Genomic DNA, 72,089 nt, shown 5'->3' with positions numbered 1-72,089 from the left:
CTGGCCTCCCTGTTTCCTGTGTTCCTATTCCTGTGTTTCCTGGAACAACTCAGACACTGCTCCCCACTTCCCACCCACCCCCAGCCCCGAGCCCTGCCAAGGCCTTTGTTTCTGCTGCTCCTGCCTGAAATGTTCTTTTCCACAGAGATCAGCTTGGTTTAATCCCTCTACTCCTTTAAAGCTTTATTCAAATAGTATCTTCTCAAGGAGGCTTTTCCAGACTTCCTTATACAAAATGACAGCCTTCAGCCCAACTCTTTCTAACACTTTTCTCTGCTATATTTTGCTTTGCTCTCTAAAAACATTTATTCCTTTAGTTTTGGTTACCCTGGGCCTTTGTTGCTGCCTGCAGTCTTCCTCCAGTTGCCGAGAGTGGGGGCTGCTCTCTAGTTGGGGGCCTCAGGCTTCTCATTGCAGTGGGTTCTCTTGTTGAGGAATCCGGCTCTAGAGCACTCGGGCTTCAGTAGTTGCAGCTGGTGGGCTCAGTAGCTGTGGCTCCCGGGCTCTAGAGCACAGGCTTGATAGTGGTGACACACAGGTTTAGTTGCTCAGCGGCACGTGCGATCTTGCTGGACTGGGGATTGAACCCTTAACTCCTGCACTGGCAAGTGGATTCTTACCCATTGTACCACAAAGGGAATCCTGCTATATATTTTTCTTAATGCATTTATCACCTTCTAAAATACTGTTTACTTCTTTATAAAAGCTACTTATTGTTTATCTCCCCCACCTACTTGAAGGGCACTCCAAGAAGGCATGGATTTTCATCTGCTCCCTGAAGTAATCATAGCACGTAGTGTCTGAAAGTTATAGACACACAATATTTGTTGGGTGAATTAATTACGGGAGCACAGACCTAATCATCCATCTCCCTTGTCTGAGTTTTTTAACCTTCAATAGTTCCCCACTTCTCTAAGGCTTTCCTAGTGGCTCAGATGGTAAAGAATCTGCCTGCAATGCAGGAGACCCAGGCTCAATCCCTGGGTCTGGATCATTCCCTGGAGAAGGAAATGGCAACCCACTCCAGTATTCTGGCCTGGAGAATCCCATGGACAGGGGAGCCTGGTGGGCTACAATCCCATGGACAAAGGAGCCTGGTGGGCTACCTTCTGTGGGATCACAAAGAGTCAGACACGACTGAGTGACTAACACTTTCACTTTCTCTAAGGACAGACTGAAGCTTTTTAGCACATTTATAAACTGGCAGCAATTCACCTTCTGGTCTTGCACAAGCCACCCTTCCCTGCTGCCATGAGCTCTTGTAAGAGATTAACTGGGATGATCTGTGAAAAATGAAAAGTTCTAGGTTTTCTGTGTTGTGATGAGAAGAGAGAAGCAAGGACATATCACAAGGGAAATGGGGAGCATCGTGTCTGTATTTTGAGTCTACTCAACACTCCTCCCTTTCCTGGACCAACATGACCTTCCCACTGAAGCACTGCTTTTTTCCTTCTGAATAGAAAATAGTATTTGTGAAATTCTAAAAAAAAAAAAAAATCAGAGATGTAGAAAACAAACTTATGGTTACCAGAGGGAGAAGGAAAGCAGGAGAGATAAATTAGGAGATTGGAAATGATATTAGTACACTGCTGTACATATGGCATTCATCTCACATGCTAGTAAAGTAATGCTCAAAATTCTCCAAGCCAGGCTTCAGCAATACGTGAACCATGAACTCCCTGATGTTCAAGCTGGTTTTAGAAAAAGCAGAGGAACCAGACATCAAATTGCCAACATCTGCTGGATCATGGAAAAAGCAAGAGAGTTCCAGAAAAACATCGATTTCTGCTTTATTGTCTATGCCAAAGCCTTTGACTGTGTGGATCACAATAAACTGTGAAAAATTCTGAAAGAGATGGGAATACCAGACCACCTGACCTGCCTCTTGAGAAACCTATATGCAGGTCAGGAAGCAACAGTTAGAACTGGACATGGAACAACAGACTGGTTCCAAATAGGAAAAGGAGTACCTCAAGGCTGTATATTGTCACCCTGCTTATTTAACTTCTATGTGGAGTACATCATGAGAAACGCTGGGCTGGAAGAAGCACAGGCTGGAATCAAGATTGCCGGGAGAAATATCAATCACCTCAGATATGCAGATGACACCACCCTTATGGCAGAAAGTGAAGAGGAACTCAAAAGCCTCTTGATGAAAGTGAAAGAGGAGAGTGAAAAAGTTGGCTTAAAGCTCAACATTCAGAAAACGAAGATAATGGCATCCGGTCCCATCACTTCATGGCAGATATATGGGGAAACAGTGGAAACAGCATCAGATGTTATTTTGGGGGGCTCCAAAATCACTGCAGGTGGTGACTGCATCCATGAAATTAAAAGCCGCTTAGTGCTTGGAAGAAGAGTTATGACCAACCTAGATAGCATATTGAAAAGCAGAGACATTCCTTTGCCAACAAAGGTCCGTCTAGTCAAGGCTATGCTTTTTCCAGTGGTCATGTATGCAGGTGGGAGTTGGACCATAAAGAAAGCTGAGTGCCGAAGAATTGATGCTTTTGAACTGTGGTGTTGGAGAAGACTCTTGAGAGTCCCTTGGACTACAAGGAGATCCAACCAGTCCATTCTGAAGGAGATCAGCCCTGGGATTTCTTTGGAAGGAATGATGCTGAAGCTGAAACTCCAGTACTTTGGCCATCTCATGCGAAGAGTTGACTCATTGGCAAAGACTCTGATGCTGGGAGAGATTGGGGGCAGAAGGAAAAGGGGACGACAGAGGATGAGATGGCTGGATGGCATCACTGACTCGATGGACATGAGTCTGAGTGAACTCCAGGAGTTGGTGATGGACAGGGAGGCCTGGACTGCTGCGATTCATGGGGTGGCAAAGAGTCGGACACGACTGAGCGACTGAACTGAACTGAACTGAACTGAAACAGGGAAAGGTGTGGAGGAGATAGTTCTGGGAGATTGTCAGGGAAAACACAGTAAACAAGGACAAGGCTTGGTGTGCAGGTGTGAGTCAGTGCCTTCTCCATTGGAAACATTCTGTGATTTTGTTTTCAGCTATATTAAGGCATAATTGACAAATCGTTACTTATTTAAAGTGATAATTTGATATACCTGATAATTTGGTATACTTATACATTGAGCGACTTCCTTGGTGGCTCAGATGGTAATGCGTCTGCCTATAATGCAAGAGACCTGGGTTCAATCCCTGGGTTGGGATTTCCTTCTCCTGGAGGAGGAGATGGCAGCCCACTCCACTATTCTTGTCCCATGGATGGAAGAGCCTGGTGACCTACAGTCCATGGGGTCATAAAGAGTCAGCAAGACTGAGCGACTTCACTTCTATGCATTGTAAAGGGATTCCCCTCACTGTGTTTGTTAATTAACATACAATTACCTCACAAGTTTACCTTTTTTTTCCCTAGTGAGAACATTAAAGTTCTACTCTGTTAGTAAATTTTGATTACTCAAATATAGTGTTCTCAGCTATGGTCACCTCAGACTGTAGTCCTTTAAAAACTGAAAATCTGTACCCTTTTTACCAACCTCTTGCTGTCTTTTTCCTTCCCCCTAACCCCTGGCAACCCCTTTTCTACTTTCTGTTTCTTTTTACAAAGATACAATTTACCTAGTTAATGTAAAAGAAATTAAAATGGTGATGGCAAATTTTAATCAGGAACTGTTATAATAGGGGAAAAGACACCTTGGTACAGAGCTGACGCTTAGAGTCAAGGCATAAAGCAGAGGTCAGTGGGTGGAAAATCACCACCAGTTTAAGAGAAAAGAAAAAATGTTTCCTTAAATCTAGAAAACAAAACAGTAAAGAACCAGCAACATCATCTGGAGGTAACAAAAAGCCCATGCATTTCTAACATACAGCCAAAGACATCCTTAAGCAAAGACAGACATAGAGATCTTACAGCTTTCATTCTAAAATTTTGGACAGGTACATGAGACAGATGTGATGATACAAAAGTCACTGATTTATGAAAGAACAGTTCAGTTCAGTCACTCAGTCGTGTCCAACTCTTTGCGAGCCCATGGACTGCAGCACGCCAGGCCTCCCTATCCATCACCAACTCCCGGAGCTTGCTCAAACTCGTCCACCGAGTCAGTGATGCCACCAACCATCTCATCCTCTGTCGTCCCCTTCTCTTCCTGCCTTCAATCTTTCCCAGCATCAGAGTCTTTTCAAACTAATCAGCTCTTCGCTTCAGGTGGCCAAAGTATTGGAGTTTCAGCTTTAGCATCATTCCTTCCAAAGAAATCCCAGGGCTGATCTCCTTCAGAATGGACTGGTTGGATCTCTTTGTAGTCCAAGGGACTCTCAAGAGTCTTCTCCAACACCACAGTTCAAAAGCATCAATGCTTCAGTGCTCAGCCTTCTTCACAGTCCAACTCTCGCATCCATACATGACCACTGGAAAAGCCATAGCTTTGGCTAGATGGACCTTTGTTGGCAAAGGAATGTCTCTGCTTTTGAATATGCTGTCTAGTTTGGTCATAGCTTTTCTTCCAAGGAGTAAGCGTCTTTTGATTTCATGGCTGCAATCACCACCTGCAGTGATTTGGGGGTCCCCAAAATAAAGTCTGACACTGTTTCCACTGTTTCCCCATCTATTTCCCATGAAGTGATGGGACCAGATGCCATGATCTTAGTTTTCTGAATGTTGAATTTTAGGCCAACTTTTTCACTCTCCTCTTTCATTTTCATCAAGAGGCTCTTTAGTTCTTCTTTACTTTCTGCCATAATGGTAGTGTCATCTGCGTATCTAAGGTTATTGATATTTCTCACAGCAAACTTAATTACAGCTTATGCTTCATCCAGCCCAGCGTTTCTCATGATGTACTCTGCATATAAGTTGAATAAGCAGGGTGATAATATACAGCCTTGATGTACTCCTTTCCCCATTTGGAACCAGTATGTTGTTTCATGTCCAGTTCTAATTATTGCTTCTCAACCTGCATACAGATTTCCAGGAAGCAGGTCAGGTGGTCTGGTATTCCCATCTCTTTCAGAATTTTCCACAGTTTGTTATGATCCACACAGTCAAAGGCTTTAAGCATAGTCAACAAAGCAAAAGTAGATGTTTTTCTGGAACTTTCTTGCTTTTTCAATGATCCAGTGGATGTTGGCAATTTGATCTCTGGTTCCTCTGCCTTTTCTAAAACCAGCTTGAACATCAGGGAGTTCACGGTTCACATATTGCTGAGGCCTGGCTTGGAGAATTTTGAGCATTACTTTGCTAATTGTGAGATGAGTGCAATTGTGTAGTAGTTTGAGCATTCTTTGGCATTATCTTTCTTAGGGATTGGAATGAAAACTGACCTTTTCCAGTCCTGTGGCCACTGCTGAGTTTTCCAAATTTGCTGGCATATTGAGTGCAGCACTTTCACAGCATCATCTTTCAGGATTTGAAATAGCTCACCTGGAATTCCATCACCTCCACTAGCTTTGTTCGTAGTGATGCTTTCTAAGGCCCACTTGACTTCACATTCCAGGATGTCTGGTTCTAGGTGAGTGATCACACCATCATGATTATCTGGGTAGTGAAGATCTTTTTTGTACAGTTCTGTGTATTCTTGCCACCTCTTCTTAATATCTTCTGCTTCTGTTATGTCCATACCATTTCTGTCCTTTATTGAGTCCATATTTGCATGAAATGTTCCCTTGGTGTCTCTAATCTTCTTGAAGAGATCTCTAGTCTTTCTCATTCTATTGTTTTCCTCTATTTGCAATTTTGAGGAAGGCTTTCTTATCTCTCCTTGCTATTCTTTGGAATGCTGCATTCATATGGGTATATCTTTCTGTCAGGCAAGTGTATGCTTCTGGGCTCTTGTCTCATCACAGCAATGATTTGGAGCGATGGACATTAAAGCCCTTGGCGCATCACAGCTCCCTGGTCTTGAAGAAACCGTGTCATAGCTCTTAGACAAATCAGTGTTACAGCTCTATTTTATTTAGAAGATAGCAGGAGAATCCATCCTCGAAGAAGAGAAGAGAGTGGAGGAATGTGCCAGCACGCGGGGGTGGGGTGGGGGTGGGGGGCGATAGAGAGAGAGAGAAAAAGAGCATAGGCACGCAGGAGAGAGAGAGTGCTTGGCTACGCCTTTTATATGTTTTCTTCCCCCTGGGCCTGCCCTATGCAATTTGGGCTCAGCCAGGAGTGCTGTTCTACCTGAAGTCCTCACTCAGGTCCTCAGACCTTTCTTTGACCTTCCTTTGTTCTATTTTTCCAGGCTTTTCCCTTCCTTGTCTTTTAGCCACCGCCATTTTGGACTCCTTTTCCCTATTCTAACTACCTAACATTTCCTTTTCTCCTTTGTTTTTGGCTTCTCTTCTTTTCACAGCTATTTGTAAGGCCTCCTCAGACAGCTATTTTGCGTTTTTGTATTTCTTTTTCTTGGGGATAGTCTTGATCCCTGTCTCTTGTACAATATCATGAATCTCAGTCCATAGTTCATCAGACACTCTGTCTATCAGATATAGTTGATTGAATCTATTTTTCACTTCCATTGTATAGTCATAAGGGATTTGATTTAGGTCATACCTGAATGGTCCAGTGGTTTTCCCTACTTTCTTCAATTTAAGTCTGAATTTGACAATACGGAGCTCATGACCTAAGCCATAGTCAGCTCCTGGTCTTGTTTTTGCTGGCTGTATAGAGCTTCTCCATCTTTGGCTGCAAAGAATATAATCAATCTGATTTCGGCATTGACCATCTGATGATGTCCATGTAAAGCGTCTTTTCTTATGATTGGAAGAGAATGTTTGCTATGACCAGTGTGTTCTCTTGACAAAACTCTGTTACTCTTTGCCTTGCTTCATTTTGTATTCCAAGGCCAAATTTGCCTGTTACTCCAAGTATCTCTTGACTTCCTACTTTTTCATTCCAATTCAGTTCAGTTCAGTTCAGTCGCTCAGTCGTGTCCGACTCTTTGCGACCCCATGAATTGCAGCATGCCAGGCCTTCCTATCCATCACCAACTCCCGGAGTTCACTCAGACTCATGTCCATCGAGTCAGTGATGCCATCCAGCCATCTCATCCTCTGTCGTCCCCTTCTCCTCCTCTGTCGTCCCCTTCTCTTCCTGCCCCCAATCCCTCCCACCATCAGAGTCTTTTCCAATGAGTCAACTCTTCGCATGAGGTGGCCAAAGTACTGGAGTTTCAGCTTCAGCATCATTCCTTCCAAAAAAATCCCAGGGCTGATCTCCTTCAGAATGGACTGGTTGGATCTCCTTGCAGTCCAAGGGACTCTCAAGCGTCTTCTCCAACACCACAGTTCAAATGCATCAATTCTTCGGCGCTCAGCCTTCTTTACAGTCCAACTCTCACATCCATACATGACCACTGGAAAAACCATAGCCTTGACTAGACAGACCTTAGTCAGCAAAGTAGTTTCTCTGCTTTTGAATATGCTATCTAGGTTGGTCATAACTTTTCTTCCAAGGAGTAAACGTCTTTTAATTTCATGGCTGCAATCACCATCTGCAGTGATTTTGGAGCCCCCCAAAATAACGTCTGACACTGTTTCCACTGTTTCCGCATCTATTTCCCATGAAGTGATGGGACCGGATGCCATGATCTTCGTTTTCTGAATGTTGAGCTTTAAGCCAACTTTTTCACTCTTCTCTTTCACTTTCATCAAGAGGCTTTTGAGTTCCTCTTCACTTTCTGCCATAAGGGTGGTGTCATCTGCATATCTGAGGTGATTGATATTTCTCCTGGCAATCTTGATTCCAGCTTGTGTTTCTTCCAGCCCAGCGTTTCTCATGATATACTCTGCATAGAAGTTAAATAAGCAGGGTGACAATATACAGCCTTGATGTACTCCTTTTCCTATTTGGAACCAGTCTGTTGTTCCATGTCCAGTTCTAACTGTTGCTTCCTGACCTGCATACAGATTTCTCAAGAGGCAGGTCAGGTGGTCTGGTATTCCCATCTCTTTCAGAATTTTTCACAGTTTATTGTGATCCACACAGTCAAAGGCTTTGGCATAGTCAATGAAGCAGAAATAGATGTTTTTCTAGAACTCTCTTGCTTTTTCCATGATCCAGAGGGTGTTGGCAATTTGATCTCTCGTTCCTCTGCCTTTTCTAAAACCAGCTTGAACATCAGGGAGTTCATGGTTCACATATTGCTGAAGCCTGGCTTGGAGAATTTTGAGCATTACTTTACTAGCATGTGAGATGAGTGCAATTGTGTGGTAGTTTGAGCATTCTTTGGCATTGCCTTTCTTTGGGATTGGAATGAAAATGGACCTTTTCCAGTCCTGCGGCCACTGCTGAGTTTTCCAAATTTGCTGGCATATTGAGTGCAGCACTTTCACAGCATCAGGTTTCAGGATTTGAAATAGCTCAACTGGAATTCCATCACCTCCACTAGCTTTGTTCGTAGTGGTGCTTTCTAAGGCCCACTTGACTTCACATTCCAGGATGTCTGGCTCTAGGGGAGTGGTCACACCATCGTGATTATCCAGCCCCCTATAATGAAAAGGACATCTTTTTGGTTGTTAGCTCGAGAAGGCCTTTTAGGTCTTCATAGAACCGTGCAACTTCAGCCTCCTCAGCGTTACCGGTTGGGGCACAGGCCTGGATCACCCTGATAGTGAATGGCTTGCCTTGGAAATGAACAGAGATCATTCTGTCGTTTTTGAGATTGCATCCAAGTACTGCATTTCAGACTCTTGTGGACTATGATGGCTACTCCATTTCTTCTAAGGGATTCTTGCCCACAGTAGTAGATACAATGTTCATCTGAGTTAAATTCACCCATTCCAATCAATTTTAGTTCGCTGATTCCTAAAATGTTGCTGTTTACTCTTGCCATCTCCCATCTGACCACTTCCAATTTGCCTTGATTCATGGACCTAACATTCCAGGTTTGTATGCAATATTGCTCTTTACAGCATCTGACTTTACATCCATTACCAGTCACATCCACGACTGGGTGTTGTTTTTGCTTTGGCCCCATCCCTTCATTCTTTCTGGAGTTATTTTTCTACTGATCTCCAGCAGCATATTGGGCACCTACTGACCTGGGGAGTTCATCTTTCAGTGTCCTGTCTTTTGGCCTTTTCATACTGTTCATGGGGTTCTAACGCAAGAATACTGAAGCAGTTTGCAATTCCCTTCTCCAGTGGACCACGTTTTGTCAGAACTTTCCACCATGACCCATCTGTCTTGGGTGGCCCCACATGGCCTGGCTCATAGTTTCAGTGAGTTAGACAAAGCTGGTCCATGTGAACAGATTGGTTAGTTGTCTGTGACTGTGGTTTTCATTCTGTCTGCCCTCTGATGGATAAGGATAAGAGGCTTATGGAAGCTTTCTGATGAGAGGAGAGACTGAATGAGGGGGAAACTGGGTCTTGTTCTGAAGGGCGAGGCCATGCTCAGTAAATCTTTATCCTTTCTGTTGAAGGGTGGGGCTGTGTTCCCTCCCTGTTGTTTGACCTGAAGCCAAACTATGGTGGAGGTAATGAAGATAATGGTGGAACAGTGGAATAAAACTGAATAAAAGAACAGTTGGATCCAGGTTGTGTTTCTGGGAAATGGACTACGTTAAGGTTACCCACTCAGACACCAAATGTTTAACTAAAATTTGTGGCAAAGAGTTTGTCAAATAGTAAAAATAATACACTTTAACAAATATCATATAATAGCGCTTGTATGTGGAATGTAAAAGAAGGGGTACAAATGAACTTAGTGATGTCAACTACAAATTGTCACTGACCAAGAGCATTGCCAACAACTGAACAACAAAGGCATTTACCATCTGTGTCTATGGAGACTGAGCCCCATGCTGCTATAGCTGTGGACCTTCACACCCCCTGAGGGAATTCAGGTAGAGTGAGGCCCCCTGTGCTCCAGGGAATCGGGTGGGACAGGTCTTTAGATAGTTGGATGTTCCTAGGAACAGATTTTATGGTCTCAATCCTTGCATCTCCTCATATCTAGAGAAGTACTCAGTCCCTTCATGGTGACATCAGATCCTCATGACTAACAAAAACCTTTTGTAAAATGAGTGCTTCATGGTATTGAACTCCCCCTTCACCAAAACCTTATATACTGACTTTCCCCCACTGCCTGTTTGGAGCAGTCTCTCAGAGCTCTCTGAGATGCTTCCTCGCAGGCTGCAGTCCACATTTTGCCCCAAATAAAACTTAACTCACAACTCTCAAATTGTGCATTTTTTTTTTTTTAGTCAACAGTTAGAAAACAGAAAGGGCTTCCCAGTGGTAGAGAACCTGGCTGCCAGTGCAGAAGACATAAGAGGTGTGGGTCTGATCCCTGGCTTGGGAAGATCCCTTGGAGGAGGGCATTAGGGAAAATCTGTTTGCATTAGGACACTTTAAATAAATATTCCATTCTATTTGAGGAAACTAAATTTTGACAGCTATTTATAAAAGTATGAGGTGGTTTCCACATCACAGGAATGTAAGTCTAGCTGTCTAGCTTTTTTGTGGTTTTCAATTTTTTGATCAAAACCAGAGGATAATGGAGAAGGCAATGGCACCCCACTCCAGTACTCTTGCCTGGAAAATCCATGGACGGAGGAGCCTGGTAGGCTGCAGTCCATGGGGTCGCAAAGAGTCGGACATGACTCAGTGACTTCACTTTCACTTTTCACTTTCATGCTTTGGGGAAGGAAATGGCAACCCACTCCAGTGTTCTTGCCTGGAGAATCCCAGGGACGGGGGAGCCTGGTGGGCTGCCGCCTATGTGGGTGCACAGAGTCGGACACAACTGAAGCGACTTAGCAGCAGCAGCAGCATGGAATATACACCACCAGGCTCCTCTGTCCATGAGATTTCCCAGGCAAGAATACTTGGAGTGGGTTATCATTTCCTTCTCCAGGGGATCTTCCTGACCCAGGGATTGAACCTGCATCTCCTGCACTAGCAGGAAGAGTCTTTACCCCCAAGTCACTGGGGAAGCTCTAGGATTGACATATACACACTGCTATATACAAAATAGATAACTAATCAAGACCTACTGTATAGCACAGGGACCTCTACTCTGTAATGGCCTAAATGGGAAAAGAATGTAAAAAAGCATGTATATATATATACATGATCCACTTTACTGTACACCTGAAACCACCACAACAATGTAAATAAACTAGGCTCTAATAAAATTCATTTAAAAACACGTTAGTAAGGGTTCTGATGTCCTTTACTCAAGGGAAGACAACCCATGGATTGGGGGACTACAGCGCCTCACAAGCCGTGGAGTGCTCTGCCCTAGAAATTTCCGGCGGAAGGAAGCTTTAAACAATATTAGAAGAGGTGACATGGAAACAAGGCGTGATTGTCTAGGAGGTCAGGGCTTTCTTTAGAAGATTCCAGGTCCCATTTTCTCAAGCAAGGCAATTTACCAAGCCGAGCGTGAGCATTTGACGTCTAAGGTGTTTCATTCGCTTTGCTTCCAAATAACTCCTTTTTCCTTTTCAGCCTCACATAGTTGCTTTGGGGGTTGCCCGAGTCCCTGGAAAGCCCCCAGTGGAGAATGGGGGCCCAAAGTTCAAGTGACGGTGGGAGATGGAGGGCTGGAAAGTGGGGAGTCTGGGGAGGGTGGACGGGAGAGTGGGGGGCTATGATCTCAGGGGGTCTCGCCCTGTGGCAGCTTGAAGCAGGGTCTCAGGTCACCACCCAGAGACTGACGCCAGGGCTCAGCAGAAAGAAAAGAAAGAAAGAAAGTGAAGTCGCTCAGTCGTGTCCAACTCTGCGATCCTATGGACTGTAGCCCACCAGGCTCCTCCATCCATGGGTTTCTCCAGACAAGAATACTGGAGTGGGTTGTCATTTTCTTTTCCAGGAGATCTTCCCAACCCAGGGATTGAACCGAGGTCGCCTGCATTGTAGGCAGACACTTTACTGCCTGAGGCCCCAGGGAAGACACCACCAGTGTCTTAGCAGTGAGAGTATCAAGTCCACTAGGCCTGAGGACCAGTGACTAGGGATAACGCCCTGGCTCATCTGCTGGGAGAAAGGAATTTCACCAAAGAAATAGAAAGTAGTGAAGCAAGCAGTGTTTATTTTGTGTGTGTGTCAGTCGCTCAGTCGTGTCCGACTCTTTGTGACCCCACGGACTGTAGCCCACCAGGCTTCTCTGTCCATGGAATTCTCCAGGCAAGAATACTGGAGTGGATTGCCATTCCCTTCTCCAGAGGAACTTCCCAACCCAGGAATCGAACCCTGGTCTCCTGCATGGCAGGCAGATTCTTTACTGTTTGAGCTACAGGGAAGTCTAAGTGTCTATTAGGAGCAGAGAAGTACATGCGGATAGACAGACAAGGCTGGGCTCAGAGAGAGTAATTGGGGTAATTTAAATCACTTACATGGGGGCAGTTCTTCCTGGCTTCCTCTGGCCAGTCATCCTGCTTTGTCTGTCTCCGAGTCCATATCTGGTCTGACTCAGGGCCCTCCCCGCCGTGTGCATGTGGATCTCTTAGCCAAGATGGATTCCATAGCAAGGGTGTCTGGGAAGTTGACAGAACATATTATGGTCTGGTGCCCCTCCCTTCTCTGAGCTCTGAGGAGCCTTTCTGTGCACATGTAGTGTGAGAGGTCTCCTTGACCTCAAGAGTGAGAAATAGGTGGGAAATGGCAAGCCACTCTAGCACTCTTTCCTGGAAAATCCCATGGATGGAGAAGCCTGGTAGGCTACAGTCTGTGGGGTCACAGAGAGTCAGACACGACTGAGTGACTTCACTTCACTTCTCTTTATCCTTTATCCAGTCAGGACTTGCTCCTCTTGGCTGCCACCAGTATCTTCATCTTAGAGGACAGATCCCCACTGCTCACCCTGGGTCCCCTCTCTCTGCGGCCTCACTTGAGCAGACAAGCATCAAAAGACTCCAGGGGATGGATGGAAGACAGAAGGTGTCACGAGGAGGAAGGAGTTTACCAGAGCCGCTTTGGGGAGGACTTCTGTTTCTCGAAGAAGCCAAGGAAGTTCCAAATCATCCTCAGCAAAATCGCGCTGACAGGGGATGGCCAGAGCTGGCGGAGCGTAATTAGAAATTTAAGAAGTGGATTTCTGGCAACTGAGAGCTTCCCATGGGAGGAGCAGCATCAAATAAAACAGGACTGCAAGACCTTTAAAAAATACCTCTGATCAGCCTCAGCATATCAGTTTCCAAGGTGGCCAAGGTCTGACCATAGAACTGTTAAACTCTTTCAAATATCTTATTATCAGGTTACAGCTGGAACAAATAGCAAATATTCCTGATGGTATTAAACTTTTTTTTTTTTAATTTGTAATCCTTTTTCTCTTAAACCAAGGTATACCTAGTGTCTTCCTGGTGCAGAGAGGTAGACACCCTTACAAATAGAGATTCGCTTTATAAATTTCCCTTACGAAAGGGAAACCGATCCTAAGTTTTCAGAGTTTCTTAAGTGTCTGCTCTTTCTTAAAAAATGGTCTGTGCAAAGTAATCCTTTGGCCAAAGAGGCATCTTAGGGGGTGACTTATTCTCCTCCCCTTCACAGGGAAGGGTGCTAAAGTACACAGGTGGAGCATGAGAAACATGACCGTCCATCACGGGTGGGGGACTTTGGCTGAACAAACCCAGCAGGATTCTGGTTCAGCAAGAATCTTTGCTAAACCGAGACTGAACAGAGTGCAACAGAGCCCCAAACCAGGGTCTTCAGGGTTTAGAGGAGCCTGACTAGAGTGAGGTGAAAGAGAGTGTGCCGCTGCTCCGATGCTTCTCCCGGAGTCTCCCGCCGGGGTCAGCAGAAGGGAAAAAGCCACGTGGTTTCACAGGCAAGTAAAGCACCAGTCACCTGGGAAACTGTTAGCTGCTCAGTCCTATCCAACTCTTTGCGACCCCATAGACAGTGTCTACGGAATTCTTTAGGCAAGAATACTGGAGTGGGTTGCCGTTCTCTTCTCCAGCGGTATCTTCCCGACTCAGGGAGTGAACCCCGAGTCTCCTGTGTTGCAGGCAGATTCTCTACCGTTTGAGCCACCAGGGAAGACTGAACTCACCAGTTGATGTCGATCTCAACTGTAATCAGGAACCTAAGACTGAGGACCTAAGACTGGGGCTGCTTGAGGGAGGAGCCTGGGGAGGACTATGGCACTTGGGGACTGTCCTCCCTGGCTGCACCCACCCCTGAGAGCCCACACCAAGAGAGAGCAGGCCAGGACTGCAGGGCAGCACTCCAGCCTCAGGACAAGTGTCTGGAGGCTTACAGCCAGGATTCACACACTAGCTGGTCCATTATGAAAAGTCCCCCATCTTCACCTCCTAAAATCAACATGTGTGTAGAGATTAAATGAGTTAACACATGTGAAGCACTTAGAACTCTCCAAGGCACCCAGTCAGCATTCAAATATAAAAGAATAAATAACAAATAGAAAAATAGCTTGGAAAAATGTCCACCACACTCAGACCAGTTATCTCTTGTGAATGAACTTGACAAAGGTACTTTCACTTAATCCACCTGCAATGCAGGAGACCCAGGCGCGATTCCTGGGTCGGGAAGATCCCTTGGAGAAGGGAATGGCAACCCACTCCAGTATTTGCCTGGAGAATCCCATGGACAGAGGAGCCTGGTGGGCTACAGTCCATGCGGTCACAAAAGAGTCAGATACAAACTGAAAGACAGAACTTGCATGCACCTGAAGGGGTAGGGATGGATTGCTAAACATTCTTCACTGTCATTAGCTAGAAAAAAGCCACATCTGCTACCATTGGGGTTTGTTATAGTTTTAAACAAGGAAGCACCTTTATTTTAATTAAATAGCTTTATTTTCAAAGCCATTCTTTGCTTTGGAAAAAAAAAAAAAAAAGAAAGTAACCAGGAAAGTGATGAAGTAAGAAGTCCACCATGGATTTAGGTAGTACTGTAGCAAGAAAGGATGTCGAGGCAGAGGCAAAATTGAAAGGATTCCAGAAAGAATCTCTAAATGAAGTACAAGAACCAAGTAAGATACCTTATCTCAAATGAAAAGTGACAGTGTTCGTCAAGTCGTGTCTGACTCTTTAGGACCCTAGGAACTGTAGCCCCCCAGGCTCCTCTGTCCATGGGATTCTCCAGGCAAAGATACTACAGTGGGTAGCCATTCTCTTCTCCAGGGGATCTTCCCAACCCGGGGATCAAATTCCGTTCTCTTGCATTACAGGCGGATTCTTTACCCTCTGAGCGACCAGGGAAGAGAAAAACAACAACCATAGAATAATACTAACATCCGATGCTAATCCCCTGGGGACTTTGGGGGCACTTATCCAGCCTCCCATGAGAAGCACCTCAACCCTTTGGCTGGAAGCTTCCTCTGACTTTGAATATCTGCTGTATCCACACACAGGGCAGCCTGAAATTGGCCAGAAATTCACACCCTCCCTGGGAGCAGCCCTCCAATACTGACTGAGTGGAAGGAAGAATAAAGACCTCAGTTCACCCGTGCCTCAGATGAAACAGCTCAGAAATGTCCTACCCATCAGCCCACAACTCCCTTTGGGGTTAAGTTCTAATTGCCCTGGGTGACGATTTGCCTGGGAATGTGTCCATTATTAGCTTCTTCCCTTCCTGGCCTCAATAGCCCCTTCCCCTGGCACTCATTACTGCCCTGGCACGCACTACTAAGAGTAATGCGCTTGGTGATGTTACAATCACTAAGACCTTCACAGGAGGGGCGCTCAGGGGCTAAGGAAGACAGACCTGTTGACTTATGTATGATCTGAGCCACTGAGAGATGTAAGGGAAATGGCATTATAAGGAAAATGCAGGAGGGGACTTCCTTGTGGTCCAGCGGCTAAAACTCTGAGCTTCTAATGCAGGAGCCCGGGTTCTAGTCCTGGTCAGGGAGCTAGAGCCCGCATGCCACAACTAAAAAAGATTTCACATGCCACAACTAAGACCCGGAGCAGCCAAATAAATACATAAGGAGTAAGGCTAAGGTCCGTGGGGTCACAAAGAGTTGGACCCGACTGAAGCAACTCCATGAGCACTCATGGTCCTTGGAAGATGTCATTGGATGTTGAAGACAGTACAAATCACTCGGGAATATGGCTCGGATTCCAAATTGTGTAACTTGGAAGACTTGATTTTTAATGTCTCCGAGAACAAGGGGGCACTGTAGAGATGGAAGATTTGTGCATGTTCCCTTCTAGGTTCTTTGTCTGGTCTAATAATTAGACTGGCATAAAATAGATTAAAAGGAGAACAACTCATTTCATATATACAGGAGGCCCATTCAACTATGAAACTCAAAGTGTCCAAGGCAGAATAGCTCTAGTGCCATTTAGACAGAGACAGCAATTTGTGAAGAACTAATAAGTAAAAGGGTTTGGGGCTTAGGGTAGTAAGAGAATGAAGAAGTAACAGGGTTTGTTTATACAGCCTCCTTTGCCCAAATTTCCTATTTCTGTTGATAAGGATGACTTCCCTCCTGGGCCAGAGAGGGTACCTTTTATAGGGGGAGATTTAACTCCTGCTTACAGGGGGACAGAGGATGGGTACAGTGTTCCTCTTGTACTGGCTGTCTCTCAACTAACTTTAATTCAAAATAATCAATACTCCAAAGTGCCATATTTTAGGGTAGCATACTCTGCCTCTGCTTCAGGGCTCTGCAGAGAGGCCCTGGATCTCAGACTAAGGGCCAGCTACATAATTTGTGGGGCCCAGCGCAAACTATCCAAAAAGCAGAGAGAAGAGTACAGGTTAAGTTGCTAAGATTTTCCTTTAAAAATATTTCATTACTTCTAAAATGTGACAACGAACAATAACATAAACTCACAAGAGTGTAATATTTTGATGTCATAGTTTTATATACTATTTTATATACAACAGCATAAAATATTATATAATATAATAAAAATACTTTATTAATGTGGTATCTCTACTGATCATAAAATTCTTCTTGTTCACCTTTCTGTAAATTCATGTCTTAGGTCATCAAAGTTCATACTTTTAGCAACTTCATTTTCAGTCATATATAATTGCAGCTTGTCATGCACTCTTGGCAAAATCGTAAATAATTCAAAATCATAATAATTTTTGATAATTTTAAGATTTGAGAAGGAATTCGTATTGATACAGCTGTTACTGGGGCCAAAATGTATTTCACAGGCTTTGAAAGCAATGGAATAAATACAATAAATTATTTCATTGTTGTTATTGTTCAGTAGCTAAGTCATGTCTGATTCTTTGTGACCCCATGGACTGCAGCACTCCAGCCTTTCCCATCCTTCACTATCTCCTGGAGTTTGCTCAGACTCATGTCCATTGAGTTGGTGATGCCATCCAACTATCTCATCCTCGGTCACCCCCTCTCCTCCTGCCCTCAGTTTTTTCCAACATCGGGATCTTTTCCAGTGAGTCAGTTCTTCCCATCAGGTGGTCAAAATATCGAAGCTTCAGAATCAGTCCTTCCAGTGAATATTCAGGGTTGATTGCCTTTAAGAAATTATTTCATAATACAAATTTTAGTATGTATAGAACTGATGATTTGCAAAACAAATTTTTCTAAAAGCAATGTTAACTCTACACAAGTCAGTTCTGTGTAAGTCTGGATTTGTAGCGAGTTTCTTTGGCTGTGCCAGGTCTTGGCTGTGGCACATGGGGTCTTCCGTCTTCATTGCAGCATGTGAGATCTTTAGTTGAGGCGTGTGAGTTCCCAGTTGCATCACATGGGATCCAACTGCGCCCCTGCCCTGGGAGCTTGGAGTCTCAGCCATTGGGTCAGCAGGACAGTCCCTGCATTTGCTTTTAAATGTAAAGTTATGCCAGCAATTTGACGTTTCCTCTGATAGTTTCCATAACTTGTAGCAATTACGCAACAAACCGGAAGTGGCTTCAAGGTTTGAACCTAAGTCTAAATGCTCCTCTATTCAATCTTTCACTGTATCTTAAGTTATAAGGAAAAATCACTTTAAAACTGTTTCTTACATTGTTTCATCTGAAACTTCATGTAAACAAATTGTTCTCTTTTTTTCTAATTTATTTTTCACTTGAAGCTTTTTATTTTGTATTAGGGTATAGCCGATTAACAATGGTATGGTAGTTTCAGGTGGACAGGGAGGGGACTCAACCATACATATACATGTATCCATTCTCCTCCATGAGCACATTGGTTTTTTCCTGTCCATTGCAGCAGTCTTTAAATTTCGCTGTAAGCCTGTGGGTATTTGCTTTGGATTGTTGCAGCAGTTTTCAAAACCAGGGTCTAATTCTTTGAGAAATTCCAATAATTCCCTGATGTGTTTTATTTTGCTGCCCACATGTACACCTTGGTTTTGTAATGATGAACCAATGTAATTTACAACTGGCAGTTTCTGTCACAGGTCTCAGGCCAGAGAGTTAGTATTTGTGCAGCTCCCCAAGCACAGGCTTGGGAACGAAAGGGCAAAGGGCATGGCACTGCCAGCGTCACGGTCCCATCCCTGTTCCTGCCACCAGTTGCCACTGCAGCATGGAGCAGATGTGCTCTTGGGAGCAGTCCTTCACTCATGACTGACCGGTGGAAAAACGTCTCAGCCTCTCCCACCTCAGGTGCAGAAACGCTGAAGTGTCGTCTACGCTCCCAACTCAGGTGCAGAAACGCTGAAGTGTCGTCTATGCTGCCTGCGGCCGCTCCCCTGATAACCTGGCTTGGCTTCCTGCACTCATGGACTCACTCCTGCTTCCTTACCAGTGTTTCCTGCCAGCACCCCCCAGATTGACTTGGGACTCACCCTGGACTTAGTTTCTGCACTGGGTCTGCTTTTAAGGAAAGTCAGAGCAACTGCTGACTACATTGTGAAGTCAGTCTACAACTTAACCTCAGTTCAGTTCAGTTCAGTTCAGTTCAGTCGCTCAGTCGTGTTCGACCCTTTGTGACCCCAGGGACTGCAGCACTCCAGGCCTCCCTGTCCATCACCAGCTCCCGGATTTACTCAAACTCAAGTCCATTGAATCGATGATGCCATCCAGCCATCTCACCCTCTGTCGTCTCCTTCTCCTGCCTTCAATCTTGCCCAGCATCAGGGTCTTTCAAATGTGTCAGCTCTTCGCATCAGGTGGCCATAGTATTGGAGTTTCAGCTTCAGCATCAGTCCTTCCCATGAATATTCAGGGCTGATTCCCTTTAGAATGGACTGGTTGGCTCTCCTTGCAGTCCAAGGGACTCTCAAGAGTCTTCTCCAGCACCAACAGTTCAAAAGCATCAACCTAACTTCGGCATTAACTTAAGCAAATTAACTGGGCACAAGTAATAAAAGGGATTCCCTGATTCTCAAGTTCTCAAGGGAAGACAGCTCAACAAAAGCCTGGCAAAGAAAGACCTTCTTCTCCTCCTCCTTGAGAAACTGCTTGTCCCAGAATTGTCCCAGCTGTGGAAGACTGCAGAGCTGAGTGTGTTGGAAGGAAACGTGATATCGTCTGTTTGCATCATGTGTCTGAAGGAGGGAGAGGGTGGGGCCAACGTTGTACCAAGTAGACCACCTGTACTTCTCCCAGTGTGGCACGGGGTGTGAGGGCTACTGACCTCCTCAGACTCGCAGGGTCATAGGTCGGCGAGCGTATTCTTCTTCCTTTTCGGCTGTGCTGGGTCTTTGTTGCTGTGTGTGTGATTCTCTAGTTGCAGCACTGGGGTTTAGTAACCACTCGGCATGTAGGATCTTAGTTCCCCAACCAGGGATTGAACCTGTGTTCCCCTTTCCCCCACACTGGAAGGCAGATTCTCAACCACCGGAGCACCAGGAAAGTCCCAGAAAGCATTTTCTGCAAAGTGAAGTGAAAGTCGCTCAGTCATGTCAGACTCTTTGCCACCCTGTGGACTATACAGACCATGGAATTCTCCAGGCCAGAATAATGGATGCAGATAGCCTTTCCCTTCTCCAGAGGATCTTCCCAACCTAGGGATTGAACCCCGGTCTCCTGCATTGCTGGTAGATTCTTTACCAGCTGAGCCACAGGGGAAGCCCATTTCTCTGCAGAGGGCCCAGTAAGAAGTACTTTCAACTCCTCTGGTCATACAGTCTCAGTTCTGCTGCAGTAGGCCAGGAACAGGCACCCATAATGCATAAACATTGGCTGGGTTTCAATAAAGCTTTACTTCTGGACATTGAAATTTGAACTTCATGTTATTTCCACATGTCATGAAATATTGTTCTTCTTTGGCTTTTTTCAACTATTTAAAAATGTAAAACCTCCATGTGGCTTTTGGGTTGCATAAAAAGCAAGTGTTGGGTCAAATGTGACCCCTGTGAATCATTGACACCCAGACTCTCAGTAATGCTGTCAGTTTTTACCTCCCCACCAACGCCAACTATGGTGTGAGCCCTTTCTAAGTTTGAGAGATTCCGGGCATCTATCACTGTGATTTTTTAAAGTTTTTATTCTATATTATAGTTGTTTTACAATGTTGTGTTAGTTTCAGGTGTACTGCAAAGTAATTCAGTCAGGCATTTTTCTCCAGATTCTTTTCCCATATAGATTACTACAGAAGATTGAGTCGAGTTCTGTTCACTATCCAGTAGGTCCTTGTTGATTATCGATTCTATTTTATATATATCAGCAGTAGTGTTTATATGTTAATCTTAAATTCCTAATTTATCCCACCTTACCTTTCCCTTTTGGTAGCCGTAAGTTTGTTTGTGAAGAATGTGAGTCTGTTTCTGCCTTGTAAAGAAGTCCATTTGTATCTTTTTTTTTTTTTAGATTTCACATATAAGTGGTCTCATATGATATTTGTCTTTGACTTAATTCATTTAGTATGACACTCTCTAGATCCATCTATGTTAATGCAAAAGGCATTATTTCATTCCTCTTGGTAGCCAAGTAATATTCCATTATAGTATATATGTACCTCATCTTTATCCATCAGAGGAAGCAACCACTGGATAAACATTTAGGTTGCTTCCATGTGTACCACTGTGATTTTTCATGAAGGTTATCAAGGGTGCAGACAGAATGTTTCAGCACTTCTCCCTTCCTAATCTGCCTAGCCTCCCAGCTCTCTTTCCCAGCTGCCCAGGTGGCACTAGTGGTAAGGAACCCCCTTGCCAATGCAGGAGACAAAAGAAATTCAGGTTCAATTCCTGGGTTGGGAAGATCCTCTGGAGGAGGGCACAGAAACCCACTCCACTATTCTTGCCTGGGGAATTCGATAGACAGAGGAATCGGCAGGCTACAGTCCATGGGGATGCGAAACAGTCAGACATGACTTCAGTTCAGTTCAGTTCAATTCAGTCGCTCAGTAGTGTCCGACTCTTTGTGACCCCATGGACCGCAGCACACCAGGCCTCCCTGTCCATCACCAACTTCTGGAGTTTGCCCAAACTCATGTCCATCGAGTTGGTGATACCATCCAGCCATCTCATCTTCCGTCGTCCCCTTCTCCTCCTGCCCCCAATCCCTCCCAGCATCAGAGTCTTTTCCAATGAGTCAACTCTTCGCATGAGGTGGCCAAAGTACTCGAGTTTCAGCTTCAGCAGCAGTCCTTCCAATGAACACCCAGGACTGATCTCCTTTAGAATAGACTGGTTGGATCTCCTTGCAGTCCAAGGGACTCTCAAGAGTCTTCTCCAACACCACAGTTCAAAAGCATCAATTCTTCAGCACTCAGCTTTCTTCACAGTCCAACTCTCACATTCATACATGACCACAGGAAAAACTATAGCCTTGATGGACTTTTGTTGGCAAAGTAATGTCTCTGCTTTTTTTTTTTTTTTTCTGATAATTCTTCATCATGTTTTGAAATTATTGTCCAGGAGAAGTATATATATATATTTTTTACTTTATTTTACTTTACAATACTATATTCGTTTTGCCATACATTGACATGAATCCACCACGGGTCTACATGCGATGTCTCTGCTTTTTAATACACTATCTAGGTTGGTCATAACTTTCCTTCCAAGGAGCAAGCGTCTTTTAATTTCATAGCTGCAATCACCATCTGCGGTGATTTTGGAGCCCAAAAAAATAAAGCCTGACACTGTTCCCACTGTTTCGCCATCTATTTCCCATGAAGTGATGGGACCAGATGCCATGATCCTCATTTTCTGAATGTTGAGCTTTAAGCCAACTTTTTCACTCTCCTCTTTCACTTTCATCACGAGGCTTTTTAGTTCCTCTTCAGTTTCTGCCATAAGGGTGGTGTCATCTGCATATCTGAGGTTATTGATATTTCTCCTGACAATTTTGATCCCAGTTTGTGCTTCTTCCAGCCCAGACATGACTTAGCATGTGCTAAACAACAAATTGGCTGAGTAGTATAAATCTGTTAAATTAAGTGCAAACATATAAGACAGACTCAATAAGGTGACGACATAAACACTTGTATATATTAGTCTTCATGCCTGGAAATACTTCCAACCCACCTCTTTGTGCTCCCAGCTCTCATCTGGCTGAATAGCCCTTATCTTTCTCATCTCAACTTACAGGTCTCCTCCTCCAGGAAGCCTTCCTTCCTGATGCTACACTGGGCTAGGTCCTGACTCTGCAATCCCAAAACACCCTGTGTCTCCACCACATATATAGAAAGAAAGAGAGCAATTCCCAGTTTAATTATCAGGGTCGAGAGAGTCTTTCCTCCTCCCTGCCTCCTGCCATCTTTCCTAAATCCTATTAACAGCAGCAGTGGTAAACAAGAACTTCATTCTGATTATAATTCTGTGCAAGTCACAGTGTCACCCAGAATCCAATCCAAACAAGCATAATGTGTTCTTCCAAGAGCTTTTAACTGTGAACCAGCCATTGCCGAATAGTAAAGCTTTACAAGGTACCGTCTTAGAGTTATCATGTCACATTTCTATCATAAAATCATGCAGGTGCAGTTGGTAGAAGTCAAATCAAACCCTTTCTATTTCTGCACAGAGCAGAAACACATACACTCAGACTGACTTTTCAACGTGTACTTTTCTCAAATAAATAAGTCATTTCAGCAAAGCGTCTGGGTGATTTTGATGGCTACCTTTTAATAGCCACATGACAATGCAGAATTCTAAAGGACCAAAATAACACAACAACAAATCAATATGCTTTTCAGAACCTGCTTCAATCCATATCTTTTGGGGGGAAAAAAATGACCTGCCTGAAATTCCAAATAAGGTGATTGAATACACCTTGCTCATTATTGGAACATATTTTGAGATAGACTCTACCAAAAAGGCACGGAAACATAAGGCTATAAGTAAGGAATAGTTGTGTTGAAATTAGCATCATGGTGATCCTGCCATCCACTTCACTGGTTACTAAGCGGATGTTCAGAATCCTGGCCAGGTCTTAAAAAGACAGGTTCCCAGTCTCCACAATAGTTGAGCCCTGCTTGCCCATTCAGTGTCTGAGTTTGCCCTTTTCTTTGGTGGCACAAGTCTCCTTGCATAAGTGTAAAGCTGAACTCTGTGTTTCAGAAGCCTATTAAGTAAGTTCAAGCAACCACAAGTTCTTCAGTGAAGTTTCATTTCCACACGTTCCACTTTGGGTCACGGAGGGATTTTGGAAAGACTTCAAAAAAAGGAAGAATAGCATTCAGGGCTGGTTCAGCTCTGCTTTGGACTGTCCCATGTGGAGTGGGGCCCTGAATTCTCATCTAGGTGACACTGTTTATTCATCATATCCCCTTGGCACCCTTGTAAACCTCAACTGTCATTATCTCACGGAGCAAGGAGTCCAGAAAGCTGGTTTTCCATTCAGCACATCGGCTTTTATAACTTACTTTTGAAATACTCACCGTTGAATTGGCTTTCTGGGGCTGGAATAAAGAACCACGGATTGAGGAGGAACTTGGTTTAGCCTGTAAACTTTGTGTTCAAGGAGAATTTCTGAGAGGCAACCAGTCAGCTGGCCAAGACGTAGTCACTCCCACTTCACATCTTTGAAGATCATCCGAAGAGGGTCACCGTGGTTTTTAATCAAAGTCTTTTTGCCTTCCAATATATTCGGGTTTTAAACAATTATTTATTTATGTTGCACGCAGACTCTCTAGTTGCATCGAGTGGAGGCTTCTTTTTGTTGCAATGCAAGGCTTCTCGTTGCACTGCAGGTGGCCTCTCTGTCTGAGGCTCACGGACTCTAGGGCGCTTCAGTAGTTGCAGCTCGTGGGCTCCAGAGAGCAGGCTCAGTAGTTGTGGCCCAAGTGTTTAGTTGCTCCATGGCACGTGAGATCTTCCTGGACCAGGGATTGAACCTGTGTCCCCTGCATTGGCAGGCAGAGTCTTACCCATTGGACCATATTCAAAGATGTTTTTAGGAATTTTTTCCCATTCTTTTTCCTTTTTTTTTAAACCAGCATCATCACATGCCTCAGAATTCAGGTCCTCCCTGTTTTACATCTCATTTCTTCACCTTTGGGCACATCCCTCCGTTACATTAATAGTGATACATGCTCCATATAGATTGAGTGTCTTAGTGAGGAAGGGCTCATAGACATTCCATTGTTTGTCAAAGTTCGGAAATTCCTTTTCAAATTGGGCTTCTATTTTGTCCTGTTGCTTCTGAAGTTTCTGAGGGACGTTGACACAGACCGAACTCAGCCAGGGCCCCTGGAGATTTTGGCCTCCTTTCTGTGGAAGTCAAAGGCATTTGTGCCTCTGGACTTGCTGAGGACTTCCCAGGCAGCACTAGTGGTAAAGAACCCACCTGCCAATGCAGGAGAGCCGGGAGACTTGGGTTCGATCCCTGGGTCTGGAAGATCCCCTGGAAGCGGACACGTCAGCCCACTCCAGTTTTCTTGTCTGGGGAATCCCATGGACAGAGAAGCCTGGCGGGCTGCAGTCCATAAGGCCGCAGAGAGTCGGACATGACTGAAGTGACTTAGCAGGCACACAGAAGCTGTCAGTATCTTGTGAAAATTAATAAACGAGAACCTCGCTAAAATGGAGTCAGGAGGGTTCAAGCGGGGCATTCTCATGCCAGTACCGCTCTGAGTCCATACCGATCCCGACAGGAAGAAACGTAGTTTGCATCTCCCACAGCAAATGACACTACTTGACTACCACCAGCCAAAGAAAGAAAAGTTTTTCCTTTTTGCCTGGCAACAATCCAGCCAATGAAAAGCCACCATACTTCAAAGTCCTAGTTTCCTCCAATGGACTTTTTGTTTATAACAGTTCCTCCCAGCTTCCCCTTCTCCTCCCTCAGAGAGTTTCCTCCCCTTTGCTTCACTGGACTTCCATAGGATGACTGTAGTTGCAGGTCCCAAACTGTAATTCTCTGCTGCTCCCCACCCCCCGAAAAAACCCGTTTTGCTAATAGAGTAACTGCCTGTTTTATTGTCTGTGGTTAACAATCTTCACCATCATAGTTTCTACTAGTCCTCTTCAGGTTCCAAAAGTCGCTTGGTATCAAGTATGTCATACTAGAGAGAAAACGACCAATTTTGGAGGTGGTTGCCATGGAGACCCAGAGCAGAACAGGAAAGACAAATACTCAGTTCCTCCACGTGCCTGCCCAGTCTTGTGCTCTGGGGCCGTTCACGAGCATTTCATTTGTGGTTTAATGCCAGTCCTCATTCACTCACTCAGCAGATATGGACTAAGCATGTACTAAGCGCCAAGTGTGATGCTGGCACGGATATGTCAGTTCATAAAGAAGGAGAGCCGGTGCATAAACTTCTACTAAGACTGACAGCCGCCCTCTCTGCCCAGAGCAGGAGGAACTCTCAGAGGTCTTAACCCTGTAATGAAAGCTCTCTGTTTCTACAGTTTCGCCTCTGCAAAACAGGATGTGAAGAACTGATCTCATGGGGCAGGTGAAGACTAAACAGGGCATCTGTGAAAATGCTGGGCACAGTGCCTGCTGCACAGTAATTCCTGCACTGCACTAGAAAGCACTGTCTTGGTAGACAGTATTTAAATAATTATCTAACATCTCTAGTGGTAATAACAAAAGCGCACACCTCAGACTGGGACTTGAAACCAGCCAAAACTCAGATTGGCACTTGCACACATGGGCTGAGACTTGAACCCTCTTGTCTTGTAGTTAAAATCACTTACTTGGTGTCAGGACTTACTGAAGCTCAGGTTCTTAACATCTCAGTACAGAAGGAATTTATCAAGAGGCAAAATGATAGGCAAGAAGTAGATGTATTAATATAGGATGCTTGTCAGGAATATACGTGGGCAGGCAAGGGGGTGGCTCCGCCCCCAGAGTTATGTGGGAAAGCAAGTTTATTTAGGGAAATACACACTCCATAGACAGAGTGTGGACTATCTCAGAAGGCGAAAAGTCCCAAAACATGGGGTGGTTAGTTTTTATGGGCTGGGCCATTCCATAAGCTATTACATGGGAAGACTACCCCAACTATTTGGGGAAGGGGCAGGGATTTCCAGGAACTGGATCACAGCTCACGTTTTGGCTTTTTATCATTGGCCTTGAAACTGTCATGGTGCCTGTGGGTGTGTCATTCAGCAAGTTGAGACATCACAATGAATGTATAAGGAGGCTCAAGGTCTATGGAAGCTGAATCTTCCGCCATCTTGGACCTTATTGGTTCCAGCCAGTTTATGTCGTACCCACAATGACTGCGTCATTCTAAAAGTTGTGCCCTGCCCTCTTGCCTCTGGTCTCAATAACAACGCTAGCAACTGACACTTCCACAGTGCTCACCTACTGCATGCCTGGCACTGTCTTGGGTTCTTTACGCACATGGATTCATTTCATTCTGAGTACTATACCCTCTATCTACAACAAGGTGATGCAACTCAGAGATATACATGATCTGCCCAGGGCCACACAGCAAGCAAGTGATAAAGGCAGGATTAGCTAGACTTATGTTGACTGATGGTGACTGCTGCCATGAAATTAAAAGATGCTTGCTCCTTGGAAGGAAAGTTATGGCCAACCTAGACAGCATACAAAGAAGCAGAGACATTACTTTGCCAACAAAGGTCCGTCTAGTCAAAGCTATGGTTTTTCCAGTAGTCATGTATGGATGTGAGAGTTGGACTGCAAAGAAAGCTGAGTGCCGAAGAATTGATGCTTTTGAACTGTGGTGCTGGAGAAGACTCTTGGACTTGGACTTGGGCTTGTAATCCCCTGGACTGCAAGGAGATTCAACCAGTCCAACCTAAAGGAGATCAGTCCTGAATATTCTTTGGAAGGACTGATGCTGAAGCTGAAACTCCAATACTTTGGCCACCTGATGCAAAGAGCTGACTCATTGGAAAAGACCCTGATGCTGGGAAAGATTGAGGGCAGGAGGAGAAGGGGACAACAGAGGATGAGGTGGGTGGATGGCATCACTAACTCAATGGACATGTGTTTGGGTAAATGCCAGGAGCTGGTGATGGATGGGAGGCCTGGTGTGCTGTAGTTCATGGGGTCGCAGAGAGTCAGACACAACTGAGTGACTGAACTGAACTCATGTTGACTGGGGGAAAAAAAAAAAGCACAACCTAAAAGTTGAGAATTATGTTTTATTCGGTAAACAAAACTGAGGTCTTCAGCCTGGGACACATGATCTCAAATAGCTCTGAGGGACTGCTCCAAAGAGGTGAGGGAGGAGCCAGGATATATAGGAGTTTCTGCAACAAAAACATGTAGTCAGAACATCAGAAGTTTACTATTAATTAAAAAGTCCAGTGACCTCAAGGTAAGGAAATTAGCAATTTTCTATGTATAGGAAGATGCAAGAGTCTGGGCTCACTGAAACCATTCCTTTGATAGGCACCTCAGCTATCTGAGGCTTCCCTGGTGGCTTAGAGGTTAAAGCATCTGCCTGGAATGTGGGAGACCCAGGTTCGATCCCTGGGTCAGGAAGATCCCCTGAAGAAGGAAATGGCAACCCACTCCAGTACTCTTGCCTGGAGAATCCCATGGAGGGAGGAGCCTGGTAGGCTACAGTCCATGGGGTCGCAAAGAGTCAGACACGACTGAGTGACTTCACACCATCAGCTATCTGGGGCCAGCATCCTGTGACTCTCACCTTGAGTCTTCTTGGAGTACAACACTGGGGGGAGGGGTGGGGGGAGTGGCTGCAGGGGCTGATGGCAAACATCCTGTTTCTATGAGTTTCCTCAGACAGGATGTCTGTAATGTGATGGTCTGATGGCTGCAACGTCCTTTGTTCATTGATGGCAATTCTTCATTCACACCTCACAGAATCTGCTCCTGGCCATGGTGTTGGGCAGCGACCCCACTTGGCTCCCTGTCATACTGTGATTTCTGATGAGAAATATATATTTGGTCTGCATCCCTGTTCCTGCAACAGCACTCCTGAAACCCTCAGAATTTCTTAAGTAAGGAGGGCAGCGAAGGTGGGTTTTCTTATGTTAGTAGTTGAATTTTGGGAAAGACCTTAGGTAAGAGTGGGAGCTGCTTGCCAGCGGAACTAACCACAGGACTAGAGGGCTGAAACTTTCCATTTCACCCCCTTGACCTGGGGGGCAGAGGGGCAGCCGGAATTTAAGTTCAATCACTAATGGCCAACGATTTAATCAATCATGCCTTCCTAGGTGATCATGCCTTCCTAGGTAAGGAAGGCTCCATGAAGACCTCAAAGGAGAGCTTCCAGGTGGTTGAGCCCATGCGGGTGTGGGAGGAGCGGGGCTTGCAGAGAGCTTGGAAGCTCCATGCCCTTTCTGGTCCCTTGTCTCTGCAGCTCTTCCGTCTGGCTGTTCCTGAGTTTTATTATTGTTATTCAGTCACTAAGTCGTGTCCAACTCTGTGATGCCATGAACTGTAGCCCACTAGGCTCCTCTGTCCATGGGATTTCCCAGGCAAGAGTACTGGAACGGGCTGCTGTTTCCTTCTCCAGGGGATCTTCCTGACCTGGAGATGGAACCTGCATCACCTTCATTGCCTGCATTGGCAGGCGGATTCTTTACCACTGACCCACCAGGGGAGCCCTCCTGAGTCACAGCCTTTTTATTAAATGATACTCTGTGGACAGGTTTCCTGAGTTATGTGACCCACTTTGGCAAACTAATCACAAAAGATATCAAGCCTTGTGGGCCTAAAGCCTTGTGGGGCTCCTGGGCACACAGCCTTCCTGGGACCCCCATCTCTTTGATTACGGGAAATAGGCTTCATTCAGCCTCTATGACCTTCCCTGAGTTCCACTGGGCAGATTCAAGCAGTTATTCATTAGGGAAGGGAGGGGATGTGCACCCAGGAAAAGCAAACATTCAGGAGAAACAATAGGGTAAGGTCCTGCTTCCCCATCAATACACACAATAATCAATATCTTTGAGCTATTTTGCGGACACTGAAACTCCCTCCAGGTAGGAGAAGTGAATGATGAACCATAGATTCTGCCTGCAAGCATGTAGACCCCAGACCAGTTGGAACATGAAGGTCGATGATACGGACTCCTACTTACCTCACCACCAACCCATCAGAAGAATGTCCATGAGCTGATCACGCCCTCTTTGGATAATTGCTACAAAACTTCTCCAAGTCTCCTACTTAGGACATATGATTTTGAAGGCATTAGCACGCTGTGGCCCCCTTTGCCTGTCAAAGCAATAAAGTCATTCTTCTCTACTTTACCCAAAGCCACCCCCAAGGTTTAATTCAGCGTCAGGGTACAGAGGCCAGAATCGGCTTTCCAAAGAGGAGGTCGTGGGAAGCTCTGGTCTACAGCCGGTCAGGCAGAAGCACAGTCCATGCTTCTTGCGTCCACAGGGTCACAAAGAGTCGGAATGGCTGAGCGACTGAACAAGAACAGAAGCACAGGTGTCAACCTCCGCAGGACCCTGAGGGCCTTCCCGGGACAGGCTCCCTTCCCATGCGCTCTGCTGCCGTTCTGCTCTGAAATAGTGGTGACAGTATCTGATGCACATTTTCTGAGTTGTTTTTTCAGATCCTAAAACCCCCACCACACAAGCTGGAATCAAGATTGCCAGGAAAAATGTCAGTAACCTCAGATATGCAGATGACACCACCCTTATGGCAGAAAGTGAAGAGGAACTAAAGAGCCTCTTGATGAAAGTGAAAGAGGAGAGTGAAAAGGTTGGCTTAAAGCTCAACATTCAGAAAACTAAGATCATGGCATTGGGTCCCATCATTTCATGGCAAATAGATGGGGAAACAGTGGCTGACTTTATTTTGGGGGGCTCCAAAATCACTGCAGATGTTGATTGCAGCCATGAAATTAAAAGGCACTTACTCCTTGGAAGGAAAGTTATGACCAACCTAGACAGCATATTAAAAAGCAGAGACATTACTTTGCCAACAAAGGTTCGTCTAGTCAAGGCTATGGTTTTTCCAGAGGTCATGTATGGATGTGAGAGTTGGACTATAAAGAAAGCCGAGTGCCGAAGAATTGATGCTTTTGAACTGTGGTGTTGGAGAAGACTCTCGAGAGTCCCTTGGACTGCAAGGAGATCCAACCCGTCCATCCTAAAGGAAATCAGTCCTGAATGTTCATTGGAAGGACTGATGCTGAAGCTGAAACTCCAATGCTTTGGCCACCTGATGTGAAGAACTGACTCATTTGAAAAGACCCTGATGCTGGGAAAGATTAAAGGCAGGAGGAGAAGGGGATGACAGAGGATGAGATGGTTGGATGGCATCACTGACTCAATGGACATGGGTTTGGGTAATCTCCAGGAGTTGGTGATGGACAGGGAGGCTTGGCATGTCACGATTCATGGGGTCACAAAGAGTCGAACATGACTGAGCTACTGAACTGAAGTACCTGGTGACAGTATCTGATGCACATTTTCTGAGCTGTTTTTTCAGATCCTAAAACCCCCACCAATGGGAGATGCTAATTACTTGATGACCCTGAGCCCATAGCCCAGGCCTCCTGGAGCCTGAAGACTGATAATGTGAATTATCGTCATGACACTGACCTGTCATGTCACCATCAACAGATCAGAGAATCGTGCACGAGCTGGCCACATACTCTGTGACCCCCACCCCACCCCCACCCCTCACCTGGCCCGTAAGATTGCTTTGCTGAAACCCGTAGGGAGTTCTGGCTTTTTGAGCCCTACCTGTCCTGGACTCTTTGTCTGGCATATTACAACAAATGCTGTGCTTTCCTTCACTACAACTTGGGGTCAATAGATTGGCTTTACTGCCTGTGGGTGAGCAGACCCAACTTTGGTTCAGAAACAAACCTGGGCCATGGACAGGGAGCTGAAGGGGACTTAGTGGAGGGCAGTCTTGTGGGACTGAGCCCATAACCTGTGGAATCTGACACCGTTTCCAGGTAGGAAGTGCCGGGGCCAGCATGAGGAACTCCGCTCTTGGCAAACGTCATGAGGAAGGAGGCTTTGGCATACGCAAAAGCATGATCAAGCTTCAGGAAACCCCATTCCCAAGCATCTACCCCCAAACCAGAGTACTTTATGGGGGGCTCTCCCTCATAACCATTTCTCTCGGAGAAGGAGTTAACTTGCAGCTCCAAGTTAATAAAAATTCCTGGGCGTGACAAGAGTGTTTCAACTTATGAACTCTGAAGGTTATCTAGCCTGCCAGTATAGGTTCATCCGGCCACATGTGATTGTTTACAACCCCCCAACTGTGAGAGGCACGAGATATTTTAGACTGACTAAAGGCAAATTTTTTTGTGAAGTTAGAAATTATCAGTATAGTGGGTTGATTAGGAATTATATTGGTGAAGGGTTTTTTCATTTGTTGTGTCAATAATTGCTGCTAATTCCCTGCCCTGGGTGGGACAAGGATGTCTCAGGTCAAACCTCTCTGCTGACAGACTAGCTTGTGTGACAGGATTATCCATACTTCTGCCACTACCACATGATTGTTTACTAGCTCTTAACCATAAACAGCACAGAGAGTTTTGGAGTATTTTGAGAGTCTTAATTAGCATAGGGCTTTTCTCATTGTTGAGTCAGTGATTGCCGCCAGGCCTCCATATCCTTAGGCACCTGGGAATATATTAATCAATGTATTTGGAACATAGAAAAGGAAATATAGTAGTTTTTAAGGTTAGCAATACTAGACTTTTTGAGTTAATTAATTTTCTCTTTTGATATAGATCACTGTACTTTGTTATAAATCACTGTGTCCTTGCTATGTGAAAATGTAACTTTATCACTATCTTAAGACTAAATAGATCTTAAGGGGAACATTGGTGAAAGGATTTTCATTTGTTGGGCTGATGTTTGCTGCTAAATCTCCATGTTCCCTACCCTTATAATGAATATAACTAGCATATAGGAAGAAATAAGTATTAACATTTAAGCATATAGGAGAAATAAGTATTAACCTTTAAGATTGATCATGTTAACCTTGGGTTAAATAAATTCCTTTCTTGATTGTAACTCACTACACCCTCATCCTATAGGAATGCAACTTTATTTGGAGGGTGGTGCCTGGTTTAGAAAAAACACCCTTGGAAAAAATCAGGTTTTTTGGTTATCAGAAAGAAAGGGTCGTAAATGTCAGCAGGCCTCATGATGATGTAAACCCCCTAAGACCTTTTTATGTGAAGCACCTGATTTTGATAAAGGTCAGGACTGCTGACCCCCTCGTGACTCTGTATTCACCCCTATGTGTAACAAAATGTATATAAGCAAACCTAAAAATAAAAGAAATGGGATCAGTTGCTGGAAAGACTGATTCCCCCATGTCCTTCTTTCTTGCTCCCCATTTTTCTGGCTGAATTTCCATCTGGAGCATGGATGCTATTCCATGTAAACCAAGTTATTCAGCCTCTTTTTCTCCACTAATTTTCCTACTACACTATCCGTTTCTAATCTCTCTATATATCTGTAATTAAATATGTATTTTTCCAAGGACGCTGACTCCGTCCCCACCTTCGAATCACCCTGGATCCACCGGGGCTGGACCCCGGCAAGGAAGGATCTGAATTGAATTGAATTGTAGGACACGCAGCTAGTATCAGAAAATCGCTTGGTGTGGGGGGAAAAAATCCACATATTTGACAACCAGGAGCATCAGAAGTGTTCTGTGTGGATTGTGGTTGTTCAGTTGTTCAATCACGTCTGACTCTTTGCAACTTCATGGACTGCAGCCCGCCAGGCTTCCCTGTTGTCCTTCACTGTCTCACTATCTCCTGGGGTTTGTTCAAACTCATGTTCATTGAGTCGGTGATGCCATTCAACCATCTCATCATCTGTTGCCCCTTCTTCTCCAGCCCTCAATCTTTCCCAGCATCAGGGTCTTTTCCAAATGTCAGCTCTTTACATCAAGTGGCCAAAGTATTGGAACTTCAGCATCAGTCCTTCCAGTGAATATTCAGGGTTAATTTCCTTGCAAGGTTGATCTCCTTGCAGTCCAAGTGACTCTCAGGAGTCTTCTCAAGCACCACAATTTAAAAGCATCAATTCTTTGGTGCTAAACCTTCTTTATGGCCCAACTCTCGCATCCATACATGACTACTGGAAAAAACCACAGCTTTGACTGTACAGATCTTTGTTGGCAAAATGATGCATCTGCTTTTTAATATGCTATCTAGGTTTGTTATAGTTCTCCTTCCAAAACTGGGACTTTCCTGGTGGTTAAGACAGTTCAGAATCTGCCTGCAATGCAGAACACCTGGGTTCAATTCCTGAGTCAGAAAGATCCCCTGGAGAAGAGAATGGCTACTCATTTCAGTATTCTTTCCTGGAAAATTCCACCGACAGAGGAGCCTGGTGGCGTACAGACCATGCCATATTTCAGAGCCTCTCGCCCTCTAAGATGGTCCACACTGTCTATGGAATGTGTTTCTCCCTGAGTAAATCTGCTTTAAATCTGCTCTAACTTTACTTCAGCTCACTCTGGAAGTATTTTGTGCATGAGGCCAAGGACCCACATTTGGCGGTCCGCCCCAAGGACTCACCTGAGATCTGGGACATGACCATCCTTTGGGTCCCAGTTTCCTGTGATATCTTAATTAGGGGATCGTGAAACCGGGATCCTCTCTTAGAATGCTTTCTCTGGCACCTCTGTAGAAGTTAGGCTGGGGTGAAGTGGATCAGCAATTGTTTGAAATCAGCATTTTAACATGTCAAAAGCCTAGAATCTGCAGTCAAATGATTCTGCTCTCAATTGTCAAATACAGCCTCCTGTGTTCAAAAACAGGAGCATGTGTCCCTTGGACAGCAAAGAGATCAAACCAGTCAATCCTAAAGGAAATTAACCCTGAACACTCATCGGAAAGACGGATGCTGAAGCTGAAGCTCCAATATTTTGTCCATCTGTTGCAAAGAGCCAATTCATTGGAAAAGACCCTGATGCTAGGAAAGATTGAGGGCAGGACAAGAAGGGAACGACAGAAGATGGTATGGTTGGATGGCATCACCAACTCCATGGACATGAATTTGAGCAAACTCTGGGAGACTGTGAAGGACAGAGGAGCCTGGCAGGCTGCAGTCCATGGGGTCACAAAGAGTCAGATGCTACTTAGCAACTAGGACAACAAATGTGTTTGAATCTACGTAGAGAAAAATCTGTTATGGTGCATATAGTATGAAAGAAGACCCATATTGCCTTTTACGTTAATCTTCTGTATCATTCAAAGTTTTTCAAGGGAGCCATTGTCCTTGTTTTTGTGTTCAGAAAAAAGTAATGTTATTATTATTTTTTAATAAATTCCTTTCTTTTCCATGGAGCTCAAAATGACAGCATCTAATGAAGTCACAGACCAGCGTGCTGTGAGAGACTGTGCAAATCCACTGGTTACCCAGGCAACCCAAAGGCAGTGGATGCTGTGTTCTCCGAGCCCGGCCTGATAGATGCCCTTGGCCGGGTTTCCATGGGATCAGCCTGAGGAGCCGGCTGGCCCTGAGACAAGCTGAACTGCAGGTCAGGAGGGGTCTTTCTTTTCCTTTCTAGGAACCCCAAGTCCTTAGGCCTCTTGTCATGCTCCCTGCTGCTCCCCTCACCCACACTAGAGTAGACCACACATTTCACGTTTCATTGAAGTAGAGCATAAATATACCTTTCAAATACAGCAGTGTGTACATGTCAAACCCCAGCTCCATAACTATCCCGTCTCCCCATCCCCCCGCCCCCAAGCATAAGTTTAATCTCTAAGTGTATGAATCTGTTTTTGTTCTGTAAATAATTTCCTTCCTATCGTGTTCTTTTTAGATTCCGCATATGAGGGACGTGCTATGATATCTATTTAAAATGGACAGCCAGCCAGAGCCAGCCGTGCAGCACAGAGAAAGCTGCTCAGTGTCACACGGCCGCCTGGATGGGAGGGACAATGGACACAGGTGTATGTAGGGCTGAGTCCCTTCACTGTCCCCCTGAAACTGTCACAATATTGTTCATCGGCTTTGAGCACAGACGCAGCCACTTCAGTCGTCTCTGACTCTTTGCGACCCCGCGGGTCGTAGTCTGCCAGGCTCTTCTGTCCATGAGTTTTCCGAGGCTGTCCATGAGTTTCCAAGAACGCTGGAGTGGGTTGCCGTTTCCTCCTCCAGGGGATCTTCCCAACTCAAAGATCGAACTCGCTTCTCCTGCATTGCAGGCAGATTCTTTACCCCTGAGCCACCAGGGAATCAGCTTATACTCTGATGCCAAATAAAAAAGGGTTTGTTTTTTTTTTTTAAAAAAAAAAGGAAGAAAAGCGATACGCGATGCTTGTAATCTTCCCTTGTACCATCCCTGATCTCCTCCAACAAAATTTACATTAAAAGCAAATCAATGAATCACCCATCCTGTGTTTTCTTCTTTGAAGCCAGTTCATTCACAACTCTACTGTCTCAATGAAGCCACACGTGAAGCGTCCGCTTCACCCAGCCGAGGCTGAGCCAGGGAGGAAATGATGCATGTCTTCAGAAAAAACCACAGGCCCAGCAATGACAAGACAGGGCAGATGGACCATGTCAGGAAGATTCACAGGGGCTGGGGCAGCAAAGAGCAACCAAGGCCCTGGTGGCAGAGGAACCAGAGGGCTCAGAAGGTTGTTGGTAGGAAGAGAGTTTCCTCTACCCTTCTAGACGCTTCTGGTCAGACTAAAAACTGAATCGATGTGAGACGGAGTAAGGGGAGACAATCAAATAGAAGTTTCGTATATATCCTTGGTGGCTGAGATGGTAAAGCGTCTGCCTGCAATGCAGAAGGCCCAGGTTCGATCCCTGCGTCAGGAAGATCCCCTGGAGATGGAAATGGCAACCGACTCCAGTATCCTTGCCTGGAGAATCCCATGGTCAGAGGAGCCTGATAGGTTACAGTCCGTGGGATTGCAAAGAGTTGGACATGGCTAAGCAATTTCACTTTCTATAATATACATGGGAGAGATCCAGATAAACTAAGGCACTCACCAAAATAATTGAAGCCTTCACTTTAAATAACATCTTCAGCTAAAGATGAAAGAGGATGTGGGGGGTAGTGGTTGGGAAACACAAAGGGTAAAAATGCAATTCACATGAATAGCCAAGCAAATGTCTGGTAAACACATATTTGCTGGGTCACACAGAGACAGTGGGTCACAGAGTGGACTCTGATCACTAAGCCCTGTTGAGTTCCCGCAGCCCCACCAAGCCCAGATCTTTGCAGATATCTCTGGTGATAGCTCTATTCTAGGGAACTCCCTCCATCTAAACTCTTTTAGGCAGTTAGGAGGAATTTCAAGGTTTCTTCCCGACTCTTTTGGGTCTTGATTCTTTTCAGCTCAAAATAATCCACATGCCAAAGAGACATTTCAGGGAGGAAAGTTTTGCCCCCTACAAGGTGATGCTTAAGGCGTATGCGTGCGTGCTCAGCCACTCTTGTGTCCGACTCTTTGCGACCCCATGGACCAGAGCCCACCAGGCTCCTCCTTCCATGGGACTTTCCAAGCAAGAATACAGGAGTGGGTTGCCATTCCCTTCTCCAGAGGATCTACCTGACCCAGGGATTGAACCCCTGTCTCCTGCCTTAGCAGGCAGATTCTTTACCACCGAATCATCTGGGAAGCCCCAAGGCCTAAGGGGCTTAAAATCTGACAAAGAGATGGCAGAGCAGGAAGAGATATCAGCACAGAGAGACCGACCCATTCAAGATATACGGAGTGAGAGAGCAGGACACATGTGGCTCATGGCAAGTCCTTGGTCTGATGGTGCCCACTGGGTGAACGTGAAAGAAGTCGCTCCGTTGTGCCTGACTCTTTGCAACCCATGGACTATACAGTCCATGGTATTCTCCAGGCCAGAATATTGGAGCAGGTAGCCTTTCCCTTCTCCAGGGGATCTTCCCTCCAGGGGATCGAACCCAGGTCTCCTGCACTGCAGGCAGATTCTTTAGCAGCTGAGCCTTGAGGGAAGCCCAGCTGGGCACAGCCTCTCTAAGACACTGATATCACTCTTACAATTCATAGCAGCAGCCACGCCATAAACATTCTACATCATTCCAGTTCTTCTTGGATTTTGTTTCTCTGCTATCTTTCTTGCCATACTCTGCTCACTTCACCCATTCTGAGCTTGACCTTGTTCCCCGCCCCCTCCACTCCCTGTCAAGCTGGCGTCCCATCACACCGTGGCCCCCAGAGTATCCTGGATTGAAGGAAGGCGTTCACTGTTCCACCTGGTGCCTGAGTGTCTGTTCGGCCTGGAAGTTGGAAAGCATGACCGGGAGCTTCAGGAGGCAAGGCTAACTGGTGTCCATGTTCCGAGTCAGGGCAGGCTAGGAAGTCACAACGGGTCCAACACATTAGGTCCGAAAAAGCTGTGGAGCAAACCTAGGATCAACAACAGAGAACAGTCCTTCACTCACAGGGATTTCTGCTGAACATCTCTTTAAACTGCGCTGCCTCGCTCTTCCTGGTTGCCCTAGGCCTCACTGCTGCGAGGTTTTCTCTAGCTGCGCAGGATGGGGCGGCTCTGCACTGCAGGGCACGGGCATCTCACTGTGGTGGCTTCCTTGCTTGTGGAGCACAGGCTCTAAGCTCCTGAGCTTCAGTAGTTGCAGTATTTGGGCTCAGTAGTTGAACACAGATTGAACTCATCAGGTCCCTGCGTTGGCAGGCTGTTCTTATCCACTGTTCAGTTCAGTTAGTTCAGTCGGTCAGTCGTGTCTGACTCTGCAGCCCCATGAACCGCAGCACACCAGGCCTCCCTGTCCATCACCAACCCAAACCTATTTCCATTGAGTCGGCGATGCCATCTAACCATCTCATCCTCTGTCGTCCCCTTCTCCTCCCATCTTCAATCTTTCCCAACATCAGGGTCTTTTCAAATGAATCAGCTCTTCACATCAGGTGACCAAAGTATTGGAGTTTCAGCTTCAATATCAGTCCTTCCAATGAACACCCAGGACTGATTTCCTTTAGGATGGACTGGTTGGATCTCCTTGCAGTCCAAGGGACTCTCGAGAGTCTTCTCCAACACCACAGTTCAAAAGCATCAGTTCTTCGGCACTCAGCTTTCTTTATAGTCCAACTCTCACATCCATACATGACTACTGGAAAAACCATAGCCTTGTTTAGGTCTAGACAGACCTTTGTTGACAAAGTAATGTCTCTGCTTGTTAATATGCTGTCTAGGTTGGTCATGACTTTCCTTCCAAGGAGTAAGCGCCTTTTAATTTCATGGCTGCAAGCCATTGTACCACCAGGGAAATCCTACTGAGCACCTTTTACTTGTTAAGCACTGGGCCAGAGGCTGAAGATGCAATGAACAGAGTTAACCCCATCGCTCCATGGCTGCAGTTGCTAAAGCTAGTGGTTTTCCTGATTAGAGCATCTGATGTCTGCTCTGACTGGTCAGGCCTGTGACACAGTGATGGTTAATTATTTTTCATGTCACCTCTGGTCCCTGGCTGGCTTCCCTGTTAGCTCAGCTGGTAAAGAATCTGCCTGCAATGTGGGAGACCTGGGTTCTATTTCTGGGCTGGGAAGATTCCCTGGAGGAGGGCATGGCAACCCACTCTAATATTCTTGCCTAGAGAATCCCCATGGACAGAGGAGGCTGGTGAGCTACAGTCCATGGGGTCGCAGAGTCGGACACAACTCAGCAACTAAGCACAGCACTGTTCCCTGGCCTTGTGAGAGGGCAGATACAGATGTTAAGCAATATTGAGAGTGATAAATGTATAATTACAAACTGAAATAAGGAAAAGAACTTGGAACTTGACCTAGACTGGGAACGGTGGTCAGGGAAAGCTTCAGGGAGTAAGCAAGCCTTGAGCTGAGATCCAAATGGTGGGCAGGAGATAACTGGCAAAGACGTGGAGCAGAGGCTTAGAGCATTGTGAGCACAAAGGGAGACCCAGACCGCTTTGTGGCTGGAGTTTGGTTGAATCTTCTAAGGAGAAGGGGTAAAATGCAGGGTTGATGAGCTGTGAAGTGTTCTGAGTTGACTTGGGCATCAGTGCCTGCTGTGGTCTAAATGTTTGTGTCCCCCTACCCCCAGACTCATTCCCAAAACATTAAAATCCTAATGCCTGAAGTGATGGTTTGGGGACATGTAAGCCTTGAAGGTGGAGTCCCAATACATGAGATTAGTGTCTACAAAAGAGACTCCAGAGAGAGCCCGAGCTCCTCCTTCCATGTGAGGGCACAGCAGGGGTCCGCTGGCTTATCTCCCAGGATGCGGACCCTCACCTGAATGTGACTTTTCTGGCACCTTGATCTTGGGCTTCTCAGCCTCCAGCACTATGAGAAATAAATTTCTTCTGTTTTTAAGTTACCCAGTGTGGTACTGTGGTAAAGAACCCACCTGCCGATGCACAAGACCTAACAGATGCAGCTTCGATCCCTGGGTCAGGAAGATCCGCTGGAGGAGGAAATGGCAGCCCACTCCAGTGTTCTTGCCTTGAGAATTCCAAGGACAGAGGATCCTGGCGGGCTACAGTCCACAGGATCGCAAAGAGTTGGGTATGACTGAAGCGACTTAGCATGCACCCAGTCTGTAGTGTTTAGTTATAGCAGAAGCCAAAATGGACTAAGACAGTAATCTTTCTTTTCGACGGGGGAGGGACAAGAGAGTTAGTGAGATTCATTTAAGAAGAGATGGTGGTTCAAGGCACGAGCAGCTGAAGTGTAAAGTGATGGACTTGGCGCTGCTGTCCCCACCGCAGGTTGGAAAGAGTGCCCAGCAAGAGGCAGCGGGAAGTGGCCTGGGCCAGACAAGCCAGTCCATCCAAGTCTGGCCACGTTGCCGAGAGCTGCTGTTCCACGTAAGAGTCCCCACCTTCATTACTGAGATACCTTATAAGCAATGGGAGAGGATTTTAGGGGAGAAGGGACACAGGTGTATGTACAGCTAAGTCCCTTCACTGTTTACCTGAAACTATCATAACATTGTTAATCAGCTGTACCCCATTTCAAAATAAAAAGTTTAAAAAAAAAATAACAACCTCATGTGCAGACATGGTGAGCCAAGACATCTCTCCCCTTCGCCTTTGGCTGGGGAGGGCTTCAGTTAGAGTTGGGAGCTTGTCAGTTGGGATTCTCAACTGCAAACAACAGAACCACTCCAGCTTAAGCAGAAAGCACTCATATTAATAGAATCTCCAGGAAAGCCAGGGGATGGCACTTCCAGACTATGCCACCCTGGTGGTGGTGGTGGTTTGGCCGCCAAGTAGTGTCTGACTCTTTGCAACTCCAAGGGCTGTAGCCTGCTGGGCTCCTCTGTCCATGGGATTCTCCAGGTAAGAATGCTGGAGTGGGTTGCCATTTCCCTCTCCAGGGGATCTTCCCAACCCAGGATTCGAACCCAGGTCTCCTGCTTTTGCAGGCAGATTCTTTCCCAACTGAACTACCAGGGAAGCAACCTGGACCCACACCCAAATTAGCAATGTCTATCCACCCAGCAGAGCCATTGAGCTCAGTCACAGCAACCTGCATCACCCAAGACACTCTATCATCTGTTTCTTACATATTAACAGGGCCATCTTAGACAGACCAGGACCCACTTTGTCGTGGAATGCTTTACTTTCACTCAGGGCCAGCTACATAATTCGCAGGTCCCAGTGAAAAATTAAAGTGCTGAGCTCCTTGCCCAAAAATTAAGAATTTAAAGACAGAGGAATTAGACCAAGCGTGGGCCCCTCTGAGCATGGGTCCTTGTGTAACTTCATGGATCACAATGTCTGCCTCTTTTTCCTCCGGGTTGATCAGATTTATGTTGTTTGGACACTTGTCTAACCTGCTGTTGCTGGACATGGTGGGAAGAGGTGGTAACTCAAGTGATAATCCTCAATAATAAGATAACTGGTAAGGTCTGGATCCATCTGGAAACCTATCAGAGCTCATTGGGTAGGGAAGGGAGGTATAAAATTCTGGGACCTACACAAAAGAGGACAAAGGATGAATTCCAAAGCTGAACTAGGAACAGAAGCCGCTTTGGCAAGCTTGCTCTCGTCATAATGCTGGACTTCTTGTCTCGGGATGCGGGTTGTTATGGTGAGTGAACTGGGACAGAAGTGTGAAACACTACAGAGAGGTTTTTCTTTCTTCCTTCTTTCTTTCCTTTTGTCTCTTTCTTCTATAAAACTTTGGTCAAATGTATTCTCCGGAGCTAAAGTGAGACATCCATAACCCGGTATTTCATGACAAAGGATACATGCATTCAACATTTCTATAAAAAGAAAAAAAAACACCCCAAGATTCAACCATCCATACCGGGCTTCTCCAAAACCCATGGGGCCTCAGCTAGGGAAAGCATAACAGCACCTTGATGCTGGTAATACCGCATGCTCATCTGCGTACCTGGAAGGGTTCGAGCTGTAAGACTAACTCCCACCTACAGGGCTCAGGGCGTCTGAATAGGGGTCCAACAATGTCCGCCCTGGGAAGGAGTGATAGAAAGGATGTTACCCTGACACGTGTCCTTAAGTGTGCCGAGCTCAGGAGGACAGACGCAGGTGTAGAAAAAAGGGGAGCCCGGTTTGAGACAGGAGAGTCAAAGTGTAATGGAGAAGCCAAAACATAAATGGCAGGTGGAGTATAGGGCTGGAGATCTAAGACTGAGAAAGTGCAAAGAGGAAGCGGGAGTGAGTCCAGAGGTCTCTAGAACAGAATCCGAGTTGTGGTGGTTGTTGTTTTTAACATTCCTGGGGACTCATTCAGTGCAGCAGATGGGAAGACACCCCAACTCTAGAGTCAGTCCAGCTAGCTGTAACACTTCCCCTCCATGACTAACTGGGCTACCTTGAAAAAAGTGATTTAACCTCATCAAGCCTTGATTTTCTGCAAAGATTAGACAGTAACGAGGATGAGACAGTATGAGATAGTAATGAGGAGAGTAATGAGAAGTACATGAATTATTCAAGTAGATAACAATGACTGGTTTTTGGTAGAATTCAAGAAATACTTGGTATTACTTGGTAATACTTGGTAATACTTGGAATTCAAGAAATACTTGGCGTGGTAATGGTGATGGTGATGATACTGAAGTTTACGAAGATGGTGATGATGATGGTGATAAAGGTGACTGATATTGATGGTCAAGGAACCTGGCCTCTCCTGAACCCTGGAGTGAGCACCATGGGGAGGGGTAGATGAGCGTGTGGACCCCACAAGAGGGGTAGTGGTGGGTGATGAGGAGCAACCAGGGGAGGAAGAAACGGGCAGCACGGGGAGCTAACGAGGAGACCTGTGCTCACTGCCAGTGAGACATGCCCAGGGCAGCATCTCAGCCACTCTCTAGAGACGCACAAGGTTGAACTGTAAATACATGTTATACACAATGACCATCAGACTCTGGGCAAGTGTTTACAAAAAAAATGGAGTGAAGTCAGGAGGAAGAGAGAGCCCTGCTCTCAGATGAGCACATTTGAGGAACAGCTCTGCCTGAGATGGGCAATTCTTTTTCTCTCCGGAGGTTTACAGGAAATGACAGAAAGTGAAAGCTCCCATTACCACTTGTGGGCACCAGGGCACCAGATTACGCCAGTTCTCACATCTGAACCTCCCACACCCGAACTCTGTGAAAAAATAAGGAGCAAGAACAGAGAAGTGTCCGTGACAACTTCTGGTTTTGTTTTTGTCTTCTGGAAATGTGTGTTGCGTTGAATGACCATACACAGAAGGCAGGTTTAGTTTTCTTTTCCTGATTAGAAAAGGGATATGAGCTTATTAGAGAAAATTTGGAAAACACAAAAGGTCAAAAGTTAAGAATAGGCATCACTGAAAAGACCATTCTGCAGAGATTACTGCTCTGCATTTGGGCTTCTTTTCGATCCCTGGGTTGGGAAGATCCTCTGGAGGAGGAAATGGCAACCCACTCCAGTGTTCTTGCCTGGAGAATTCCAGACAGAGGAGCCTGCTAGGCTATAATCCATGCGGTTGCAAAGAGTCAGACATGACTGAGCGACTAACGCTTCCTTTCATTTATCTTGTGGTTCAGTTCCTAAGTCGTGCCTGACTATTTGTGACCGTGGAATGCAGCCCGCCAGGCTTCCTTGTCTTTCACCATCTCCCAGAGTTTGCTCAAATTCATGTCGAGTCGGTGATGCCATCCAACCCTCTCATCCTCTGTCACCCCCTTCTCCTCCTGCCTTCGGTCTTTGCCAGCATCAGGGTCTTTTCCAATGAGCCGGCTCTTCACATCAGGTGGGCAAGGTATGGGAGCTTCCACTTCCGCATCAGTCCTTCTAGTGAATGTTCAGGACTGACTGGTCTGATTCGTTCATTTGAGTGTGTCTAGGTAATACGCACACACTGATGTGTTACACTGGTATTTTATTTGACAAGTGGATCACATGAGAAACAGTTTTACGTTCTACATCTTACACGTATCACTGACATTTTTATATGGCATGAAATGTTCTCCGAAAATGATTTACATACAATGAAATGACTCCTTTGCATGCAATTCTGAAAAAATTGGAAGGAGAGTTGACAAACACAGAGACTCCTGTTCCCATCACCACAGTCAAGATCCAGAACAATCCGTCACCCCCACTAGAGCCCCTACGGGCTCCTTTTTAGTTAGTGCTCTCTCCAGTCTTAACGCTGAAAAGTACTCCATTCCTATAATTTTGCTTTTTTTCAGAATGTCCTGTAAATAGAATGATATAGTACCTAGCCTTTCGGTCTGGCTTCTTTCACTTGGCACAATGCAACTGAGACTCACTCACACTGCTTCATTTATCCATAGCTGGTTACTTCTTATTGCTATGGTATTCCACTGTATAGATGTACCAGAGTTAGCTCCTCCATTCACCGGCTGAAGGACAGTTGGGCTGATAAGCATGACTTTTCCTATTTGAATGATATCCCATCCTACAGATATACTGAACCATATGCAAAGAGTTCCCTATTATTAGAATTTTTAGTTCCCCCTCATTATAAATAACCATTAAATGGACATCTTCATGCATAACTTTTGGCCTACCAAACATCTTTGAATATACTTGTATAGTATACATATATTTGAAGCTGTCAACAAACAGGCAGTATGCTCTGCTGGTGGCATAGGAATATATGAAAATATATACACAGTTGTACTAAAAGTTTCTTAAAATGTTTGCTTATATAAGACAGCCTGTGTCTCAATGCATTATATTATGAAAATAAGAAAATAATAACTAACTTTGCTCTAATGAAGTTGTTTTTAACCAGCTAAATAGAACTAGATTAATTTCTGAAATCCTGAGCGTGTATATCACTCACAATCCATTTCAGAACAGTGTTCAGCCAGCAGGAAGCTTCTTTAGACAATGGAACCACTTGGTGTATACAGACAAGGATGACTGGGCAAGGGCAGGTTTCAGGTCTGCGGGCCACTTAGGGCAGCATAACTGAGTTTCTAGTTACATCTGAGCAACTGAAGCGAAAGCTGCTAAGAGAGGAAAGATAAAGCAGGCACCTTGTACTGCATAAAAGGCTGCCCTTTGAGTAGACGCTGCTGCCCTGCAAATTAAAAAGGAAACAGGAAAAAAAGTCAGTATTGAGGCATGGTACCTACTTTCGAAAAATACACGCACACGGCAGGAAAATCTAAATAGTACAGAAAAGGACTTCCCCGGTGGTCCAGTGGTTAAGAATCCGCCTGCCAACGCAGGGGACACAGGTTGGATCCCTGATCCGGGAAGACCCCTCGTGTGCGGGGCAGCTAAGACTGTGAGCGTGAGCTACTGAAGCCTCAGCACGGCAACTAGAGAGTAACCCCACTCACCACAACTAGGGAAAGCCCACGCACAGCGACGAAGACCCAGTACAGCCAAAATTAACAAGTCAACTCAGAATAAAGAAGTAGCGCAGAAAGTGACAGCGTGAAACGTAAACGCTTCTTCGTTGTTCAGTCCCCAAGTCGTGTCCGACTCTTTGCGACCCCATGGGCTGGGGCCCACCAGGCTCCTCTGTCCATGGGATTCTCCAGGCAAGAATCCTGGAGTGGGTTGCCATTTCCTCCTCCAGGGGATCGTCCCTACCCAGGCCTCCCTATTCCCACTTGGCATAGAGATAATTCTTGATAGTTTGAGCTGTCCTCTCAGGACACTCCCACATGCATGCAAAGAAATTAACACATACTTTCATCTAAGCACAAATGGAATCTACAATTTGTTTCTTCACCCAACAGGACATCTTGGACCTGCTTCCATACTGGTACATATGGAAGTACTCATCCTTTCTCCTGGATGAATTCTGAGTGTATGAATGCACCATAAAGTTACCCAAATTCAGCAGTATCTACTGATGGATATTACACCATTAGAGTTTAACTGGTGATGAAAAACCAGTTATGACATAAAGATATTGAGAGAGGCTCTGGCCAAAATAGGGACTATGGCCATAGCGATTAGGAGCTGACCTCCAGAGTTTTAAAAACAGAAGTAATGAATTCTTTGAAAGGAGTCAAAGATAACGTTTTTAAAATTAGGACACACCCTGATGTCTTTATTCCCTGGCTCTCTCAGTTCAGTTCAGTCGCTCAGTCATGTCCGATTCTTTTCAACCCCATGAATCGCAGCACGCCAGGCCTCCCTGTCCATCACCAACTCCCGGAGTTCACTCAGATTTGCGTCCATCGAGTCCGTGATGCCATCCAGCCATCTCACCCTCTGTCGTCCCCTTCTCCTCCTGCCCCCAATCCCTTCCAGCGTGAGTCTTTTCCAATGAGTCAGCTCTTGGCATGAGTGGCTTATGGTTGCTTACTGCACCTGAATGCTGATCACCCCTTTTTCACTTAAGCAATCTCCAGCAGTCCACAACGTTGTACTATGGCTCCACCTGCTGGACATTTCCTATAACTGCACATCTGATTCTTTGCTGCTGCTGCTGCTGCTGCTGCTAAGTCGCTTCAGTCGTGTCCGACTCTGTGCGACCCCATAGACGGCAGCCCACCAAGCTCTCCCGTCCCTGGGATTCTCCAGGCAAGAACATTGGAGTGGGTTGCCTAGACTTCGTTCATTCAAACTTGATTCAGTTCAGTTCAGTTCAGTCGCTCAGTCATGTCCGATTCTTTTCAACCCCATGAATCGCAGCACGCCAGGCCTCCCTGTCCATCACCAACTCCCGGAGTTCACTCAGATTTGCGTCCATCGAGTCCGTGATGCCATCCAGCCATCTCACCCTCTGTCGTCCCCTTCTCCTCCTGCCCCCAATCCCTTCCAGCGTGAGTCTTTTCCAATGAGTCAACTCTTCGCATGAGTGGCTTATGGTTGCTTACTGCACCTGAGTGCTGATCACCCCTTTTTCACTTAAGCAATCTCCAGCAGTCCACAACGTTGTACTATGGCTCCACCTGCTGGACATTTTCTATAACTGCACATCTGATTCAGTTCCTCTTCTAGACTTCTTTCATTCAAAATTGATTCAGTTCAGTTCAGTCGCTCAGTCATGTCAACTCTTTGCGACCCCATGAATCACAGCATGCCAGGCCTCCCTGTCCATCACCATCTCTCGGAGTTCACTCACACTCACGTCCATAGAGTCGGTGATGCCATCCAGCCATCTCATCCCTTTTCCTCCTGCCCCCAATCCCTCCCAGCATCAGAGTCTTTTCCAATGAGTCAACTCTTCACATGAGGTGGCCAAAGTACTGGAGCTTCAGCTTTAGCATCATTCCTTCCAAAGAAATCCCAGGGCTGATCTCCTTCAGAACGGACTGGTTGGATCTCCTTGCAGTCCAAGGGACTCTCAAGCGTCTTCTCCAACACCACAGTTCAAAAGCATCAATTCTTCAGCGCTCAGCTTTCTTCACAGTCCAACTCTCACATCCATACATGACCACTGGAAAAACCATAGCCTTGACTAGACGGACCTTTGTTGGCAAAGGAATGTCTCTGCTTTTGAATATGCTATCTAGGTTGGTCATTACCTTCCTTCCAAGGAGTAAGCCTCTTTTAATTTCATGACTGCAGTCACCATCTGCAGTGATTTTGGAGCCCCCCAAAATAACGTCAGCCACTGTTTCTACTGTTTCCCCATCTATTTCCCATGAAGTGATGGGACCAGATGCCAGGATCTTCATTTTCGAAATGTTGAGCTTTAAGCCAACTTTTTCACTCTCCACTTTCACTTTCACCAGGAGGCTTTTTAGTTCCTCTTCACTTTCTGCCATAAGGGTGGTGTCATCTGCATATCTGAGGTTATTGATATTTCTCCCGGCAATCTTGATTCCAGCTTGTGTTTCTTCCAGCCCAGCGTTTCTCATGATGTACTCTGCATAGAAGTTAAATAAGCAGGGTGACAATATACAGCCTCGACATACTCCTTTTCCTATTTGGAACCAGTCTGTTGTTCCATGTCCACTTCTAACTGTTGCTTCCTGACCTGCATATAGGTTTCTCAATACTGATTCATTTTTGCTTTTAAATAATTAACCCATTAAGACAGAGATAAACTTATTTTTACTTTCTAAGAAAATAAAATAATACAGAGCTGAGCACAGGAATAGTGGATCTCCCTTCACCTTTCGCAGTTCTCACTCCCTTCCCTAGCTGTAATCACTGTTAGCAACTGGGAGTTTATCGTCTCAGATTCATTTCTACCATTTACATTCAATATCATGCACAAACAGAAATATACTTTTGTTTTCTTTCACTTTACATGTTTGGGTCCATGCTCTCTGTGCTGACTTGACATGTGTTAGCTGAAGCTTTTCAGGCCAGTGTGGGGTTGTGCTTGAGGACGGCATTTATGCAGAGAGAGACACACAGAACTTGCAGTTACTTTGGTTTTAAAAATTAATTCTAGCTATTACATTAATAAATTCAAAATCTTGACTTTCCCATACACTTTTTCTATTTCATTTATGAATAGTCTTGTTCTAGTTTAAAAGCCGAATGAGCTCTGATAATAACTTCTAAGGGGACTTCAAAATTATTCTAATTCCCAGAACATTTTAGGTTAGAGTCTTTTAAACTTTCATTTTAAAATATTACATTTTCTTTATAAAATATTAAGTGACTTCAAGTGAGCAAAATCTTCTCAAATACTTGATGCTAGTAAATTTAATAAATGTATAACAGTTAATCTTAATTCTCTTAAACATTTCAGTACTGATTTAAAGAACAGGGGAGCCCGGCATGCTGCAGTCCATGGGGTCACAAAGAGTCAGAGACAACTTAGCAACTGAACAACATCAACGACTGATTCAAAAAAGTAAAAATCTCTAATAACTTTCAACTAAAAATTCTAAGTCTAGAATCAGTTATTTAAATTTATATTGGAATCACAGGGCTATTCCAAGAGCTATTCGTATATGCTAAATCCTCTAAAATGTTATAAATAAATCAAATATCAAAAAAAATACAGACTGTTACTAAACTTAACACAAAAGTAATATAAGTTGGCTTTATATCAACAACTGCTCATTAGATTCTGAATTTCTTCAGATGAAAAGTCCTTTTCTCTCTTATCCCTAAGCAAGTGAAATTTGCTCTCCTACTTTTGTGACCTAGGGCCAGGGCGGAGTAGGGGAATACATTTTGAACAGTAAACTGGGGCCAAGATGAGAAATCTAATTTTCTCCTCCGAACCCTGCCTGACACAGCAAGGCCTTATGTCAGTAACATAAATATGTCTGCCTCCTCATATCCTCACCAATCCTGCGTGATGTGTGCCACTGCTTTATTTAAAGTGGAACCAACAAGGACCTACTGAACAGCACATGGAACTCTGCTCAGTGTTACGTGGCAGCCGGGATGGGAGGGGGGCTTGGGGGAGAATGGATCCGTGCATCGGTGTGGCTGAGTCCCTTTGCCGACCCCCCTGAAACTATCACAGCATTCTTAATAGACTATACTCCAATACAAAATTACAAGTTGTAGAAAAAACAGAGAGTATCTCCCATGTTAAAAAGAAAAGAATCATGAGATATGATGATGTACGCATACAACGGAATACCACAGGCAGGGGAGTGACACTGAGATACCATTATGCGAAGAAAGCAAGTTGCAGAGTCCTGTGTCTACTCTTATGTCTATGAAATGAAAAAGAGAAACATGTGTGTTCTAGCAAACACAGAATATTCTAGAAGGGCACAAAAGAAACTAGGAATAGTAGTTGCCTCTGGGTAAGGAAATTGGGCTTCCCAGGTGGTGCAGTGGTCCGGCTGCCAATGCAAGAGACACAAGCAGTGTATGTTCGATCCCTGGGTCGGGAAGATCCCCTGGAGAAGAAAATGGCAACCCACTCCAGCATTCTTGCCTGGAGAATCCCATGGACAGAGGCGCCTGGCAGGCTACATGGGGTAGCAAAGAGTCGGACCCAACTGAGCACACACGCACACAGAGAGAAACTGAGTAATTAGAAACAGAGGAAGAAAACTTTCTCACTTTTTCTGCCCTTTCGTAACTTTGGATTTCATCGTATGCACATGCATTATCGTTTCAAAAGTTTAATATGATTTAAAAATATATCAGAATTAAGAAATGTGAAACTTCGTCAAGAGAAACCTCACCCCGAAAATGGAGTCAGGAGGCCAGAAGGGGGCGCGCTTAGGCAGGGCCAGGCACATCAATTAAAGAAGAATTGTCCATTACAGACCTCAAAAGAAGAACCACCAACAGGAACAAATGGTCAGTTAGGGGCCACAGCAGGAAAGATGTCCACACCATCTTCTGTAAGGAGCTGACTACTCCAGCAACTCAACCGAAGAGAAACTTTCATCACCTTGAGCTCTCACTTTTCTCTGATGGACTCTCATTCAAAACATCCCTTCCCAACTTCCTCCTTCTCTCTATAAAATAACACCCCTTTCCTTCATTCGCTGGGCCTCCCCTGCGGCTCAGCTGGTAAAGAATCTGCCTGCAATGCGGGAGACCTGGGTTCAGTCCCTGGGTTCAGTCCCTGGGTTGAGAAGATCCCCTGGAGAAGAGAAAGGCCGCCCACTCCAGTATTGCCTGTGGCTTTTGCTATAGCTTGCTTGTCCCAAACTGTGATTCCTCTACTGGTCCCAAATAAACTCACTTTCTTAAAAAAAAAAAAACACGGTTTTTTTGGTGTGGACCATTTTTCAAGTCTTTATTGAATTTCTTATAATATTGTTTCGGTTGCACATTTTGGTTTTTAAGCCACGAGACAAGGGGGGGGCGGTCTTAACTCCCCAGCCAAGGATCGAACCCACACTTTCTGCATTGGAAGGCAAAGTCTGAACCACCGAACCACCAGGGAGGTCCCCCAAAATAAGCCCACTTTTGCTGGTAAAATAGCTTTCATTTCTGAGGTCCACAGGAGTAAATTTTAAAATGTGGTCCTGCCACCCCAGGTCCAGCCTTTGTGCTGCAGCTGGTGCAGCCGGAGTGGCCTTGCTCCCATGGCACACGCGGGGGTCAGCTCAGCTGCATGGATGCTCAACAAACCTGCACTGACCCAGCAGCGCAGAGATGGAGAGCAGGGCAGTGCACAAGTACCAACGTTACTCTGCAGCCGGGCATCTCAGGGGGTGGGCATAAATGACACTGTAACCCCCCAGCGTCCTGTAAATAGTAAGGGGTGGCTATCTTCAGGAAGCAAGGAAGTTAAGTTAAACATTTACTTACGAACTTAAGGCACAGTCAGGATGAGTGCTGTGTTCCACACACTTTAAGAGCTTCACTGGTCTGCAAAATGAAAAGAAGTAATACTTAAGGATGATTCAAACGTATGATTCATCATATGTTTACGGGGAACCTGCAAGGTCCTGGATATACAAAGTCTCTGACCTTGAAGGACACAGTTTCTTTTCAAAAATATTAGCTGTCATTTGTTGAGCACTTACTATGTACCAGAAAATCTGATTATGTATTAAATATTTTACATAGATGATGTCATTCCCTCCTTACAACAACTGAACAAAGCAGGTACTAAGGAGATCAAAACAGTCAATCCTATAGGAAAACAACCCTGAATATTCACTGGAAGGATCGACGCTGAAGCTGAAGCTCCAATACTTTGGCCCCCTTATGCAAAGAGCCAAGCCATTGGAAAAGACCCTGATGCTGGGAAAGACTGAGGGCAGGAGAAGAGGGTAGCAGAGGATGAGACAGTTAGATAGCATCAAGGACTCAGGGGATATGAATTTGAGCAAACTCCAGGAGATGGTGACGGACAGGGAAGCCTGGCATGCTGCAGTCCATGCGGTCACAAAGAGTCGGACACCACTGAGCAGCTGAACAACAACAACAACAAATTATCATCTGCCATCTACAGCTGAGAAAGCTGTCCAGAGGAACCTGGCCAAGTTCTCACAGTAGCGAGTTGCGGGGCTGACTTTGAACCTCCCCTCCAAAGCCTGGGCATGGAACCACTTCTGTAAAGATGTACAACTTTGCTTGGAAAATCTGTTGATAAGAACTTTGGGCAGAAGGTTGGACCTGAAGCACGTGGGTGATGGCTGGTGCCTGGGCTTCAGGGAAGAAAGCTAACTGCGTGCATGGTAAGGCGAGAAGATGCAGGTTCCAGGACAGTCTGGAAGGAAGGGAAAGTTCCAGGACAGTCCGGAGGGAAGGGAAAGACGGGAGCCTGGTAGCAGTGAGAGGCAGGCCAAGAGAGGATGTCAGTCAGCCAGAGGGTGGCTGCAGGGGACTTGGGAAGAACAGGAAAGCATCCTGTCTCTGGCATGCTACGTGACGCCCCCCCCCCCAGGACTCTCTACTCAGTGGACACCGTTCAGATACATTCTTTTTTTTTAACAAGAGTAGTGTTATTGGATTTCCCCGGCGGGCCATTGGTTGCGAATCTGCCTGCCAATGCAGAGGACACGGGTTTAATCCCTGGTCTCGGAAGATTCGACACGGTGCAGGGCAACTCAGCCCGAGCACCCCAGCTGCTGAGCCTGAGCTCTGGAGCCCGTGTTTGACCACAAGGGAAGCCCCAGCACCGCAGCTAGAGAGGAATCCCCTGCTGGCTGCAACAAGGGAAAGCCGCCTCACAGCAACAAAGATCCAGCACAGCCAAAAAATAATATTAAATTTTTTAAAGTAGCTTGGTATTGCTTTCACGCCTCCCCCCTTCCCTTACCAACACGCATTGAGTTTCACGGAGTGTGGGTCAATACATCGCAAAGCAGAAAACAGGAGGCAAGAGAGGCTTTGAACAAGGACCTTGCCACGATCTGCAGGACTTCGGGAGAAAGTTCAACCGCTGTGGCACAGAGATCAGTGTCACCTGAAATTTGACGGGCAGGGGATTCTCACTTACATCTGGGCTGGAGTCTGATCGGTTGACCCTGGTTGCTCACCCTGTGTTAAGCCTATTGTTATCTCCTCTGGGCGCCCAGCAGAAATAAAATCCCATCTGAACACAAGAGAGCCCACAGGTGGTACAGAAACAGGAGCTGGGGGCTGAGCCAGGCATGCAAGGGCACAGCCTGGGGCCAGCTTAGGTGGGGCAACATGACTCAGGAAAAGCAGGCTGAGTCCTCGAGGCTCACAGCTGTGAGTCAGGAAGGCAACCCTGGGCCCCCACTTGACCTGATGACTTGTAAAAAGACAGCCTCCTCAGAGAAGTCCCTGGGCCAAAGCAAAGTGGTCATAACTGCGGAATATTTAGCCATTTTTTTTTGCTATCCCTGAGCTCTTTTAGAATCAGAATTGCCATTTATTTAATTTACAAAAACCTGATGCTGTAAGAAAGGAGGAATCTTAGAGTAGAAAGAAAAAGGGGAAGCTTCAGGGTCACACAGTGATGGGTTCAAAACTCGGCTGTGTCGCCGAGTGGTGACTTTGGGAAACTCGCTTAACCTCTGACCTTTCATTTACCCATTCATGAAAAGGGGATATTTATATAAAACAGACAAAACGAATCTATGGTCTTACAAGCACAGAGAGTGCTTCCTACTACAGGCGGACGGGGAGCCTGAAGGGAGACCAAGGAGAGACCGGGGTGCTGGTGGCGCTCTGCCTCTTAATCCCGGTACACGTGTTCGGTGACCTGGGGAAAATTCATCCAACTGGATCCTTACGGTTTCTGCATTTTCAGATTATATTTCCAAAACAAGAGGATGTGCTTTACTTTGTGTTCAAAACAGGGTAACGACAACACCTGACTTCAGAGTCTTCTGAGAGCGTTAGCAATAACAGCCGAGGAAAACAGTCCAGCTTCAAGCTGTGGGGGAAGAACAGGCCTGTTCTGCTGGGGGGAGGCCTGAGGAGGGGGAGACCCACACTTCTGGGGGCTCTGCTCAGGTGGGAGGGTCACCAGGTGCCTTTTGAGAAGGCCAGAGGGCGGCAGGGCCAGCTGGACAGTCTCTGGCGCTGGTAAAGGCTGCACGTGTGACGTGCTCCCTGCCGCACTCACAAACCTTCGGGAAAGCCCCTAAGTCACCGAGGTGTTGGGCTCCAGCCCCCGGGGAAACAAACAGGCCTGTAAACTCAGGAGCCGACACATAACAGGCACATAGAGAAGCAGGAAGCGATAGGTGAGGAATTCCCAGACCAGGGGAGGGCTTTCAATCATCCCAGAATCTGAGCGAAACTTCCATTTCCAAGAATCAGGGGCACCCTGAAATGATCTCTGATTACATGTATATAGAGTACCTGGCCCGTGAAGTCCGTGATAAATGGTGGCTATGATGACTTTTCAGTTGGTCCACAGCCACCAAGCATCTCTCTGTAAGTATCTCAAACTCCCCTTAACACAAATCATGGGTAGTGTGGCATCCAGAGAAGCAAGGGTCACAGTCCCCATGTGCAGGTCACTCCCCATGCGGGTAAGCAAGTGAGGAGGAAACCAGATATTTACAAACGATAAAGGACAAATGTCCATCCTTTAAGCATCCTTAAAAAGGGCTGTGGACAGTAGCAGGAGGGGGTCAGGGGGAACTCTAGCTGGAAGGCACTACCAGTCCCCAGATCCCGTGACAATAGGAAGGCACAGTTCCATGGACTCTGGGGCTGACCTCTGAAAAACCTTTTCAACAGCCCCCTGCTCCTTCTTTGAATATAAGCACGGATAACTGTTGCTGAAGCTGAAGCTCCAATACTTTGGCCACCTAATGTGAAGAGCCGACTCTTTGGAAAAGACCCTGATGCTGGGAAAGACGGAAGACAGGAGGTGAAGGGCGCAGCAGAGGATGCGAGGGTTAGATAGTGTCACAGACTCGATAAGCATGCATTTGAACAAACTCCAGGAGACAGTGAAGGACAGGGAGGGTTGCAAAGCACCAGACACAACTTAGTGACTGAACAACGGATTACAATCCGCCACCTACGGGTAGTCATCGGTACAGCTGTACTGGAAACCCATCTTGTCCAGCCTCTCTTCCAGGAGCTTCACGCTGCCTTCTCCACAGGATTCCCTGACACAGAAACACAGACATACCACATAAAAGAAGCTGTTTCCGTGTTAAAGAAGTTATACTGGCCACTGAGATCTACTCCTCGCTGGAGAAATACGTGGCAGATTCTCTGAACCCAGAGGTGTTGCGGGAGCCCGAGCCGCCGCTCCCACGTGGAGACGCTCTGAACCTTAAACCTGTCGGAAGCCTGCGAGTCACGCACATCCATGCCCAGGCCTGCGCTGGCACATGCGCGGTGGACCACAGGGCGCATCCCAGCCGCACCGCACACGCGGCGCTGGGCTGGGCTTGGGCTCCGAGCGAGCTGACTGCCCCCTTATTCAACCCACAGCGTATTAAGTCGATCTTCAGATGGAAATAGAAAATACATACAAAATCAAAAAATGTTAGAAAACTCAAAAAAATAAATAAATAAAACAAAAAGGGCGGGGGAGTCTAAATCTCACATCACTGGCGATAACCTCTGCTAACATGTTGATGTACATCACTTTCGACTTTTTAAACGTATTTATTCCGACGAGACTGAGAACATAACAATCCAATTCTGCTGCCCAATGCGTGTTTACTCTGCGTTTGCCCATGTCTGTGTGTCCACGTATGTACCTCTCTACCATTATTTTTAATTCCTGCTTGGGCTCCTTTATACAGTCTGAGCATAATTCATAAAAAGCAGTCCCCTGTTGTTAAAGGTTCAGTCCTACATTTCAGTGCCATTGACACTACATGGATATATGTACATGTATGGCTGAGTCCCTTCGCTGTTCAGCTGAAACTATCACAACATGTAATCAGCTATATACCCCAATACAAAATAAAAAGTGAAAAAAAAAAAAAGGATGACTTCAAGCTTGCATTGATATCTGAGCTGATGCAACCATTGAGTTAGTGGTTTCCCAGAAAAGTATGGATCTTAAAAGCTTTCTCAGCCAGTTATCTGAGACCCAGTTATGAAGCTGGTTGTTCTGTGAGAAGAATGTCTTCATTACATAGTCCATCAGTCAATTCTGAGAACTCCTGGTGAGGTTTTTGGACTTCCAATGACAGAGAGAAAAAATTGGCTTTGCCCCACAAGAATGCATGAGGCCCTCTCCTGTCTGATGCTGCCCTGGTCACTCAGAAAGGCTGAGAGGAGTCTCTGGATAAAGGAGGCTTTCTCTCTGGGCTCAGGACTGACTCGTGGCATTTCAGAAAGTCAAGCCTTTGCCTTTCTCTGTCCACCACACTATGAACAGAGAAGACAGTGGCTTCCCCAGAACCGTAGAGGTAAATCAGACCGGATCACATCGCATCCAAAAAAAGCACGTTTGTACCATGAGCATCACGAGTGGCGCTGCAACTTACACCTTGGATCCTCCGATTTCATGCATAACCCAGATCTCAATTCGTGTGATTTTATCCTTCTGGAGGTAAGGAATTTCAAAATCTGCAAAAAAACTGAGAAACACACGTTTTGTCAAGTCCTAAAGCAATATGACACTGTTCCCATATCATTGTTAGCTGATTTACACATGACTTTTAATACTGTTGGGGGTTGTTGGTGGTGGTGACTTTGTTGCTAAGTCCTGCGACCTCATGCACTGTAGCCTACCAGGCTCCTCTGTCCATGGGATTCTCCAGGTGAGAATACTGGAGTGGCTTGCCATTTCCTTCTCCAGGGGATCTTCCTGACTCAAGGATCAAACCCGGGTCTCCTTCATTGGCAGGTGGATTTTTACCACGGGGCCGCCAGGGAAGCCCTTTGGGGGTTACTTTTCAGCTTTAACTTTTAGGTTACTTATTGCATTCATGCATTCAGCTGTTAGTGGTGTAAAGGGATGGACGTGGCTCTGATGTCCAGGTCATTCAATGGTTCTGCTCCAGCTGAACTTACAAAAGCACTAGATTGGGATATGGGGACGATCCTCTTACGCCTCCATTCAAAACAATTAAAAAGACATCTTGGCATCTTTGTCATATATGCTAGGGCTCGCATCCTTACCCTTTCACAGGATAGGCTCCTGCTGGCTCTGAGCCATTCAGCATGACATTGATCACCCCAGAACTGTCTCTTGCATACTGCAAAAAAGAAACAAGCATTTTGAGTTAGCCAAGACACCATTTTCACCTATGAAAGAGTCAACCATTTTTTTCAATTGACAATCCTCAATACTGACAAGGATGTGATAAAGCTGGTATTCCACAGAGCTAGAATGGATGTAAATTGGCATATCTTGGAAAGCAAATTGCTTCGAAATGTGCAAACCTCATGCCTGTCATCTACCATCATAAAACAATACAGGACTTCCTTGCTGGTCCAGTGGTTAAGAATCTGCCTGCCCATACAGGACACATGGGTTCCATCCCTGGTCTGGGAAGATCCCACAGGCCACCAAACAACTAAGTCCGTGTGCCCCAACTACTGAGCCTGGGCTCTAGAGCCTGGGCTCTGCAGGAAGAGAAGCCACTGCAAAGAGAACTCCCACACCGCCACTAGAGAAAAACGCCTCCAAGCAGCAACAAAGACCCAGCACAGCCAATATAAATAAAGAACTATTTTTAAAAAATAAAAGCATGCAAAACACTATCAGATCCCAACCCTGTACCAACCAGTGCAGGCTGTCTTATGCTGCTGCCATTACACACAGTCTCAAAAATCCCAGTGGCTTCAAACAAGAAAGGCTTATTTCACGCACATGCTACATGTGTATCACTGGTTTTCGGATGTGGGGTTTGGGTTTTCCTGCATATGCTCCTGCTCTGGGACCCGAGTTGATGAAGTCTCCACATCTGCAGAGTCATAGTTTATCAGTGAAGGGAGAGAAAAAGCGGCAAGCCACAGACCAGTTCTTCACGTCTTCCCCAGTGGCTCAGTGGTAAAGAACCTGCCTGCAGTGTGGGAGCCACAGAAGATTCATGTTTGATCCTGGAGGCGGGAAGATCCCCTGGAAGAGGAAATGGCAAGCCACTCCAGTATCCTTGCCTGGAGAATCCCATGGACAGAGGAGCCTGGAGGGCTACAGTCCATGGGGTCGCAAAGAGTCGGACATGACTAAAGTGACCTGGCGCGCGTGCACGCACACACCCAGAAGTCACGCAGTCACTCCCACTCACATCCGATTAGCCAGTGCAAGTCACACAGAAGTAACTCCAAGAGACAGAATGAATGCGAAACACACGCCCAGACGATGAGCCAGACACACTCAGGAAGCATCACGAAGGATCCCCTGGTGCACGGGGAGTTCTACTGCAGCACGGTTTGTAACCAATCTAAACAGTCAGCCCCAGGGGAGAGTAAGTCCATCGTGGTGCTCCCACGTCTGAAACACGACCCAGCCACTGGTAAAGGCCTATGAAAGACTGGCCAGAGCCCAAGAAGTGCTTACATCCATAGCACAGTGTGAGACGAGATGGACAGAGCATGCCTGCGCCCAACTGTGTTCAAAATGAATGGGCGGGGACTTCGCTGGTGGTCCAGTGGCTAAGCCTCTTGCGCTCTCAGTGCAGGGGGCCAGGGTTCGATCCTGGGTCAGGGACCTGGCTCCTGTGTGCTGCAACTTGAAAATATCCTGCCTGTCACAACTGAGACTCAGTGGAGTCAAATAAAGAAAGAAAAACACAAAAATGAATGGGCAGAAGTGTGGGAATTAGTTAACCCCCAAAATTCCTAAGGCAGAAACAGGGCCAGACAAATTCCCCAATCTGCTGCTCAGCACACTACTGGAGCATATGATTTCCCTGATAAAATGCTTCTTCTAGACTGAAGGTGGAGCAGGGCAGGGCTGTCACGCAGATCTGAGATACGCAAGGCCGGGCTTGCTCTCTGGCAGTGTTAAGTTTTACGTGTTAGTTGCTCAGTCATGTCAACTCCATGATTCCATGGACTGTAGCCTGCCTGGCTCCTCTGTCCATGGAATTCTCCAGGCAAGAACACTGGAGTGGGTCACCAAATCCTTCTCCAGGGGACCTTCCTGACTCGGGGATAGAACCCTGGTCTTCCGCATCACAGGTGGATTCTTTACCATCTGAGCCACCAGGAGAGACGGGCCACCCAATACCGGCTGCAACACTTGGCTCCATGCCACCACACCTGTCTCAGATTGCTTCCAAACATGCGAACATTCGAGGTTAAATCTGCAAATGCCAAAGTCTGATGACCACTGTGTTAAATGATTTGCTCTTAGGTAGCAGGAATGTGAATGACTAGATTTTTTTCCTTTATACATTCTATAATTGTCATTTTCTATCATGAGCAGCTATTAAACTGGTGATAAAATTTTTTTTTCATTAAAACAAAGCATGTTGGGACTTTCTTGGTGATCCAGTGGTTAAGACGCCATTCTTCCATTGCAGGGGGCATAGGTTCAATACCTGGTTGGGGAGCTAAGGTCCTCAATGCCACATGGCACAGCCAAAAAAGAAAAAGATAAAGGAATGCAGATACAGTGAGGCTGTATGAAGTCACGGTGTCCAGTTGCTGCACTTATTACCTCAGTAATTAGTCCAATTAAGTTTCTTGGCCTCGCTTTCCTATCTGTAAAACAAGGGTAGTAAGAGTCCCTACCCATAGGATTGCTGTGATGATCAAATTATTTAAAATGATACTATTTATGGCATATTTCTCTGCCATGGTTCAGACCCTCTCCTCGTCAGTTTATCAATACTATACTATCTCACTTCACATTCAGACTACCCAGCATATTCTGAGGGTTCATAAAATGTGTGTGTGTTTGTGTTAGTCCCTCAGTCGAGTCCCACTATTTGTGACTGCAAGGACTGCAGCCCGCCAGGCACCTCTGTCCATGGGACTCTCCAGGCAAGAATACTGGAGTGGGTTGCCAATTCCTTCTCCAGTCGTAAAGGGTGAGCATGGTTACGGGACTCCGTTTGTGACTTGGAGCACGCTTTGAAACGGGGTGGGTCCACTGGGTAACGTATGGGTCTCTCTGCATTCGATGCTGACGTCACCCCTGCGTGGTCATCAGGACCCCACGTTCAGGTGACGATGTGGCCACACACAGCCCCCCACTCCTCAATGAGGGGCTCGGGCAGCTTACCCCCTGGAGTCTGCACTCCAGGCAGAACCTGTGGGGAGCAGGCACAGACCAAAGGCTCCCCAGAGCTGGCAGGAGAGGGAGGAATAAGAACACCTTTGTCAGGAGCCACCCTCCGCTTAGTTCCAAACTGCCCCTGTAGCGGAAGATTTGACCGAAGAGTCCCTCGCCGGGATGAACAGTGGCTCCTGTGGACACCTGGTGGTCCAGGGCAGGAAATGAGACCAAAAGGGCCACAGATAACCCTGAAAGGGGTTCGGTGGCAGGACCGGACATTGCCAGAGCCCTAGCCAATGCAGATAACAGTCAACTGCTCTTTGTCAGGCATTGAACTAAAAATGTCACCTTCTTATTTGGAATCTCTGGTCTAATGCTGGTGACAGGAAATGTAAGCTGCAGTCACTGGTGTTTTCTAGCTACTGATCGCTATCAATTCTGCTGATGATATTCTCCGAGAAACTGACTGGCCTTTAGGGGACCGTGGGACTTCTCTGGTGGCTCAGACGGTAAAGCGTCTGTCTACAACGTGGGAGACCAGATTCAGTCCATGGGTTGGGAAGATCTGCTGGAGAAGGCAATGGCAACCCACTCCAGTATTCTTGCCTGGAAAAATCCCATGGATGGAGGAGCCTAGTAGGCTATAGTCCATGGGGTTGCAAAGAATCAGACACAACTGAGCGACTTCATTTCACTTTCTGCACCTCCGGTTTATCTCTGGTCTCCTATCATCTCCTGCCCCAAGGATATCAGCCTTCTGGACACTTCTGACCTCCACATCTAGGTCTCAGGTGCCCCAGGTTCTCCCATAAAGCAGGGATTATGCCACTTCACATTGCAACCAATATCACATTGATTTGCAATACTAACAAAAACCGTGACACAACAGTAACAATAATGACTGTTTAAGATCCGCATCTGAAGCTACCATTTAGAATATTTTCTCTGCGCCAGGCACTGCATTAAGCATTTCAGCTTCTTAAATCCTGACGCCTGTATGGAGCAAAGAGGCTGAATCAGAACGTGGCAGAACGTGGGACACAGGGAAATGAAGGCCTGACGCGATGGCCCAGTGATGCCTCTGAACCCTCCAGCGCCCGCTTCACAGGCCCCACACCTGCTCTGCCACCCAGCCGTGTACCCCAGGATTACCTGGATGGATGCGCTTCTCCAGAAAGAATCCACAGGGTTGTTTTCACAATCTTCTGATGTTGGACAGGATTGGTAGTCGAGTCCTACAGGGAAAACAGACAGACACATTTCATTGCAAAGATTATAACAGGAAGGGATTTATTGAAAATATTTGCTGGGTCCACTATAGGCATATATATAAAGATTTTAGTGGATTTTTAAAAAAATCTTTAATGAATTTGTTACAATATTGCTCCTGGTTTACGTTTTGGCTTTATGGCCAAGAGGCACGTGTGATCTTGAGCCCTCCCCACCCAGGGGTCAAGCCCACATCCCCTGCGTTGGAAGGTAAAATCTTAACCACTGGGCCACCAGGGAAGTCTCTCCAACAAAATATATTGAGCCGCATTCTACACAACGTGTATGGGTTTAAAATTCATAGCTCTGTCTGCCTAGACCACAAGAAGCCTGGTGAGGAGCATCCAAGCCCCGATAAGAAGACATTCGTCATTCTGCTACACAAATGTGAAGAAGGTGGAGAATTGAACAGATGGGTTATTTCTCTGCTGGAGTTCTAGCCAGTGATACATGTATTGGTGTGTGTGTGTGTGCTCACTCAGTCCTGTCTGACTCTTTGCAACCCCATGGACCGTAGCCTGCCAGGCTCCTTTGTCCATGGAATTTTCCAGGCAAGAATACTAGAGTGAGTTACCATTTCCTACTCCAACATATATTGATATATATATCCAAAATTATATATAATATTATAAGTTATACACATGTTAAAATTATAAATATTTAAAATGTATATGCATGACACATATATATATATATATATATATATATATATATATATTTGCTTTATTGGGAGAAATGTCTTCTGTAATTAGCACAAGTCTTGGAAGTAAATACAAGAAAAACAGACCCAGACAATAACAGTCCTTGGCCAGAAAACAGAAATTTTATAACATTTAAAATATACAAAAAGTTAAAATGTACCACGTTTAAAAATTTTAAGGGCAAAATTCAGCAGCTATATAATGGGATTTGTCCTCCATTTACTCTATTTAAAAAAAAAGAAAAAAAGGAGAAAGTGCTCATTGCCAGTTCATTCCAGGGAGGACCAAGCAGGGCACCATGTGAACTTCTTGAAAGGAAATGCATGATGCTTCCTTGGCCCCTCTGGGTGTACCAGCATCTTAAGCTGCTCACCAATTTGGAGGTTTCCCGAACCCCATCAGAGAGGGGTTTTTATGGAGGCTTCATGATGTAGGCGTCACTGAGTCAGTCGTTGGTGACTGACTCAATCTCCAGTCCCACTCCCCTTCCCAGAGGACAGAGGATGGGGTTGAAAGTTCCAGCTTTCTAATGATGCCTCTGTGTTTTTGGCCAGCAGCCCCCATCAAAAGTTACCTAGGGGCTCCCAACCACCAGTCATCACATTACTATATAGAAGACACTCTTATCACTCCTCAATGCCAAGGTTTCCAAGAGCCTTACCAGAAACCAGGGGACCAAGACCAAATATTCATTTCTATTATACCACAGTCTCCCTCTCTTCCGTCTGGCCAAAGCTATACTTTTTCCAGTAGTCATATACGGATGAGAGAGACCACAAAGAAGGCTGAGTGCCGAAGAATTGATGCTTTCACACTGTGGTGGTGAAGACTCTTGAGAGTCCCTTGGACTGCATGGAGATCACACCAGTCAATCCTAAAGGAAATTAACCCTGAATATTCATTGGAAGGACTGATGCTGAAGCTGAAGCTCCAATACCTTAGCTACCTGATGCAAAGAGCCGACTCATTAGAAAAGAACTTGATGCTGGGAAAGATTGAAGGCAAAAGGAGAAGAGGGCAGCAGAGAATGAGATGGTTAGATAGCATCACTGACTCAATGGACATGAATTTGAGCAAACTCCAGGATATAGTAAAGGACAAGGAAGTCTGATATGCTGCAGTCCATGAGGTTGAAAAGAATAGGACACGACTGAGTGACTCAGGAACAACTCCCTCTCTTCGAAGTCTTTCCATCACGTTCCCCCTTCAGCCTCCCCCACCCTCTGCAGAATAATCAAACTGTGGTCTCCTGATCACAGTCCACTGGAAGAATGTCCATGGCCGTTTCATCTGTACCCTGCCATTCTTCCCATCTCACTCAAAGTGAAAGCCAGCGTCCTCAGTGTCCTGTGCCGTCTGGCCCTTTATTTCCCTAGCCTCATAGCCGATGACTTGCCTCTTCACTGCCTGCCTGCCTTTCTGTTCCTTGAACCTGCCAGACACACTCCCACCTCAGGGCCTTTGCACTTGCAGTTCCCTGCACCAGGAAATGTTCTTCCTCATCTCCTTCAGGCCTCTACTCAAATACCAGCCTCTCAGTGAGGCCTTTTCTGGACCCATGTAAAACTGCAAGGCTTTCCTCTCCCTTCCTCATCAGCTAGCACTCCCCACCCTCTTTTCCCTATTTTGTTTTTCTCCATAGCCGTCAACAGTATGGCAGACTATAAATTATCACTTGCCTATTTATGGTCTTATCTTCACCCCTGTAAGGATCAGGTGTTGTTTGGATGGTTTATTCTCTCTTGTGCTCCTAGTGCCTAGAAGAGCAAACACTGGCATGGAGCAAGTACTCTACAAACTTTAAGATGGATGAATGAATGGAGGAGAAACAGAACTGAGCTTAGGTTAACATCTCTTTTAACTTTCTTAAAAATTTTATTGGTGTACAGTTTCCTTAACTATGTTGTGTTAGTTTCTGCTGTGCAGCAAAGTGAATCAGCTATGTCTGTGTCAGTGGCTCAGTTGCATCTGACTTTTTGCAACACCAGAGACTGTAGCCAGTCAGGCTCCTCTGTCCATGGGATTTCCCAGGCAAGAATACTGGAGTGGGTTGCCATTTCCTTCTCCAGGGACTCTTCCCAACCCAGGAATTGAGCCTGGGCCTCCTACATTGCAGGTGAATTCTTTACTGAGTCAGCTATATATATATACATATCTACTCTCTTGGATTTCCTTCCCATTTAGGTCATCACAGAGCACTGAGTGGAGGTCCCTGTGCTCCACAGTAGGTTCTCATTAGTTGTCTATTTTATACACAGTAAGCTAACTTTTATGTATAGTAAGTTAACCCATCAGTAAGGACTGATGCTGAAGCTGAAACTCCAATACTTTGGCCACCTGATGTGAAGAACTGACTCCTTAGAAAACACCTTGGTGCTGGGAGAGATTGGAGGCGAGAGGAAAAGGGGATGACAGAGGATGAGATGGTTGGATGGCATCACCAACTCGATGGACATGAGTTTGAGCAAGCTCTGGGAGTTGGTGATGGACAAGGGGGGACTGGGGTGCTGCAGTCCATGGGGTCACAAAGAGTAGAGTCAGACATGACTAAGCGACTGAACTGAACTGAAGTTAACTTTTAAAATGACTCCAATACCCAAGGAGGAAGAATCTCCAGTCTTCACGAAAGGGCCACCTCCCTGCACCTACTTCTTTGCTGGTCTTGGTCCTGCTCAGTGTGTAAGACTCACTAAGAGCTAAGAGCCTCTGGGAAGCTTCCGGAGTCTCTGATCCATGCTGGTGTCTCTCTCTGCTTACTCCTGAGCGCCCAGTCCTTCTGCCTCAAAGTACACGCCTCTGGACTAAATGCCCCGCCCCCACCTACCACCAAGGCCACAAGCTCCCTGAGGGCAGAGACCACTGTGTCCCCAGTGGAGTTGATGAATGAGGAAGTGTCTGCATTACCATCAGATCAGTTTCTGTGACTTTAACTTTCATTGTGATTTTGCCAACTATAAGTTGGCACTTTCCATCCACCTCTACAAGGATTAAATCATGAGCCACTGCAGTTGCTGCCCTTCAACACCCCTTGAAAAGAGTTTAGGGTGGAGATCAAGAATGAGGCACTCTGTGCTCTGGGAAAAACTGGCAGGACAGGTCTTCGGATAGTCAGATATTGTCAAGAGGTTTTAACAATCCCAATTCTTGCATCTCTTCGTACCTAGAAAAGCACTAAAATCCTTCGTGGTGATGTCTGCTCCTTGTGATTAGCAGCCAGTCTTTGCCAAAGTGAGTGCCTGACTGTATGCACCCCCTTCACTGAAATCATACATAACACTGACCTTCCCCACTGCCTCTTTAGAGCACTTTCTCAGAGCTATCTGAAATGCTGTCTCCCAGACTATAGTCTTCATGTTGCCCTAAATAAAACTGACTCACAGCTCTAGCATTGTGCATTTTCTTTTTCAGTTGACAATCTGAATTTCAAAATATTGGCTAGTGTCTGGTGTGCTTTCAGAACCAGTGGGAAGGGGCGGGGGGTGAGTCTTGGTCCCAGTTCCTCAAGTTATTTAACTGCCTTCAGCCTCGGTTTACCCCTCTGAGGATAGTGAGACAGAGTCACGCAGGACTGAAGTCAGACGGTCTAACTTTGCTGCTAACATGTTGTGCACTCCTGAGCTAGTGTCTCAACCTTGCTGTGCATCAGTTTCCTCGTTTGTCAGAACAGGAATCAGGAGAGGACTGTCCCATGGGGCCGTTGCAGGGATTCAATGAGTTAATACAGTAACTCCCCTACTACAGAGCTTCAAGTCGCGAACTTTCAAAGATGTTTGAGTGTACGTCTGGTTCCAGCAAGGAACCCGAAGCTGCACCATCATCAACGGGCGTGAGTGAAATCACAGCTTGCCCCCCCGTCTCCTATTGCTGACGATCTTTCGGCTCTACCGTCTCTCGCTTCCTCTCTCTCTTCCAGTCAGTAACTCTTCTTGCCTGTTCACTGGATGCCAGCCCCTGTATGCCAGCTGTCCTCTCCTTTTCAAGGTACTGTACTATAAGGTTAGACATGTTTTCTTTATTCTTGTGTTTGTTTTTTATGTATTGTTTGTGTGAAAACTATTATGAACCTATCACAGTACGGTACTATATAGTTGACTGTGTTAGTCGGGTACCTAGCTTACCTTATTGGACTTACGAACACACTCTTGAAATGTAACTCGTTCATATGTAGGGAACACACTGCATATGTGAAGTGCTTAGAACAGCTCCTAGCAAAGATGGGTGCTCTCTATTACTGTCATTAGTTATTATTATTATGACCACTTTACCTGGGAGGATTTGAGGGCAATCAGATGAGATAAATGCATAGGAAAGCATTTAACAAAAATGGCAAATGCACGGAAAGTCACTCAGTCATGTCCAACTCTTTGCAATCCCATGGATTATACAGCCCATGGAATTCTCCAGGCCAGAATACTAAAGTGGGTAGCCTTTCCCTTCTCCAGGGGATCTGCCCAACCCAGGGATCGAACCCAGGTCTCCCGCATAGCAGGTGCATTCTTTACCAGCTGAGCCACCAGGGAAGCCCAAGAATACTGGAGTGGGTAGCCTGTCCCTTCTCCAGCAGATCTTCCCAACCCAGGAATAGAACCGGGGTCTCCTACATTACAGGCAGTGTCTTTACCAGCTGAACTACCAGGGAAGCTTCATAGTAGATAGGAACACTGACTTTTCTTGTGATACATGCGGAAGTCTTACCTGAGGCATTTGTCTGTCGACACCAGTTCAAGAAATCTCCGACCCTGCCATACAGAACGTTGCAGAGCGGTACAAGGCGGCGGCCGTTCTCTGCATAGCTGGTGACAAGGAGGTGGTTGTTTTCCCAGAACAGGGACTGAGGAAAAATCAACACAAAATGAAAACATAAAATACAATCACAACAGATTCCTTCAGGCACAGCATCATCAAGACAAGTCAGGACAATCATTTCTCATCCAACTGAGACTTGCCTTATGACAGGCAAACCGTGTCTTTGTCTTCACTGAGCCCCTTGGAGAGGGCTACTAACTCTTTTCTCTTTACCGCAGGTGTGTGTTAGTTGCTCAGTCGTGTCTGACTCTTTGCCACCCCATGGGCTGTAGCCCGCCAAGTTCCTCTGTCCATGGGATTCTCCAGGCAAGAATACTGGAGTGGGTTGCCATTTCCTTCTCCAGGGGAACTTCCTGACCCAGGAATTGAACCCAGGTCTCCCACATTGCGGGCAAATACTTTACCAACTGAGCCACATGGGAAGCCCAACCCAGGGATCAAATCTGGGTCTTCCAGGTTGCAGGCAGATTCTTTACCATCTGAGCCACCAGTAAACCTTTTTATAACAAGGGTAGCATACAAATGCTAATGAAATACTTTCCCAGCAGTGAAAAAAAGTAGATAGGTATTTCCTGATGGCTTAGATGATGGCTCAGACGGTGGCAATGCAGGAGGTCTGGGTTCAATCCCTGGGTCGGGAAGATCCCCTGGAGAAGGGATTGGCTACCTACTCTAGTATTCTTTCCTGGAGAACCCACGGATAGAGGAGCCTGGTGGGCTATAGTCCATGGGGTTACAAAGAGTTGGACGTGGCTGAGTGATTAACACACACCAGCTCTCTTCCCTTTATTGCAAGGGTAACATGTAAATGTCAACAAAATATTTTCCCAGCAGTAAAAACAAAGTAGATAGGTAGATACATATATATAGGCTTCCCTGGTGGGCCAGTGGTAAAGAATCCGCCTGCTAATGCAAAAGACACAGTTCAGTCCCTGGGTCGGGAAGATTCCCCTGTAGGAGGAAATGGTAGCCCACTCCAGTACTCTTGCCTGGGAAATCCCATGGACAGAGGAGCCTGGAGGGCTGCAGTTCATGGGGTCGCAGAGATTTGGACATGACTTAGTGACTAAGCACACACACACACACTTACATTTTCTAGCACTTAAAAAATGATAGAATTTTTTTTTTTTTAATCAGGGGACCTGGGTTCAAATCTTGGGTCTGTCACGCCCTAAATGTGTGATCATGAACACAGCAAGTCATCTCCCTTTGCCTCAGTTTCCACACGTGGAACATGGGGAGTATGAACCCTTTCTCTTCTCTCACAGCTGTGACGAAGATGACATACAATCACAGATGGATTCCTAAAGGGTAAGGTGCCTCAAAAACACATTGCTTTTAGATTATATTTTGTAGTTTTCTCCTATAAAGTTACAGTGTTTTCAGACACTAATAACACAAATAACAACATTCCCCTCATCACACCATCATATCCTCAGTATCCCAACCAAGGTCTTGGTCTAGACTGGATGCTACCCAAGGGCAGACTGTGTTCCCTATTGCAACGGAAACCCTGAGAACAATGCCTGCTACATAAGAGTAGCTCAGTGTTTATGAGTCTATCAGTCAAAGTCTATGAGAAAGGAGAACAAATATAGCAGCTCCCAGGCACTTCCCTGAGCCTTCCCAGGTGGCGCTAGTGGTAAAGAACCCAGCTGCCAATGCACCTAAGAGATGCAGGTTCCATCCCTGGGTCAGGAAGTTCCCCTAGAGAAAGGCATGGCAACTCACTCCAGTTTTCTTGCCTGGAGAATCCCATGGACAGAGGAAGCTGGTGGGCTACAGTCCATGGGGTCACAAAGAGTCAGCCACGACCGAAGCGATTTAGCACGCATGCATGCAGGCACTTTCCTGGCAGTCCAATGGCTACGACTCTGCACTTCCATTGCAGGGCTTGCAGGTTTGATTCCTAGTCAGGGAACTGAGATCCTTCATGCTGCACAGCACAGCCAAAAGAAAAGAAAAACCAGCAATAGCTCCTCTCCTCACTGACAGAGCAACCGCAAGATTCAAATGGCAACGCATATTCAAAAAGCACATTTTGAGCCTATTATACGTTTGAACCTCCCAGTTCCATTCACCTGCCTTTATCTAAAAAAAAAAAAAAACAAAACCAGTCAGATGTTTTCATTTGTAAACATCAGTGCTACATGACTTTACAATTTAAAAAATCAAGTTAAGATTTTATATCAAAAATAAATATGCCCTTCATTAAGAAAAAAAGAATTTAAGGCAGAGAAATAAAAATGGTATCTAGCTTTCTCTAAACTCAAGGTGTTGTTCTAAAGCAGTTTACAAGGATGTTTTCATTTACATTCACTCTATTAGGGACTAGAGTGCAGACAGGATGCACACAGGTAAACCACTTGTGTACACTTGACCAGTTTCTTAAAGAAACTGGTCCTGAATGGACATCATCGTAAGGCCTGATGAGAGGAGGGACTGGTCTCCTGTAAGGATATTGGGAGGAGGGTTTTCTGAAGTCCTCAAGCTTCAACACTCTGGTGTAGGTCAGGATGGAGATTGTTCAGAACTGGCCAGGTGCAGTGGTCCCGTAGGAAACGTGTGGTGACACCCTGATGTTCTAGTGGTTCCTGCACTGAGTTCTTGACTTAAGAAAGCTCCTTCTGCCCACGACAGACAGGAGACCCAAGGGCATGAGTGAAGACAGAGCCACCTTCCCACCAGCCAACTGGCACTCCTTGTGAGTTGGCTGCTTGATGAAGCAGAGCAGTGTCGGAAGGCAGGGTTACCTTGTCTTTGGGAATGGAGTGTCTGGAGAGGTTAATAAAAAGGTCATAATCCGAGGGGCGCACAGAACAGGGATCCTTATCCAGCACCACTTTAAACGCTTCCCAGATGGCTGTGCAGTTCTTGTCCCTGCAGAAAAGCACATGTTTGTTTGGGTTGGTTTTTTTTTTTTTAAAGACTACATTCCAGTGTGATACATTTCCTCTTCTCTCTCCAAGTGTTTTTATGAGCGATTTTGTCAAATATCAGCACTGCAGACGTGGGCATACAAAACAGACAGGAAATGGCCATGACTCACGCATTAACCCCGATTCAGAAGAGGAAGAAAAATAACTTTGGTGATGGATTTAGAAAGCTGACAGTGGAAGTGTCTTTCAGAGGTGCCACATACATCTCGTGGAACTTAGAACAGGCTCACAGAGGTGGCAGAGAATGCAGGGAACTAGGAGAGGATCCCGATAAATCACATGGGCTCCTGGCTTCAGGTACCCCTTCGCTTAGACACAGGTCCATCTTGCGCCTGGAGGCCAGGTGAGATCAGGCGGACAGGCAGGACCTCGTGTTAGTAAACTCAGGAGAGAGGACCACGTGTGGAAAAGGGTTTCCACCTCCCGCTAAGGCAGGAAGCATGACCTCCAGAGCCCGCAGCAACGCCTAAGTCCCGCCTGGCTTTCCAAAAACACTTCCCACGCCTTTCCTACCTTGTGATTTCTCACGCTGGGCAGTGAATAACATGGGTGTTCCCCGTGTTACTCTCTGTTCTTTTTTATTTGCCTAAAATGCGTCTCAATAAAAACAAATGGCACATAAAAGGGGCCTTGTGAAAACTGAAATCGTGTGTCCCAAGAAGGAACAAAAATGACTAAGAACCACAGTGCTGGCAAGAGAGACTCAGACTTAAACGCCCTCTAAATGAGAAGATGTGAAATTTGAACTCTCAAAGTAGCTGGGCTCCAGGAATTCCAGCTGGAGACCACGTTCCTGGGTCTGAGCATCCTGCTTAAATTTTAAGCTGGTTGCCATCCAAACACACCGCTGCCTCATCCGCATCCACGAGCCCCCACATACACCCTCCTCTTCATCTTTACACACTTACACACACACACACACACACACACACACACACACACGATTCACCTCCAGACCCCTACAGCGCACTCAGGCACCCAGTAGATTCCCCACCCTCCTCCCTCTTTATCCCACACCCCTCCCTATTTGTCCCACCCCACCCGCTTTTTCCCACCCCTCCCCCTTTATCTCCCTCCCCTTTATCCCACCCCCTCGCCCTTTGCCCCACCCCTCCCCTTTTCCCCCCCACTTCCCTCCCCCTCCGGCTCCCTAGCCCCCTGCCGCGCTCACCGCAGCTCCGGGTTCTGCAGTGCGATCTGCTCGGCGCAGCGGCCCAGGAAGATGGTCTGCAGGTGCGGGGTGGTACCGGGCCCGCTCCAGCGCGCACCCGCAGCGCCGGCGACCTGGGGCCACCGCAGATGCAGCAGCAGCAGCAGCAGCAGGAGCGCCGGCCGCGGGCGCCCCCCCCGCGCGCGCCCCGAGCCAGCCATCGCGGGCACTTCGGGCGACTCTGCTCCGGGACCCGCCCCTCCCCTCCCAGCCGGGTTCTCCCCGAGCAGCCCCGCGCCGCGCTCTTCGCCCAATCCGCACGCGCGCTCACTTCCTGTCCCGCTCTTTCTGCTTCAGCTCCGGGATGAGTTGGGACATCACACTGGGCAGGGCTCTTGCCCTCAGCTAACCCTGGCCGGAGTCCACCGGGAGGGAGATCCCTAGAAGAAGCCAGATTGGAGAAGGACGAGTTCAATCCCATAAGGGAAGATTTTTCCAAGTTTCACACCGACAGCTTTCAAAGACGCCCTCTTTCTCAATGGCCCAATAATAAGTGAATGATGCTTGCTTTCTATTATTTATTACTAAGTGCCAAGCCCTCTGCATGCATATTTTTCATTGCCTTTTCACAATACCTCTCTGAGCTAGGTTTATCACTCCCGTTTACAGGTGAGTAACTTCAGGGAAATTAAGTAACTTGTCGAATGTTAAACTCCTTTCCAGATAGATGCAGAATTCCTGAGATATCAGTGCAGGGAGCAAAGATTAGCAGAACTCCACGTGGAGGGCCAAGTCCTCAGTCCCTCGGTGATGATAGCTTTGAACCGAGTGCCTGGCAGACATGTGATAAATGTGGGAGGTCTGTGAGAGGTAGGGTGGGAGGATTCTAGAATTTACATTATTTTTACATTTAATAAATTTAACTTTTACTATAAATAATAATTTACATTATTAAATTTACATTTAATAATTGACAGTATTTACATTATTAAAGTTTTATTATTTTAATCTCTTTTTGATTTTGAAATTTTAATCAAAACCCTCATTGTCCTGTCCAGTCCCTTCGTAACTGAAGTCCACTTTCCAGAAATAAGCATTTAAAATTTTTTCAGCAGGTTTTTTCCCCCTGGTATTATTGACTTCCGCATTTCCATATAAACCTATATGCTGTTTCCTGATGTTTCCATCTTGGGTAGTATCTTTGACTTCCCACCGTGGAAAAGGAAATTTGAACTTTAATTCCACATATCCTCAAAAGGCATCCTTAGGACTTCCCTGGAGGTTCAGCAGCTAAGACTTCATGCTTCCAGTGCAGGGAGCCTGGGGTCAGGGAACTAGATCCCACAAGCTGCAACTAAAAGTTTCCATGCCAAAGCTAAAGATCTCCCATGCTGCAACTAAAGATCTCTCAGGCTACAATAAAGACCTAGTGCAGCCAAATACACTGGGGGAAAAAATGCAGCCTTCTGTATCTTTCTTTAGGCAAATCTTTTTTTTTTTTTTTAAGATTTATTTATTTTTATTATGGCTTCCCTTGTAGCTCAGTCGGTAAAGAATCTGCCTGAAGTGCAGGAGACCCAGGTTTGATCCCTGGAGAAGGAAATGGCAACCCACTCCAGTATCCTTACCTAGAAAATCTCATGGACACAGGAGCCTGGTGGGCTGCAGTCCCTGGGGTCACAAAGACTCGGGCATGACTGAGTGACTAACACTTACGTACTTACTATTATGGCTGCACTGGGTCTTGGTTGCTGCCTGCAGTCTTTCTCTAGTTGCAGTG

General features: G+C 46.0%; 1 protein-coding gene and 1 non-coding gene across 2 annotated transcripts; one reads left to right on the top strand and one right to left on the bottom strand.

Moving 5' to 3' along the window:
- Positions 1-35,844: 35,844 nt before the first annotated feature.
- TRNAC-GCA (transfer RNA cysteine (anticodon GCA)) lies at positions 35,845-35,917 on the top strand. The gene has a single exon. It is a non-coding gene; the product is annotated as a tRNA-Cys (tRNA).
- Positions 35,918-43,495: 7,578 nt separating this feature from the next.
- Positions 43,496-70,530, bottom strand: BST1 (bone marrow stromal cell antigen 1). The gene is made up of 9 exons (XM_052641993.1): positions 70,331-70,530; positions 68,974-69,100; positions 66,110-66,245; positions 60,597-60,679; positions 56,396-56,472; positions 55,759-55,851; positions 54,331-54,417; positions 50,681-50,740; positions 43,496-44,603 (listed from the first exon to the last, which is right to left on the bottom strand). The coding sequence occupies exons 1-9, from the start codon at positions 70,528-70,530 to the stop codon at positions 44,504-44,506; spliced, it is 963 nt and encodes a 320-aa protein (XP_052497953.1). The 3' UTR covers positions 43,496-44,503.
- Positions 70,531-72,089: the final 1,559 nt, after the last annotated feature.

This window comes from Budorcas taxicolor, chromosome 6 (assembly GCF_023091745.1).
Source record: "Budorcas taxicolor isolate Tak-1 chromosome 6, Takin1.1, whole genome shotgun sequence".
NCBI lineage: Eukaryota > Metazoa > Chordata > Mammalia > Artiodactyla > Bovidae > Budorcas > Budorcas taxicolor.
This window is presented reverse-complemented; position numbering and strand designations above follow the sequence as displayed.

Coding starts and splice junctions, on each gene's coding strand:
- BST1 (XM_052641993.1), bottom strand. CDS start 70,530: ATGGCTGGCTCGGGGCGCGCGCGGGGGGGGCGCCCGCGGCCGGCGCTC. Junction 66,246..68,973: donor ACTCCATTCCCAAAGACAAG/GTAACCCTGCCT, acceptor ATTTTTCCTCAG/TCCCTGTTCTGGGAAAACAA. Junction 56,473..60,596: donor GGAGAAGCGCATCCATCCAG/GTAATCCTGGGG, acceptor TCTTTTTTGCAG/TATGCAAGAGACAGTTCTGG.